General features: G+C 31.4%; 4 protein-coding genes and 1 long non-coding RNA gene across 5 annotated transcripts; 4 read left to right on the forward strand and 1 right to left on the reverse strand.

Annotated features, from left to right (window-relative positions):
* Positions 1–10,226: 10,226 nt before the first annotated feature.
* Positions 10,227–18,141, forward strand: LOC139527582 (complement factor D-like). Its single transcript, XM_071323096.1, has 8 exons — positions 10,227–10,479; positions 12,190–12,244; positions 12,616–12,632; positions 14,049–14,215; positions 14,788–14,872; positions 16,432–16,624; positions 17,004–17,146; positions 17,902–18,141. Exons 2-8 carry the CDS (start codon positions 12,211–12,213, stop codon positions 18,085–18,087), a joined length of 825 nt encoding a protein of 274 aa, XP_071179197.1. The 5' UTR covers positions 10,227–10,479; positions 12,190–12,210; the 3' UTR covers positions 18,088–18,141.
* Positions 18,142–24,276: 6,135 nt separating this feature from the next.
* LOC139527583 (fibrinolytic enzyme, isozyme C-like) lies at positions 24,277–31,104 on the forward strand. The gene is made up of 8 exons (XM_071323097.1): positions 24,277–24,363; positions 26,809–26,863; positions 27,375–27,391; positions 28,126–28,292; positions 28,788–28,872; positions 29,177–29,369; positions 30,246–30,382; positions 30,873–31,104. Exons 2-8 carry the CDS (start codon positions 26,830–26,832, stop codon positions 31,041–31,043), a joined length of 804 nt encoding a protein of 267 aa, XP_071179198.1. The 5' UTR covers positions 24,277–24,363; positions 26,809–26,829; the 3' UTR covers positions 31,044–31,104.
* A 5,281-nt stretch (positions 31,105–36,385) lies between these two features.
* LOC139526369 (chymotrypsinogen A-like) lies at positions 36,386–47,645 on the forward strand. The gene is made up of 6 exons (XM_071321506.1): positions 36,386–36,472; positions 41,407–41,570; positions 42,697–42,781; positions 44,954–45,143; positions 46,950–47,089; positions 47,466–47,645. Exons 1-6 carry the CDS (start codon positions 36,386–36,388, stop codon positions 47,634–47,636), a joined length of 837 nt encoding a protein of 278 aa, XP_071177607.1. The 3' UTR covers positions 47,637–47,645.
* Positions 47,646–50,355: 2,710 nt separating this feature from the next.
* On the reverse strand, positions 50,356–50,829 carry LOC139526370 (uncharacterized). Its single transcript, XM_071321507.1, has one exon. The coding sequence runs from the start codon at positions 50,827–50,829 to the stop codon at positions 50,356–50,358; it is 474 nt and encodes a 157-aa protein (XP_071177608.1).
* A 17,259-nt stretch (positions 50,830–68,088) lies between these two features.
* Positions 68,089–70,793, forward strand: LOC139526074 (uncharacterized). The gene is made up of 3 exons (XR_011665117.1): positions 68,089–68,272; positions 69,912–70,042; positions 70,626–70,793. It is a non-coding gene; the product is annotated as an uncharacterized lncRNA (long non-coding RNA).
* The last annotated feature ends 1,296 nt before the right edge of the window (positions 70,794–72,089 follow it).

Below are 72,089 nucleotides of genomic sequence, written 5' to 3' on the forward strand. Positions count from 1 at the left end.
GTTATATTATTATAGCTAACTGCGTAACCCTCTTACAATAAAGTTTTGTTGTTGTTCTTTATTAATCCTACAATATTTGTTTGTAGCATTATGCCTTGTTAAAACTTATAAGTTAGAATGTAATCTAGATAATTAATGTTTAATAAAACAATACCAACATCAATGACGCTTGTTTTCTTTTCTACCAATTTTGAACAGAATCATCGTTTCTTCACCAAATTGAATCAGATAAATTGTATCATTTTTTAAGCAGATATTCTTGTTAGAATATAATCCCGATGTTAATGTTAATGTTTTGATAAGATATTGATTCAATCTTATTTGCTTCTTATCTTCTTAAGTTTTGTGATGAATAAATATTTTAAACAAACATCATATTACCACAGTGTATCATTTTGCAACCAAATGTGTTTTTTTACGAACGTGATATCGATAATGTTAAGATAACATCGAAAATTGAAATGGGGAATGTGCCAAAGAGACAGTAACCCGTCCACAGACAGATAATAAAGTATTTGTTTTGTATACGTAAGATGAAACGAAAAGATGCAAGAAAACTGTATGCATCTTTGAAATCTGTATTACATATGTATAAATATAGATGTCAGGAACACGTCATAGAAATCAAAGGCCAAACACAAACATACACTTAACTGCACACTGTCGTGTGTTTCTAGGACTGATTTTGACGTCTTTACACTAAATCCATTGGTTGTTGGATGTTAATTGATTGGTAATGTAGTCTTAGATGCATTATTTATTTTTTAGTTGTTATTAGAAATGAATTAGTTGTCAGTAACTGCGAGTAACCTTAGATCTGTACTTAGGCTATGTCCTCCTTGATTTTTTGTTAGATATATCAATCTGATGAGTTGAGCCTTTTCCAACTGATTTTTATAACGTTTGTCTTATATTGTACCTGTTCTCAGGTAAGGGGAGATTCGGCGCCTTCAAATTAGTTTCACCCCACCACATTCTGTATGTGCCTGTCCTAAGTGAGGAACCTGCTATTTGGTAGTTGTCGTTTGTTGCTGTGTAACCTTTTGTATTTTGTTCATTATTTTGTACAAAGGCCGTTAGTTTTTCTCGTATGAATTGTTTAACATTTGTATGTTCGGGACTTTTTATGGCTGACTATGCGGTGTTGACTCTTCTCGTTGTTGAAGGCCGTTATTATACGATGATCTAGATCTAGAGTTGTTAATTTCTGTGTCATTTGGTCTGTTGTGGAAACTCATCTCATTGGCTATCATACCACATCTTCTTTTTATATATAGAGTTTAACCTATAATCGATCTTTGTCAAACGAAATATTTATGAGATTCTAGTTGTTGGGCCTTTATGTCTTAAAATAGTTATCAAAGTTACCAGACTACCAGGATTATAATTTAGTACACCAGGCGCGCGTTTCGTCTACAAAAGACTCATCAGTGACGCACACGTTTTACAATGAACAATAAACTACTTAGTAATTCTTTGTAATTATCTCAAAAGAAAGACGAAAGATACCAAACTTTCAAACTGCTAAGTCTGATAAAAACATATAACGCCATTGCTAAAAAGAAAACAAGACCAACAGATAATCAATAGAACACTAAACACAACTTAGAAAATTAAATACTGAGCAAGACGAACCCCCAAAAAACTGGGGGTAATCTCGGGTACTCCGGAAGGATAACCTGATCTCGCTCGAGATGTTGCACCAGTCGTGTTGCTCATGTTAGTCATAACCATAAACAAGTATTAAATCGGTAGGTTTCGTTCGTGAAAAGGGGACAGGAATGTAGTAACCACATTAGGAACATATAGAATGTATATCAATATATCTGAATCTTATCACTAATGGGTATGTGTTTCTAATATCCGTAATCTGTCATTTATTTTACAATATCGTATTCTACATTGATATAAGATAATCTTTTCAATTAATAAATAAAACTGAATCAGAAACATTTTCAGAATATTTTTCAATCATGACAGATCGATTATTATATATATATTTTGTGCTTAGTGATTCTATATCGGAATTTGCCATTTTCCGGGTAATCGGAGACATCGCATTGTATTTAAAAAAAAGCTATCGAGATAATATTCAGTCAGATAAGTGTCTGTTTTTGATGAAAGGACATAAAACCAAGATAACTAGAATGTACATTGAATATCTATGAAGTATAATTGAAACGAGGGAAGTTACCTTGTGATGTTCAAATAGTGCAATAAGAAGTGGATTTAAAGCATAAAACGATGATCAAAGTGCTGCTAACGTTTTCCTTGATTGAAATCTGTACATTAATTGGTATGTTCTCTATTTATTTCGGAAGGGGGGGGGGGATACTGACAAAATTCCATTATGTTCTCCTAGTAAACGCTATTCGTCCGTATACAATATTCAATTTCTACTTAAACCAAACAAGATTTTTTGCAAATACTAGAAGGATTTTAATTAATATGATACAAGCAGCTATCTTTTGTACACAAACATTTACACAAATAGACTTTTGCTTTAGTTTCCTGTAAAATCTTGTGTAATTCTGCTTCAATGTTGAACAAACGATAATGTGCATATTTCTTTCTGGATAACAGTCCTTTTTGAGGTTCATTTCGCGTTTAAACTATGTCGCTTTCTTTCAAAAATCAGAGACAACTAATTAGATTGAAACAAATAAACTTTAAAAGGGCATTAGCTACGAAATAGGACAACACTTACAATACTTTTTTTGAACTGTTAATGAAAGTGAAATAGAAAGAAAAACAAATTTCTTAGAAGCCAGTTTAGTTATATTTTATCAGAGAAAAAAATCCGGGTTACAAACTAAAACTGATGGAAACACATCAACGATTAGAGGAAAACAACGACACAACAGAACAATGAAGTGCATCAAAAAACAAACGACAATGCAACATACATAGAAACGAACTGTAGGATAACAAATACTTTATTATTGACGTGGCAAAATATTTCTTAAATAAACTGACCAATAAATTATGAATGAAAACAATTGGAAAAAAGCCTTTTGTAAAGGGATAAAATGACAATTTAAATAGAATAGAAATGTAAAATTATTCACTTGAAAAAGTTCTAAAATTATTGTTTTATATTTTCATGAATCAAGTGCTGCCTAAGGAATTTGTTATCACCGACCCCGAAGAAAAATCATTGAAGAGAGAAGGAATTTTTAACCCTAATATTAACTATCTACAGTTTAGTGCCAAAGCTTTACGTGATGCACATTTATCTTTTGACATAAATATATACTATGTAATAATTGGAGGATGGGGAAATTCAAAAACATCACTTCATTTGAGAGGTATAAGCGAACCAGTGGATGCATACTATGGACCAATATTAGAACCTGATACTTACAAATCGTTTTGGATGTCATGGAACAGAACTCATATGTATGTAGGCCAAGGAAATACTTCTGGGCACAATATTTTACTGCTTGGGATTTCGGAATGTTTGCCAGCCGCTGTTGATATCAGATTACTCACAAAATTTGAAGAAACTGTACATTGGTTAATCAACGATGCTGATACAGGTATATTTACAATAAATACGATTGCCATGTTGTGATACAAATAAGGAACTAAATAAAATTTGATAACGCCTGAAGTGAACAAGTATAAGTTTGCGTCATACAATACTTTCGAAAAACCAACATATTTAACTTTAAATCAATGAAAAGTAAAATCACAAGTATACTGAACTTCGACATGTTCGAAGAAAATTGAAAACGGAAAGTCCCTTATCAAATGACAAAGGTCAAACACATAAAAACGAGTGGAAAACAACTGTCTTATTGTTCTCAACCTTGCTTGAACAGTGATATCTTTGCTCGATTAATGACGCAGCAGTGAGAATTACACTACATATGCTAATTTTGTTCTTATCTGGATAATTCAGTGGTTCTGAAACATAAAATACTGAACTGCCTTTAAAAAAACAAGGAAAAGCACAAACACAGGATGCACATTATAAAAATGATTATATCTCACTAAAAACCTTTTTGAAAAACCTCTTTTAAATGTTTATAAGGTTGAATTAAAAAAAAAAACCGAGAAAATGAATGTAATGGTCAAAATGAGTTACATTTATTAATTTATTCATTGACAAGTGTGAAATTGAGAATGTACATTTGAATCTGGATCCAATTACTAATAACAAATTTATTAAAACATATCTATTGATAAAAGAAACCTTTTTAACTAAAGGGAATTTATTATTGATATATTAGATAAATTATCAAAAGCTTACTCTGTTCGTTTTGTATCTATCAAACAATATCGCAGATCAATAAAAATATATTTTATCAAATCATATTAAAAGTACATCTGCTGGAAATGATTTTGATTCATCAAACTATGTTTCAGATGACTGGTTACTAAATACTGACTTATATTGTGATAACACATCAACAACAACAAATGGATCAGTAGAAGAGGCTACTTATGAACCGACTATATCGCCTTCTACACAAAAGACTTCAAATATTTATACAGATACTGATTCGACAGAGCAAGATCTACATACATCTACGAAATCGTCATCTTCAACATCGAACCCAGCTTGTGAATGCCCATGTTCTAAATTAGGAAACAATTATGCAACGGAGTTTGCAATAGAAGAACAGGAAAGTCATATCAGTAAAAAATTAGAGGAATTAGAAAATGCAATCAAGATCAATCCTAAGACCACGAGCAAGTATCTTGCGACCAAAATATCTGCACCTGATGATCGGTTTTCATCTAAAGTCATAGGATGGGTCGGTGTATTTGTTATATGTTTTTTTATAGGTATTGTTGTTTCGTTTGATGCCATTCGTTTCTGCCAGGTCATGTTCTGACTTTCAGATAATTCAGATTAATAAAACTATAAAACTAGAAAACATCGTCGAAAAATTCTAGGAAATTTTAAATGCGTTATCGGTTAATTATCGATTGGTGTTTAGTGAGATATTCGTCTATGCTACCAATAATTGCAAACATATACTAGGTACTATACGATATCTCTGTACACCTTCTAAATCTATAAATTGTGACTTGGATGGAGAGTTTTCTCCTGCTGTTGAATGTAAATGTAGCCATAACTAGTTAGAAAAATGAATTTATGTAGTGTTGTACAAAATAATTCACACATTTCACTCCACAGACTCAACTTGGTTATCTTAAAATTGTTATATAAGATAGCATCATGATCAATCAAAGTGAATACAAGTTAGATAATATTTCAATTATGTTCATATTTCAAGAACAATTTCATACAAAATAGTTTTAATTTACAAAGTATACCAAAGTAATCTGAAGTTATCTACATTTAATCATGATAACTACTGTTTTAACATTAATTTTGTAGTCGATAACATTACGATTACCTGAAATAAGTGTTTGTATGGTAACTGATTGTATGTAATTATTTAATAGCATATTAATCTATTGTAATAAAAATTTAATAATATCTAATAAAATTTGTAGATTTAGCTAACAAGGTCTTATATTTGTATAGAGTAACACTTGTCTATAGTGGAAAGTTGTTTTAACGTTAAATAAGCTACATTTAAAAATTGCTTGCTAGTCCCTCTCTGTGATTACCGTTAGATAACTCTGGTTCATTACCCAATCAATCTATCATGAAGGGAAGTTAGAATATTCGATTTCAATCATAGTCTTTTTCAAAAATGATGAACGGTTCTTTATATTGGTATGTAATCATTTTAAACGTTTCAAATTTATGAAAGTATATTCGTACATCAATGTTTTTGATACACCAATAACAAATACTGAAATATATTGAATTGATACATTTTGTAACTATTCAAATTTATATCAGAAACCTAAACTTAATTATAAAAAAAAGAACCTGTTAAAGGGAGACAATATTCGTATAACTTTTTCGAATTGGCACATAATACAACAGAATGTCACTCTTGCATACAAATGGCACATCAATATACTTGATTAACTGTGCAATCGCGATCCACCTTCAATGATGATTCTAAATTATAAATATAACCAAAAATTGTCAATCTATAGTAAAGACTAATGAAATCTAACCCACTGTTAAAATATTTCTTTGCATTTTTTAAAACTTCCTCAGTAAAATGCTTGAGCCACTTGACTTTCATAGCTCATATTTAACGTTTTTACACAATATTTATATAAAGTAGCTAAAGATTATTCGCTTCTCAAAGTGTAAGACGCAATAAAAATCGTATGCTTGCACCATCTTACCCAAAAACAGATTTAATTAAGTTCTGAACATTTCGACATTTCTTCGTTAAAACCGGTTTTAAACAAATCACAAGTACGTGTTAAGATCCGACTAAATACCCATATCCAGATATCGTCAGGTAAATTTGCTATGTAATAGCATTCTAATATTTAATCGATCACAGTCGATTACAATTACTGATTACGATAATTTTATGCATGGAAGATGTAGGGATATTAAATTTAGACTTAGTTTGCAGTTTTTTTGTGAAAATCCTTAATTGTTTTGTACATAACACAATACATGATAATATGAATATGATACATGTTTTAATAAATAAATGTGGTGTATTTACTGTCTTCTGATTGGTTAAAATTATTAGTTTTATTTTCAATGTTGTCAATTTTGATGGCAACACGCCCACTCTGATGTTGTGTATTCATACTCCAACATGTGTGTACGTTGTTAATGTTAATATATATAATATAAAAAGTTCTTTGAGCCTTATTTTTGATAGAAATTTATTTATAATAAATGGCAATAATTTATTTTGATTTTATTGAACCATAAAACTATTTTTTGACTCTTCACATTTTACATAATCCGCTTCGCGGATTATTCAATGTGAAGAGTCAAAAATTAGTTTTATGGTTCAATAAATTCAAAATAGACAATAACCATTCATTAAATAAACCTCGGTAAAATGGTTTGGCAATGGTTGTAAATTAGCATCATAAGTGCAGGTACGATGAAGTTTCATTCAATAAAAAAATATGAATATAACGGCCCGCCTCGTTAAATCTCGATAGATATATAATGAAATAAACTACTTTAAACTAGTATCTGTAATAAACCTGACTATTTCAACTTTCAAATCGACAATTCCCCATATTCAGCAGAACTTATATACCCTCTGTTCAAATGTTTAGCGTTAACTCTTAACACTTTAACACGACGCTCGTGTTCACACTAATCGGATAATATGTTAAAGCGTGTTCTCATTACACAAACACAGATTCAACAGAAATCGTCACTGTTTTAGTTTAAAAGCGATACTAAATGAATGTGTCTCGTCTAAATAGCAGCTACTTTTTCGCAGTTTAAGATCTCTATAAGCCGGAAAAGTAGTCAAATCAGTATTTGCATCGATTATGTCTAATTCCAGATTTTGGCATTTTGACTAATTTTGAATTTGCAAGGCAGTTGCTGCATGCATTTCACCAGATGCTCCCTTGACAATGCATCCGATATCGCTACTTTTTATAAGCTTAAATTCCGTGGTTGATTACATTTATCGATTTATGAGATAATAAAAAAAAATTGAAAACAACACGTTTAATAATTTTTTGCGTCCGAAGCGCTTTTCTGGATTTATCTTCATCAGGAACGCTCAAAGCCAAACATTTGAAATTCGAAGATGTATAAGTACCGAAACCGTTGAAGAGCTACAATGTATATGTCAAAAATACCTAAAAATAAATAGCCAAATTTATCTAAAGCCAACTTTGCCTGAGGGAGTTTGAACCTTAGTGTGAATAATTTCAAAATTTATAAACGGACTATTTTAGTAAAGTTTGTTAAATCATGTCAGTACCGAAGTACTGACTACTGAGCTGAAGATACCATCGGGGACTGATAGTCCACCAGCAGAGGTATTGACCAAGTGATTTAAAAAAATTGAAAACAACACGTTTAATAATTCCTTGCGCCCGAAGCGCTTTTTTGGATTTATCTTCATCAGGAACGCTCAAAGCCAAACATTTGAAATCCGAAGATGTTTAAGTACCGAAACCGTTGAAGAGCTAATATGTCAAAAATACCTAAAATAAATAGCCAAATTCATCTAAATCCTACTTTGCCTGAGGGAGTTGAAACCTTTGTTTCTTCATAATTTCAAAATTTAACAACGGACAATTTTAGTAAAGTTTATTAAATCATGTCAGTACCGAAGTACTGACTACTGAGCTGATGATACCCTCGGGGACTGATAGTCCACCAGCAGAGGTATCGACCCAGTAATGTAAAACATTGAAAACAACACGTTTAATAATTTCTTGCGTCCGAAGCGCTTTTCTGGATTTACCTCCATCTGGAAATTGGCATACTAGTGTTGCCTTAAGGTAATGCATAACACTACAGGGAGATAACTCTGTAAATATCAGCTGAAAGTGTCAATTAGTAATACGTTTTATTGTTCATACAATACTTATCTTCTAAATGATCAAAGATGGTGTTAGTAAAAATGTTATTTGCCAAACGAAAATTTCCGATATAGGGTATGGTTCAGGTTCTAAGAAAACATTTTTTTTTGTCATTATGGTCTAAGTAAACACTTTGTCAAAATTTTATGAAAATTGAATGAGCCAAATTAATTTTAGTGAAGGTGTTTGGTACAACTTTAATATACTAAAGGAAAAATCATTGAAAGGTTAAACTGTAGCTATTGGTTAACAAAAACAATATGAACAATTTTCGAGCAAGTGATAATTACTTGCATCTTAAATGGTTACTCTCATGAAGGATCAGTTCCCTAGAATTTAATCGGATTTGGAAATACAGTAAGTCACTTGAAAACGTGGGGCTTTCGTTTGGCTGTGCAGGATATTCGAATTCGCAGTCACTATGGCCAGGCCTTGAAGTCATAAAACTTTCGAGTCAGTTTTTTGTACTCATATTTCAAAACCAACCAGTCAAAATGCTGAATTTCATGTTTCGATCATGATTTTTGTGCTCCAAGCACTGAGCAAAGTTTAATGACTTCAACCCCTGAACTGGAACTTTAAATTTGGTGCCTCTTGTAGGAGAGTTTCACGTTCTTTTTATGTCAGAACACTTGTCTAATTGAAAATGATTCAATACTTAAAATCTAGATAAAGCATTTGTCAAGAGCAGTTAGTTTTGTAAATGCAGGTCATTATGATATGTTGTTTTACATTTTTTTAAAGACCTGACATTTAATCGAATAGAGTAGAACACATGACAGCATATCGTAATTTACTGATGAGTTTCGATTAGCTCTCCGTTTCAGTATTAAAGAGTGTAGCCCTTGCACAGAAACTGCTCCAACAGATCTAGAGGTATAAGGAGGACAATGTAAATTAAAAAATGACACTTTGTAAACGATACGGACACCCCCAATAATTTATTGATCTATACGATGTGTCTTTGTCTCAACTTACCCTTTTTTTTTTACTTTTCAGACATTTTTACTATGTCTTAGATTGTGGTTTAAAATCTATGTTATGTCTAAAACGAGACCTATTCCCAATATGATTGTTTTCCCTAGTGTGAATTTGTATTACTTTTATTAGTAGATGTCTCGGTATTTATACATCCATCATTCATGCATTTAGTTATGTTGTTTCTATTGTGGATTTGGTTGGATATTGTGTTATGTCTTATCATTTGTGGTTTTGAATCTGTATTTTCGCTACATTTCTAAATATGTCTTATTTGTCAGTATAGAGATGTTATTTCCATTTTTCACTGTGTCACTGATGAGTCTTTTGTAGACGAAACGCGCGTCTGGCGTAAATGTAAAATTGTAATCCTTGCATCTATCTATGATGAGTTTATTCGCATCAGACGAGAGTTGTTTGAAACTATGAAAGGATGAAGATCAATCGACTCCATTTATTCAAATTTGTACAAAAAACAATTATCTCATATGCCCTAATGTTAACTTTACTTGGCCTACTAAGCGTTTGATAAATTATTAATTTTAAATTTGTTAAAACAAACACCATTTAACACATGTTTGATACATATTTTAATTGATTTTACGTCTTCTTTTCTTTCACGTCTATCGATCAAAAGATTTGAACAGGATTTCTTTTTTGTAGCATGTAACATTTGTTCTTTCATTTTTTAAATGGACTAATATGTTGGAAGTATCTTTGTTTAAATATATGATTAAGGGGTACTTTCGTTCAATGCGTTTTTTAATTGAGAACCACGCTTTTGTCTTTATAGCGTTTTTTGATAATGAAATGACGCGTGCCGTTTAAACGAAAACAGGATTTTTTACAATTATAAAAACACCTGGAAAACAAATGATATTCTTTCGTGCGTCTTTCCCTTCAACGATCCCTCTTAAACTTTAACTTCCTTGTGCGCTGCTGTTGCATTTGTTAAACAAAAGCCACTGGTTGACGTTGAATGAACAACTTTGTTGGAATCCAACACAACTGGTATAAAGTTACCAAGCCATCTGTCATTATTCTAAGACGGTAGATGGGATATAGACAGACGGATAGTTATTTCTTAATCTGGTAAGTTAAACTTTATTTCCTTTAAAAGCCATTTGTTTCGACGTGTTCGTCCACCACGTACATGTATCACTTTAAAGTGTATGGTTGATCATTTTCAAATTCTAACTACATACATTTACGAAAGCTTTTTAATTATTATTTCGAACATTTTTAATAAACATTTATGTCGCATTACGGCTTTGATCTAGGTTTCGAAATATATTTGATAGTATTTGATAGTATTTTTCAAGCAGGGCACGTCGTTTAGCTGATTATTTTTTCTTTCTTTCTTTTTTTAAATTAATTGTGAATAGAAATTTCGTATCTGAAATTAATCAAATAACACTCTAAAATAAAATCTACTGTATTCCACTAGTTTTTTGGGGTAAAATCCAATGCTATTCCGAATTATCAAGTTAAGTTAATTAGGTTCAATAATTCTATAAAGTAAAACAACTCTATCAATTTAGTTTTGATTATGCTATAAACTATTAGAGCCATAAACAGCAACAAGGGACAGCTTTTTTATCATTTTGTATTTTTCATGAATATTGATATTTTTTTAACAATGGGTAACTTTTAAAAAACATGTCAAAGCTTTAATAATGACTGTAATTCAATTTATTTTTTTACTATACTATATTGTAACTGCGAAAGAAGGGCATTTGTATATCACTGCTAAATTGTACATGTTTTCAATTTATAGAAAATGGCAATACTATAAATAATCAAACTCAAAGATTTTCTAATTTCAATAGTTTTAATACCATTTGTATTTGTTTTAACAACATATATTATTTTAGTCTTTGGTATGGCCGTCTTGATCAACATGAAACATTTTCCTCTGGACGTTAGGCAAGCAAGACTGAATTAATCGTGTATAAAGCTACCGGAGTGTCTTCTTTAAATGCTATAGTTAACGGAGACATGATTTTTTTATGTATGTCTGCACAATTGTTAACTGAGAATATACCTTTTTGTCTTTCATGCATTTATTAAGCCCGACGGTAAACATTTTGGTTCCGTTGCAGTGCGGGATGTAAAATAATGCAGACAGTATGAATAGGGACGTTTTAATATAATGCAGTGCATCAACTTAACTAAGGGTACGCCGTGGCATGACGTATGAAAAAACCGGCCACCTATCACATGTATCATTATTTTAAAGGTTTGGAAGGAAAAATGTTTCGGACGCATATAGTTAATTAAGTGCTTATTCCTTTTACCAATATCATATAGTCCACACATTGCAACCCTTTGAACCTGATCGAAGTGACTACATAACATATCAATAGTGATCATTTGTGAAATAGTTCCTAATGAATCAGAAACAAGCAACATCCTTTATCAATGTGGAGGAGATACCATGGGAGCAATTACATTTAAACAATTATCACCTTCTTCAAGAAAAGATAGTTTTTGTTATTTCGGTAATCTAAACTTACCGAAAACATGTAATCCCAATACATGTCTTCTTCGTAATAAGTATGTTTTACAAAAGTAAGAAAAACGACCAAAAACCAAAAAGACACTAGTGAACGATATTGTCGTCCTCCTTCGTATCACCTCAGTTCGTGATTAATTTTTGTGATGGCATTGTAAGTTGTGCTTCAAATGTGGTTTGAGTCTCCGTTGTATCGTGCGCTTCAGTGTTACAAGTGTTCAGAAATTGAAAAAAAATACGTGAATATTCATTATACCTTGAAATAAGTATTTTTTTATTTGCTTCAGGTATTCTGTATTGCACTCATAATGAAAGGTATTCTGATAGTAATCATCCTTACAGGTAATATTAATGTATTATATATAAATGACGACAGAAGTTCACCTTACTCTAGTTATATATATATTTTTAATGACAAAATCAAAAACAAAAAATGTATTCTGATATCTGGTACGTATATCTGTATGCGGTTATTTTCTCTCTCAAAAATCGCAATAACTGAAAATGAATTTATATTATTACAATCCTTCAAAAATTGCAATGTTAGTGTAGGCAAGTTTAAGACAACAGTCATACGGAAGTTAATATTAAATATCAAACAAGTTGCATTTTTAAATGATGAATTTTTAATATGAAGTATGAAATTTTCTACTCATAATAAAATTTTAAATGAACGCAAGGTTATTTTCAATGAACGTGTTAATATTTTTCAGCTATACTTCCTGACAAGGTAAATACAACTGTGTTGTCCAAAATGAGATTTGATTAAAATTTGAGAATAATATTGTTTTTAATTTATCAAATATCAATCTGAAAATATCTTTTATTTTTTTGTAATTTTGTATATATTCTATCATTATTTCATAATTTAAATAATCTATAAATTAATGGTATGTAAGTTCTGATTGACAGAAAAAAGGACGTATTTTGTTTTGATATAGGTAGCTGATATCATGGTAAAACTTGTTGTTTTGCTTAGGTTATCTAAGAAAACTAACATTGAAAATTCGATATCACGTTCTTCCTCATTAAACTTGAAGGTCCAGTAAAATGGTTTTGTCACAGATTTTGATAAAATTTTACATGCAACTTGTTCATGGTGAAGTTGAACTGAAATCACCGACTTCGTTTAATTTGTACACAGCAATCAATGTTGTCTTACAACATAGGTGAATAAGATACAATATAACGCCAAGACAAGCCTTTACTCTACACATTGGAGGCCGATTAACGTCGATTTGATACGTCTGTCAATATCTATTAGGAAAATATACTGGTGTACGAATCAAAAACCAAGTCGATGGCCCAATGGTATCATGATAGTCATAAAACGGAAATGTTTGTACAATGTATCAACAAAATATTATGTTCTATGTAATGTCCTTTCAATAAAAATTGTAGCGTTGATAATTGACATAATAATACAATGCGGCATGCAAGTTTTCATTAAGGTATTCACATGATTGCACCAAATGAATCATATTCAAAGTTAAGATTTAACCCATTGTTGGTAACAAAGGTAATGTATCTACTTTCCTGATATTGGGAAATTACTTGAGTGTAACAAAGAAATGCACTTCAGATTAAATAATTATCTACCGTTATATAACATTGTACTTGATGTATACTTCCTGTAAACATTGAGTTTATTGTTAGCTCTGATAAAACTGTACATTTTAAAAGATAAATCGATAAAAATTATTATTGTCAGCTTTACATCATAAAATAAGCCTTTGCATTTTATAAGAAGTTGTGAAACTAAATGATATTTCTTCGGTCAGAAAAGGTATTATGTCATGTATCAAAACCTTTTTGAGGGAATAGATCTTGGAAAATGGAATAAATAATGCTTGGAAAATTTTAAATTAAAAAAAAAATGGTTTACCTTAACATTGAAATGAAAAAGCTGCTTTAACTTAATATCTGTAATAGTAATGGCCACAACATTTTGCTATCACTTCAATTAGTTATTTTTTATAGTTACGAAAATGAACTGTTTCGACAGCTTACTTTTAAATGATGGAGTATAAGTACATTTTAAGTAGAATCAATATTTTTTAATCAAGTAAAGTAAATTTTTATAATTCGTATTTGATTCTAAACATAAGATACATGGTACATCCTTGTTCCGTTTGTTTTTTTTTAGATTGTCGTCGGTATCGCTGGAGGAGAGGATGCTGACATAGAAGATTTCCCATACGTGGCAAGGATTGAAGCACGTGACAGAAAAGGTGAACCCTGGGAAGATTGGTGTACTGCAGTAATCCTCTCTGAAACGTGGCTTTTAACTATAGCACGTTGTCTGGAAGATCCGTAAGTTTAAAATTGCCACTTAATTTAATATTTCACAATTCAGATATAAAAGCCTTACAGCATATATTAAAAAAAAAAAGAAAAAGAAAAGAAGACGTATTTATAAAGTATATTATATAGATAGAAAATTAAATATGGTGATAACTAACGTCTAAGTAACAAACAATAAGATGAATAAATGCAGAACCTATGAGATGGATAGAAAATTGCATGAGAGAGGCGACACAAAAATACATTATTTATTTCATCTTTTAATTGCAGACAGGTTACAGCTCATAAACCCATAACAAGATACATAGCGTCTAAGTGATGAACTTGGATATATTTGAGTACTTTGGTAAATAAGTTATGCTGCATTTTGCTTACCTGGCCCAAATGGGCATATGCTATGTTTTCTTCACTTTATAATGGTGTAAACAGCTGTAGGTACAAGGACATCAGGACTGAGCAGAAATGTTCAGTATATATATTTTTGTTAAATGCAACGAGATTGTATGGCATGAGGTCTATTCATTCAATTGTATCTAACTAATTGAAGTCGAAGTAGTACTATAAAAGTGATTTACTTTCAGACTTATTAACAGGCGGGTTCTAGCTGGCTTTTCGGACATTTCAGATCCTAATATACAAATAAGAACAATTAAACACCAGAAAAAGGTAAGAATCTGAAACCGTTGTTCTATGTCCTTATAAATATGTGTTCTTCATGACAAAAGAAAAAATAAGCTAAAAATCATAAGAAACGAAAATACAAAGCAATCTGGTATATGCACATTTGTGTAAGAAATTTACTCGACCTTCAATGTTTATGTTTTTTTTAATTACAACCAAATAAAAAAAAAATCAATCTATATCCTTTCTAAATTTCAAACCATTAAGTAAAATGGTTCAATCTACAGAAGGCAGAAAACAAACGCAAGAGAATAAAAGAATATACTAGTATGTAAACTAACTATCATTAATAAAAAAGCCTGTACCATGTCAGGAATATGACAGCTGTTATCCATGCGTTTGATGACTTTCCGTTTTGAATTTTCCTCGGAGTTCAGTATTTTTGTGATTGTACTTTTTTCGTTACGCACTTTTAAACAAAAGATCACACTTTCATCGGAACAAGTTTGACGTTTTGACTTCTATTAAGTGTATATTTTTTGTCAGAACTTGAATCTATATCTATTTGATTTACATTTTACATTTTCTAAGCATTATTCATGTTATTAAAATGAACAGAGACGAATTCTAGGCAAAATATAACATTGACTGCAAACCTTGATATATATTTTTTAAGCACCATTTATGGGCATTATGTTTTCTAGTCTGTGCGTGCGTGCGTCCGTCCGTCCGTCCGTTCGTTCGTCATTTCGTCCGTCCGTTCGTTTGTCTGTCCCTCTTCAGGTTAAAGTTTCTGGTCGAGATCGTTTTTGATGAAGTTGATGTCCAATCAAATTGAAACTTAGTACACATGTTCCCTATAATATATTATCTTTCTAATGTTAATGCCAAATTAGAGATTTCCACCCAATTTCACGGTCCACTGAACATAGAAAATGATAGCGCGGATAGGGCATCCATGTACTTGGGACCTATTCTTGTTTGATTGTATAACCAAACTCTTGAAGTAGAGGGTATATTGACTTCAGCTTACATTTCGTCCAATGAAAAGTCGCGTCAGACTTTGCCTAGGTTTTTGAAAAAGTGGTCATTAGTTTTGCAGTGATTGTCGAATGGGGTTGGCTAAGCGCAATAATACGTGTAATATTGGTTTAGATTTACTACTTTATCATCATATATATTATAATGTTGTTTGTCACTGATTTATGTATCAGTATAATTTTAGTATTCTTATGAGATATTTGAACGTGATCCCCGTCCATTAATTTAAATAAATCAGACTTAAGTGATTAAAGATAAACTTTAAGTTAAATTGAAATTAATCTAGAATTTTAAATTGATTCTATAAGTCACTTATTGTGACTTGGATTGAGAGTTGTCTCACTGGCATTCATAACACATCTTCTCATATCGTATTCAGGTGATTTTAAATATAAATAAACCGTTTGATCATTTTTTTTAATTTATTACTTTTTAACAATTTTAAAGGGCATTCAACGAGTGATATAATACTCTTTACTTTTAAAGTCATAAATGATGTTTAATTGTTTTTGGATTTTCCTCTAAGTTGAGTATTTTTGTGATTTTACTTTTTATATTTCTAGCATCCACATTTTGATAGAAAATTCAAAGAAAAAAATGATGATGCATTATGGGAGAATGACATAGCTGTTATTGAACTTCATACTCCTCTCACGTTTGGACCGACAGTCACAAGTATACCTTATTCAACAAGCTCAGACTCTGTGGATCTAGACAACTGTCAAATAGCAGGATGGGGAGAAATTGACAGTAATGGTAAGTTAAAAAAGACAAACGAGAAACACTTATGAACTACATCAATAAACGACAGCCACTGAAACCAACTAAAACTAAAACCAAACTAACACTATTAAAACAACTCTATTTTTTTTAGAATATGATGAGCGCGGATCATTTGTATACATTATTCGTCATCAGGAACACTTAAACACATGCATACACAGTAACACAGAACGCCAGATAAGGCAAAAAGGAGGTCGATTAAAACTGATATAACAAAACACACTGATATATGAACCATCGGTACAAGAAACGGGGGGAGGGAGGGGGAGGGTGTACCCTTAAGTGTTGTTTTTACATTTTTTAGTAAATGAATTGCATAACTTAAGTAATTGTATGCTAATATATTCCACAGGAACAGAACCAGAGAACCTCCAATTTGCAGAGGACATTACAGTTCTGACCACAGAGGAATGTAGGCAGCTTAATACGGACACTCCATTTGTAGAAACTCAGATATGCGTCATTGACGAAAATCGAAAAATACAACCCTGCTTTGTAAGTAATTGTATATCTAATGTTCTATAATATACTGATAATTCCGGAAATTTTTATAGCAGCAATTTATTAAGAGAAAATTGGACAAATTCAAGAAAATTTAATCGTCAGATGTTTAAATCTAATGTTCTATTATATATTGATAATTCTAGAAATTTTTATATCAGCAATTTTTTAACAGGACATTTGACATATAAAATAAAATGTAATCGTCAAAAGATGAAATCGTCCCAAAAGATCTGCCAGCGGTTATTTTTTTAAAAGCTTTCAAATTGTGACATTTAAATATCTATCATGTCTATCATGCCTATATAATAGTTACTTTCCACAAGCGACTGTGGAAGAAGAGTGGAGATTGCAATATAAAAGGAAAGTATTCATTTGCTATTGAATTACTGTTTCTTAAGATTGTAAGTACGCTTACATTCTTTGTCTTACGTCACAATATACGATACCTCTGATACTAAAAGCGATCCACAAGAGTTGTGAAATATCTAAATATAGAATAAAACAGTTACTGTAAGTTGTAATATTCTATTTTATTGGTTTGTTAAACACTATACACTTATAATTATAAAAATTCAGGTAAATAATCCTGTTTCATTGTTTTAATATATTCGTACTATATTTGGTCTTTTAAACATTTTTTTTTTATTAAAGCGTCACTGATGAGTCTTTTGTAGACGAAACGTGCGTCTGGCTTTATATATATATAATCCTGGTATCTATGATGAGTTAATATTATTTTTTTTTAGGGTGACAATGGGGGACCTTTGGCATGCAAAACAACAGATGGCACTAGTACAACTGTTCTGAGTGGTATTTTTGCATGGCAGTATACTACCTGTAATGCAAACAGGTCAACAGTATATACCAATATTCCTCTTTACGCTGATTGGATTGAAAGGCAAACTGGCATAGAAGGATACACTTTGAATTAGAGAGATACACAAAAGACAACGCATATAATATATAATCTTTAATTAAAGATATTTAAAGCATAACTCTTTTTTCTCTTTTATAAATAGCACTTTTATTTTCACACTTTTAACCAAAGGTGCACCACTCTAGTTTGAAAACTGTATTGATACATAAACGAGGTTTACAAATAGTTTATTTCCATAAAACTTTTGCTGAATTGTCTATTCCATGGTTTGTAAAAAGTAAAATCACAAAAATACTGAACTCAGAGGAAAATCTAATCGGAAAGTCCATAATCACATGACAAAATTAAAAGACAAAACACATCAAAACCGAATGGACAAGAACTTTCATACATAAACCACAATCGAGTAACGTTCTTTGAGAATTGAATTTTCTGTTCCATGTTCTCTCTTCTATGATTAATAGATAATGGAGCAGAATTATAAGCAGGAACTATGATTTTGAAATTATATTATGAACATTATGTCTGTAAGGAAGAAGTCATGGAAGTGTTAAGGTTTGATTTCGGTTATTTCCTGTGTATATGGCAAAAAGGTACAAGTTGACCAAAACATTTACGCGCATCTCTTACATAAACATTCTAAGTGTAAACAGTGCTTGGTCTGTCACTGGCACCCATTTTGTCAAATTACTAAACATTATAACAAATACACTATAAAGGTTGACGCACTGCAGAAGTTTCAATTTTATGGACAAATCAGTTCTCCTCTCATATGCATATAACATAATATTCACGTGTCTTGCACGATCATGACATCACCAAATACTTTGGTAAGATAAATTCAACTTGGTTATTAACAGCACGTGTTTCTGTTCGTCTTATACCACAAAACCCGGTCGAGGACAAAAGTTCCGGGGTTGACTGGGAAATTTGATGATGGTAGTTCCGAGAATAATACCATGCAAAATATAACTCTTGATAGAGCGTACACCCATTACGGCGGGCATTTGGTTGTAAGGGGCGTATTCATACACCACGTCCAGCCATGATGAGTATTTTTGTACGGCGTTCCATATATACAATTGAGTGTCAAGTAGTTTGTAGTTTGTCTGTTGCAAGATACAATACCCACTATCCAACACACCTGAAATACATGCTGAAGTGTTGTCCGTTAGGCTTGCGAAATCGTTAAATATGCAGTTAATATATGGTTCGATCAGACAGTTTTCGTCCTTTGATTTTCGTCGTCAAATATAGCCTAGTGTGGACAGTATGTTACTTGACGATTTTTTTTTATATCCCTTCCATATTTATGTTTTCATGTGTTATGCCTCAAATAGTAAGTAGGGGGATGCAATTACACTATAACAAAATTTGGGTCATGAATTTGAAAGTCTAGAAGTCATTTGGTCCAGCTCAAAAAGTGAAAATTTTGGATTTCTGAAGCTGCCAAAAGATTTCAAGACCCCCTTAACACAAATTTGTCCATATTTTGAGTTAGAGCCGATGAAGTTTTCTAAAATTTGATATAATTTGTCCCAAAAATAGTACAACACACTTTAAAAATATTATCGAGAAAGAGCAGGTGGGATTTCTTTTTAATTTTCATTTATTGCCTTAAAGAAATGCACTACGGAAATAACGGACCATATCCTACAAAAGGTTAAAAAGAATCGGATATCTAAATATAGTTATGATTTTTAAGGTTCACAGCCTGTTACTATCTTATTTAGTATTTAGACACAAAAAATAACTCATTTTATATTATGTGGATTGAAAATTTGTGGGCGCGTTAGTAAGAATAAAATCAATCAGTTGTATTAAAGTTAACAGAGAAACAAAAAGACTAAATAAAATACAAACACACGCTAAACAAAACACCTTAATAACTTCAACAAGAAATTGTAAAACCATTTCATCTACTATATAAAACACAACATAGACAAATAAAGACTGAGCAATATTAAGGTGGTACCTAACACTACAGGGATATAACTCTGTAAAGTCAGCTAAACGTTTTAATTACGTTGTGTTGTAAAAGGAATATTAAGCTTCTCAATGATCAAAATTGTTGTTTGTCAAAGTGCTATATAATCAGTGTAATTTTTCTGACAAAACGGTTGGTTCAAAATTTTCAAAATTTTTCTATACTTGTTAAAGGGTCAAAATAAATACTTTGTCAAAATTTTATGAAAATTAAACGAGCCAAATTTATTTTAGTGAAAGTGTTGGGTACCACCTTAAACAAACCTTGGGTGATCTCAGTTACTCCACAATGGTAAGCAAATACTGTTTCGTATGTGGCACCCGTCGTTTTGTTCATGTAAGTAGAAGGTCGTTGATTGTCTAATTCAGTGGGAACACACGCTAACAAAATACTCTAAAAAAACTCCAACAAGAAATTGTAAAACAATTTTATCCACAATACAAAACACAAAATAGACAAATAAAGACTGAGCAACATTAAAAAAAACACCTTGGATGATCTCAGTTACTCTGCAATGGTAAGCAAATACTGTTTCATATGTGGCACGGTAGTTTTGTTCATGTAAGTACAAGGTCGTTGATGGTCTAATTCAATGGGTCACATTCAATAAAAAGAAGATCTGTTGTCATGTGTTTTGCTTATTTCTGGTGTTTTGTAATGGTTCTCTATCACATGTTTACATTTTCACAAGTTTTGTAGTAAAACCATTAACACGTTTTACCGTATAAACATAAAACCTGTGAACACTATCACTATATTTAAATTTAAGTCATTAATGAACACTTCTCTTTATTCTAAAATGTAGATTATTCATGCAGAGAGCCGATAGTCCTTTTAGGTAATTTTATCTGTAAGTAGATCGCTACCATGGTAAACTTACAGTGCTAATCATGTTTTCCGTTTTTTTTTTGGTTAAAGTGTTTGGACAATAAACTTTTTTTTTTTTTTTTTAATATAGTTTTACCAAAACGCAAAATAAAAAGTAAAAATTAGGTGACAGTAGTTAACATATGTTAAAAGACACAAATTGTTATTGGAAGTCAGTTACTATGACTCCAAGCGGAATAAGGATTTGGACGACAAGTTTGGTCATTTTACTTGTTGGTAGACTTAATTCAAAGTGAAATAACAAAAATACCAAATGGATAGTCCTGCATCAAATGTCAAAATCAGAAGCTCAAAGACATCAAACGAATGGAAAACAACTGTTATAATCCTGACTTGGTACAGGCATTTCTTTATGTAGAAAATGTTTTAAACCCAAGTTATAAAGTTAACTAAACCTCTTACTTTTATGACAGTCGCATATAAGTAAATATTCACAACAATGTGTGAGCAGAACAATATACAATGTATCTTTAAAAACAAATAACTATTTCAACAAAGAAATACAATTAGAAATAGAGACACCCTTTAGGCAAAGAACGTTAATTAACATAAGCAAAGAGAACGACTGGGATACAAAAAAAACTTTTAAATTTAAAGCTTCCAAAAAAGGTAAAATATCTGCTAACGTGTAAACACTCATTGACGGAGTCAATATCAAAAACAGTTTTTATTCAACTGCACCAGACACGCATTTTGACTATTGATATCTATTGATATCTATTAAAGCCAATTTGCCTCAAAGTCTCAAACCTTATACTAATTTTTAGCGGTGATAAAATGAAAATAGAAGCAACGGTATATCAAGATTTCGACCAGTATGCGACTTTGTTGATATAATTGTATATTGTCTAAATACTCATTTTTGCTCTATAACTACAAGTTCTGCCAAATCCAACTAAGGTAATCTATGCCTGAGGAAGAAAAGCCTTAGTATTTCAAAAATTCAAAATTTTGTAAACAGTTAATTTATAAATATAACCATATCAATGATAATTCAAGTCAGCATACAACTTGCTGACTACTGGGCTGTTGATACCCTCGGGGAAATAAATCTCCACCAGCAGTGGCATCGACCCAGTGGTTGTAAATAAACCCATCATAGATACCAGGACTACATTTTATATATAAACGCCAGACGCGCGTTTCGTTTAAACAAGACTCATTAGTGACGCTCGAATCCAAAAAAGTTAAAAGGTTGAAGAGCATTTAGGAACAAACTTCCTCAAAGTTTTGCCAAATTCAGCTAAGGTAATCTATGCCTGAGGTAGAAAAGCCTTAGTATTTCAAAAATTCTAAATTTTGCAAAACATAATTGCTTTTTTTCTGCCAAGAGAAGAGGATTTACCAAAAAAAACTTGGACGTCAAATGACAAAAAAGCCCACACTTGCCTATAATTTATCCAAATTCATTTTGATAGGTCAAGTATATATACAAGCCACATTGTAAATATTATAAAGCACAGTCAATTGTATAATACACAGTAGAATAATAACAAATAAATATGAAAATATTGTAAAAAGACTGCATTTATTCTTTATTCCTGTTTTTATGACTTTGAAACTTTGCTCGCTTCAGTATGACTGTAGCATGTGTAGTGGATGATATATCTGGTCGAAACAGGGGATTTTGTATCGTTAAATGAAAGTGATATTTGCAATGAGGGTCGATTGAAAACAAAACTTTACGACAAAAGAGATGATGTCAGCTTTCCAATTGTGAACTTTCCATTTCTAAGTAGCAACATGCCAGCAGCACCTGCATACGGTGTATGTATCTACCAATTGATATGATATTCCCGTGCTTGCATTTCCTATCATGATTTTCTTGATAGAGGGCTGCTACTCACAAGGAAGCTATTAAACCAAGAGTTCCAAACGGTGAAGTTGACATCATCACTTCGTAAATTTTACGGACGCCATCACGAGTTGGTTGACCGTTATGGAATAACCGTTTCGGATATGTTCCTTACGTCGTAACTACCATCCCTTTCCCTGTAATGAATATGACCTACCGAATTAGACTATTTACCGGATTTGTAATCACATAAGCAACACGAAGGGTGCCACATGTGGAGCAGGATCTGCTTAACCTTCCGGAGCACCTGAGATCACCCCTAGTTTTTGGTGGGGTTCGTGTTGTTTATTCTTTAGTTTTCTATGTTGTGTCATGTGTACTATTGTTTGTCTGTTTGTCCTTTTCATTTTTAGCTATGGCGTTGTCAGTTTATTTTTGATTGATGAGTCCCTCTGGTATCTTTCGTCCCTCTTTTAGATATGCTCGATTCAGCTGAAATAAAATGCAGTATTGTTCAGTTGATACATATGCACTAAAGAATATTTTTCGGATTTGTTATAACATGAGCAACACGACGGGTGCCACATGTAAAGCAGGATCTGCTTACCCTTCCGGAGTACCTGAGATCACCCTAGTTTTTGGTGGGGTTAGTGTTGCACATTCTTTAGTTTTTCTATGTGTACTATTGTTTGTCTGTTTGTCTTTTTTATTTTTAGCCATGGCGTTGTCAGTTTATTTTCGATTTATGAGTTTGACTGTCCCTCTGGTATCTTTCGTCCCCATTTCAAACATATATAGTACGCAGAAATATTCTAGTCAATTCTTATTCATGTTTAGTTCTTCTCCTATAACTGTCACCCTGTTAACAGGACATGTACTTTTTCTCACTAAACTTAGGTGTGTATTATGATTTTCGAACACTTTTTGTGCACGATATTTTGATCTCTAGACGTATCATTTTGATTTTTTTTCTGGGTGTGAGTGATGGTAATTATTAGTAAATCACATACTCCCGTAGCCGTAAGTCTCTATTATCTTAATGTTTCTCTCTTCAAGTTGTACCGGAGAGCCGTGAGTGTATTCGACAAAGATGCAATAGGTGGTCAACAGTAATTAAAAATGTTTCGAATGATAAATAATATTTCTATTGTAGTCATTTGTACTTCTCTGAAAAGTTTCTTTATATTGATTTCCAAACTTTGATAACATTTTTTCGATGTCATGTCGTTTTATGAAGTCACTGAAACGTGATTTCTACTTCAGGACATGTAACATGTGTTCTTATATTTCTTGTTTAACGATAACAATTTTCTTAATGTAAGAGGTAGTTAAGGGTTACATTTTTTTTTCAAATTTACCTGCAGTATTGGTGCGATTTATCCTGGTGCATAGGTGCACACAATTCAAGCAAGAACTCTTTAAACATTAAAATCGTTCTTAAAATTTGAGAACAGAATTTGTGTTCTTGTGCACCTTTCCTTCATCGATCTTTTTACAACATTAACTTCCTTGTCTTTCACAGTGTTGACACGTGTTTTTGTTTAAAAAAAGGGTAGTATAAACAGTTTATAAGACATATCAGGAATACAGAAATCAAAGTGAACGTGTAGTTGAAATACAGGCAAAATACGCATACAGGAAAATTGTCTTTGCTTTATCTGGTAAGAAGTATTTTATTCTATTTAAATAAAATGTGAAATTTAATATTCAATTTGCAATTTTACGAACCTGCTAAATATATATTTTGTTTAACTTTTTATTATAATACATGAATATTTAATTTTTAAAGAGTTTGTAAATGACTGAGTTAGTAATATATTAGAGCTTTCTTACAAATTGAAGAAAGGTACGTACGCCTGAAGAATCATACGTAAGACTCGTTTTAGGGATCCTTTATTTTGACATATTTAAATAATTGTCATGGAACCTCGAACCTTTAACCTACATGCAACGACACTTATTAAATTATTTTTTTTGTTTGATGTATAGGATTTCGGGACGTTCGATATATTAAATTATAATACCACCAGGTGGAAATAGATAACTCTACAAGATATCTTAAATATAGGGTAGTCAGAAGAAAAAAAATGTCCCTAAAAATTGAAAAAAAAGTGCTCCAACCCCCCTCCCCACTCTTCAAAATTAATGTTGCATTTAACCTAAGAAAATATCAAAGCAAATTCATTGTCTTCTTCCCTTTAAACAGAAAAAAAATAAAAATAAAAAAAAAAAAATAAAAAATACTTTCTTGATTCAATATTTGCAAATGTCAAAATAATAGAATGACGAAAAAAAGATGATCTTAATTTTATGCCATATGCTGCTATATGATACACCGGAGTTAGGTTCTCCAAGGAACCGTTTTTTAGCGTAAAATTGCGTTTTGCTTACAGTACTGAACATTCATGAAATATATGCCACTGGACGTTGAGTGACACCTTCGCGTCTATCTTTCAAGCATGTGTACTGTTAAATCGTCATTTAAAAAAATCCACAATATATATGATGCAAATTTTGTAGATTTATTTTCTTAATATACATTTAGGTGTTTAAATGTGTAATGTATGTAAATGAAGCAAACAATCTACATGTATATAATTAGCTGACCTATAAATAAAGCTCAAGTGCAGATGTAGGAGGGATTCGCACAAAATTACCTCTACTCAACAGACACATTCCTAGCCTCCAATTCTAAATCTTTGTCTAAATTTATTATATACAATTAAGTCAGAGAGAGAGAGAACCGGTTTAATTTTCCAAACACCAAAGTTTTTCGGTTTTTGCCTTGAGTGTAAGTGAACAATTCACTTCCGGAGAGTGTTATACTTTTTTCCTTTAAAAATATTCTGATTCCCTATTTGACAAAAAAAAATATTGTGGTCATGCAGATTGCAAACAAAAATTCTGAATCCAGATTTTCTCTTTACCCTAAAGTGTTAAAATGTTGAAGAAAACAAAATTGATTAATAGCGTCAAAAAAACAAAGAAAAGATCAAAAACATAACCCCGTCTCTTTGAAGTTCAATGGTTGCTCCAATAACTTGTTTGTTTTTATTCTTTTTTCCCACCCATTTTATACTTGTTTAACAGTGTGAACTTTGTAACGTTCATATTAAACTAAATTTGCAATTAAAGTTATAGTTTCACATTTGTTACATTACCTTTTCTAACAATTAACATAAAATTAATAGAAAAAAGGTTGATCACGAAATCTGTTTTTTTTCTAGATTATTTGATTATGGACTTTCCGAATTAATTTTCCTTTAAGTTCAGATTTTTGTGATTTTACTCTTCACATTACTTTTTCAAAATAATGTAGCATCATTGTTTTGAAAATCTCGATATTCCACGTTGACAATTTGCTGATAGTGCAATATAAAAAAAAATGTGAATATTGTCTTAAATATAGACTAACGTACGTACGTCAATAACAATGAATAATGCATTTTAAAATTTTAAACGTGAAACTCGTGCTTAAACTATTCCCGCGGAAATGAGTGTACTCGTGGTTTACGTAAGTAACGTATCGGACGTAAGTGTATTTGACACTAGCATTCTTTGTTTTCTTATATTAAAGGCTTGTATTATTTGCGATATGCTTATTCACGAAAGATAAATTTGATCTAGAAAAGAACGCTGTTTTACCGGATAAAACAAAGACTTTAAATTGTAACTGTGGAAATGTTATACGTGCTCCCCTTCCGTTCGTTCGTATCTTTCGTCAATTTGTAAGAAAGCTCTATTATGTAGTAAATATATGCTTCTCTTGAACATCTATATATGTATACCTGGGAATCGTTCAGTGTTAAAATTTGCATGGTCGGGCTGTTGTCGCTTTGACACATTCCTCATTTCCTTTCTCAATTTTAACAATAAATGCACTGTATAATAAAATTGAGAATGGAAATGGAAAATGTGTCAAAGAGACAACAACCCGACCATATAACAGGTAACAGCAGAAGGTCACCTATAAGTCTTCAATGCAGCGAGAAATTCCCGCACCCAGAGGCGTCCTTCGGCTAGCCCCTAAAATAATATATATGCATTTGTTCAGTGATAAATATGAATTACACAAGAAAACTAATTATGTATCGATAATTTTTTAGGTATTCCAAATAGATTTCAAAATGAGAAGTCTCCAGATAGCAATCTTCCTTACAGGTAATGATTTTGATTTGTTAAGAATATTCGCTCTTCTTGTTTTTGATTTTATTGCCAGATATCTGAATCCTTTGGTTTTATCCATGTAGTTACATTAAAAACGTCTACTTCTTTTTCCCATAATTGGATAACATGTACTAGTAGTTTGAAATGTAATCTTTAAAATATTTATAAAATCCTTTATATTTTTTCGTCGTTTTTGAATGAAAAAAACCTGTTCATTTTAAGTATGTAAATTCTAGAAAGAAGTTTTGAAAAAATAATAAATTAATTTGCTATTTGTTCTTCATTTCATGCTCTGCTAGCGTTATTTTATTGTATCACAACCTTGTGAGAATAATTCAGAAAATAAATGCTGTCAGTATGTTTCATTGTGCAGCCCCCACTATAAAATGCGAATTTAACTGCTCGCTTTCCTTTTAAAAATAACCATATTGTAAATAAGAAGCTATAAACCCTGACCGTTTATAATTTTTTTTTTTTTTTTATAATAAAACGTTTTTCTTTTCAGTTATATTGCCCGACATGGTAAATATAGTGTTGTCTTTCTATGATATAGTTACTTGAGCATGTTTAAAGATAACATACATTCGTAAAAAAGGGGAGTTTACAGTCATAGGCTTTGCTTCTGAATATTTGCCTATTTTGGCCAAACAATCCTAAATTCTTACCTACATCGACTCAGTCACACAGTGTCATGAGTCGTGTTTAAATGACAATGTTATAAATAAAGTATCCCACAATAAGTTGTTTTTACGGTGAATGTACGGGCTGAAATAACTTCGGGAGTATAATTAATAGGCAACCGAATTTTTAGCACGCAGGCGTATTGTTTCATTTGAAGAGCAAAACAAGGACGGAATACAACAGAACGGAACACTAGAAAAAACAAAACCCGAACGAAAACAAAACAAAGTTCGGACAACTAATAATTTGTTTTATTCGAGCGCACCGATGAGTCTTTTATAGACGAAATGCGTGTTTGACGCAAATATAAAATTTCAATCCTGGTATCTATGATGAGTTTATTAGCAACATGAACATAACTTTTAATTGACAGTGACAGGAGTGCGCCCATCGTGTTTGTTATGATAAGTGAAAAAGAAAAACAGTGACATACTTTGTTACATTTTATCGATGATGTTAATATTTTTCTACCATCAACTATAAAATAATTAAGTTCTAGGTGTCATTCAAAAAATGAAGGTAATTTATTTTGAATACTATTTTTAACAATACAGCATTTTTCCTTATTTTAAAAGATAGTCGTCGGTATAGTTGGTGGAAAAGATGCAAAGATAGAAGATTTTCCCTACGTTGCACAAATTCAACAACGCGAGAAACAAAAGGATCCATGGACAAATTTTTGTACAGCAGTAATACTGTCTGAAGATTGGATAATAACTTCTGCACTTTGTCTACAAGCACCGTATGTAATGCCATATTGATACCTTATTTTAAGTAAAATAATACGTTCAGAAATAACATGTACTTTGTTAACTTATATCAGCCTGATCACATACATTGTAAAAAGGCAAAATAATTTGCATCAACTCCAATTGTTTCATGTGCAAAAACTGTCAAATCTACATCAGTTTTTTTTTCTCATAAAAGACTTCGATGAGCAATGCCTTGGGAGAAAAAAGGCATTAAGATATAATTGAGAATATGTAACAGAAAGTAAATAAGCATTACAAAAGGTATACATTTGCAACTCACAGTAAGCAGGAGTGCATAGATATTAAGCAAGATATAGATTAAAAATGTTGTAATTTATACAATTTATCAAATGAAACATGTGTTCATCAAATCTGCCAATAAACGTGAACTAGTTAATCTTCTGATATAAAGCCCAATTGAGTAATATTGCATTTGACATGTCTATTTCAATTTTATAAATAAATCAATGTTATTGTGTTTTCAGAATGATTAACAGGCGGGTTCTGGCTGGTTTTGTGGATATATCAGACCCAAACAAACAAATAAGAACAATCAAACACGTGAAGAGGGTAAGAATTTAAAATTTAACTCCGAACATATATGCAGGATACGCCTTCCCTTCCGGAGCACAAGATAAAACCTCAAGTTTTTGGTGGTGTTCGTGTTGCTCATTCTTTAGTTTTTTATGTTGTATGTTGTGTATTGTTGTTTGTCTCTTAATCTGTTTCTTTTGTTTTTGCTATTGCGTTGTCAATTTGTTTCCGACTTATAAGTTTAAAAGTTTCTTTTGGCCTCTTTCGTCTCTCTTTTATGCAAACGTTGGCTCTTTCGAATAGAAAAATATACGTCATATACACATTTTTATCCTTCTAGCATCCACATTTTGATAGAAAATTCAAGATCGACAAAGATGATGCCGTATTTGAGAATGATATTGCTGTTCTTGAACTAGATACTCCATTCACGTTTGGACCCACTTGTAATAAACTACCTTACTCAACAAGTAAAGATGTTGTTGATAAAAACAGATGTAGAATATCCGGATGGGGCGGGATTGACATTAATCGTGAGTTACTTTGAATCGTTCGATAAAATATTATTATATACTTATATATAGGAAACACTACATTACAATGTCGTCCAGTTTCTGATATTTTCACCATAGTTTAAATGTATATAACAACTTACACAATTTTAGTATACACACCTCCATCATAAACAGATAAATCTAAAAGTGTGTGTATTCACAGAACATTGATTATACTATAAGGTAGAGTTAACTCGAAATCCTGTGTTAAAACAAGAATATGGTCAACAAGTCACCATTATTCGCTTGCACTATCAAACTTTCATTTTTAACAAATACGTGAACTATTACCTAAACCCTGTGTTGATATATATATAAATTTGATTCTTGTCTATTCGTTTTTGATGCGTTTTGTTATTTGATTTTGCCAGTTGATTATGGACTTTCGGAATAGATTTTCCTCTAAGTTCAGTATTTTTGTGATTTTACTTTTTTCTTAAACTATTTTAACTTTCAATTATCATATTCATGTTCTGTTTACCAATGAACCCGGTTTATAACTCTTATATTCATGTATATAACAGTTCACTCCAAGGTATGCATATTTGATAAAAAAAACAAAAACAAAAAAAAAAAAAAAAAACAAACATAAAACAAAACTATAGCTGACCAAAACTAAAAATTTAATCTGACATGTATGGATGGATGGACACATAATGCCACCTCGCTGTCATGTACAAATATTAGGATTACAATGATGGGTTGATAATATTTTGTAACGTTCGTTTAAATGCTGTTTTAAAGTGATCTATGTTGTGTGTTATGTGTTGTGAACTGTTATTTGTATTTTCGTTTTTTCTTGCCACGGTAATCATGGTAATAACACTTGATTATACGATAAAATGTATTCCACAGAAACGGACGCAGAGATTCTGCAGTATACAGACATATCCGTTTTAACGCTTGATGAATGTGATCAACTAACAGAGGCCCCTTTGGTCAATTCTCAAATATGCGCTATTGACAAAAATCTGGAAAAACAAGCTTGTTATGTGAGTAAATAGACATACAGAGATATTATTTTAATCTATACCATGTAAAGTATTAAGCATAATTATGCGACAGCGAAATGACTTCTATTGCATGCATACATATAACTCAAGACTTATAAAAAGTTTTTATGAAATAAACTGTACATGTGCTTTTTATTAGGTTTTTGATGGTAATGTTAATGTTTAAAACTACTTAAAAGGATAAGTTGTTAATGGGAATCCATGATAAAAAGTACGATTAGTTTGCAAGTCTAATGGTTCAGTTTATTATGTTTTGTTCATTGGAAGAATTACGTATCTGTTAAATTGATATTTGAAGATTTGAAGAGTGACCAATACGGTCCAAAGTGAGCAAGAAAAACATTTTAGAACGACTGCAATTGATATGGATTACTCTTATAATTTATTCAGACACTCTTCGAATAATTAGATAAAGTATTCTTTATTTGTATTCAAATTGTATTTTGATACATTATACACTATTTTTCAGGGTGACGGTGGTGGACCTTTGACCTGTCTTGCAGGGAAAACTCGTGTTCTATGTGGTCTTTTCTCGTGGTTATATACATTTTGCGATGGAGACAATCCGTTCGCTTATACAAATGTTACTCATTACGCTTCCTGGATTAAGCGGGAAACTGGAATAGAAGGATTCCCGTGACGTTTACAGACGGACCAAAGCTGATAAGAAAATTCACTGAAATAAAACATAAAAATCGCAACGTTTTGTTTTGTGTTTCATATGAAGTTAATAATATATGCACTGGTATATACTAAGTACAATATCTTTTGAATACTAGAGTAATTCTGCCCCTATCAAATTTGGACATCTACATACATCTTATGGCGATAAAATGATGTATGAACCATTTCTTTTTAATTTTTGATATATGCATCAAAAGTGCAAGACATTTTTTTCTAAACTCAACAATAAAAAATGAATTACATAAATGATGTAAAACTCATCGATATAGCTCGTTGATCTTCTGTACAATTTGAGTTTTTCTGTTCAGAATTTGATGAACTTTTTTTTCAGGAACATTTCAGATTGTTTATTCCCTCATTGTTTCAAGCAGTTTCATAGCAAATGCAAAAGTCTTTAAAGAGTTATATATGTCAAACCACATCATCTATCAATAGCCTTTCCAATTTTACACTGGAAATTTTTCAAAATTACTCCCTATATAACATGTTTGAGTGAATTGTAAATTAAATTATAAAAGGAACCTGAACATGCTAATTGTCAAACAAAACAACATATCGCGTACAATAAACATATGCGACCATTTGATGATACAAGGCTTAAAATGTAATATAACAGTTTTTGGTGGGGTTTGTGTTGCTAAGTCTTTGGTTTTTTATGTTGTGTCTTCTGTACTATTATTTGTATGGTTGTCTTTTTATTTTTAGCCATGGCGTTGTCAGTTTATTTTCAATATATGAGTTTGACTGTCCCTCTGGTATCTTTCGTCCCTCTTTTATATAAAAAATACTCACCAGTTAAGCTAGAATCAAAAGCATTTTTAAAAAGGCCAAATGAAAAATTAAGTTACAGAGCATTCAGGGCAAGGCTATCCTAAGCATAGTAGCCAGTACTTTTGCGTTGATCTAAAATAACAATTATATGGGAATTTTAAATTAACATTACTTCTAACTTTTCCACAATCTGATTAATTATGTAGCGTTGTTTTTTTTAACATATACATGTTTTCGATAAAGTCATTGAGGTGTATTTTCGATTTCTGTCAACAATCACAGCATGAGAAATATGGATTTGTGTAACACTTGTTTCTATATTGAATTTTAAATGTAAATGTTGAAATATCCGCTGTTAAAGAGGTAAACCAGGGTTATGCAACATTCAATACTGTCTAAATGTAAACATTATAATGTGCCTAAAAGCATATGGAATTACCTGAAAAGTTTAATAACAGATTTAAAACAACATTAAACAATATGTTCTACAAATTTTAAAATCATAACATAAATACAGTATAATTGTGTTCATTAACATACATATGTTTTCGATGCAATCACTGAGGCGTATTTGCTATTTTTGGCAACAATAAGCTAAACATGAGCTATAGGGATTAATAGAACCTTTGTTTCTATGAAAGTTTTGGAATGACTCTTCGCCTTATCATCCATATTTCAATTAAATTAATAAGGTTAAGAAAAATTAAACCTTACAAAAAGAGATTAAATTATGCAGTTATAACGTCTCATGGCTAGTGTACAACATGTACATAACTGTATTGTAATTAGTTCTCGAATACAAAAGACAACATTCAAGCAGAAATAATCTGAACAATAATCCTAGTACAAATTCATGCTAACAATAGACATATAAGAACACATATATCATGTATATAGTACTTACAATGTAGACAGTGACATGACTGTCATCATAAATGATGTACAATGAATAATACGTCTGTAGACTCGATGAGAGGGGGATTTTGTAGATTATGTTCGCTTACTAAATAATCAGAAATTTGGTGACTATATTTAACGTATTTATACCATCGAACTAGAGATAACTGATACAATAGATACAGTTAAGCCTGTCTTATATCATGACTTACATTTTAAATTGGTAATGAGGGTCGGTTGAAAACAAAATATAACGACAAAATAGATGATTTCAGCTTCCCAATTGTCTCCATTTCTACGAAGCAACAATCTTGCAGCGCCTGAAAACGAAATATATAGCTTTCAATTGATACGATAATCCCGGGCTTGTATTTCCTATCATGATTATCTTGAAAGAGGCATGCTACTCACAAGGAATCTGTTACACTAAGAGTTTCAAACGGTGAAGTAGGTAGATGTCATTTCTGAGTACAGTTTACGGACGCCATCATGAGTTTGTTAACCATGTTTGAATATTCGTTGCACAGATAATATTGGATACGTTCCAAATATCGAGACTACAAATTATATGTCTTTTTCACGAATGAGACCTACTGATTTATACTCTTTACCGGGTTTATCATAACATGAGCGACACGACGGATGCACCGTGTTGAGCAGGATCTGCGTATCCTCCTGGAGCATTTGCGTTCACCCACAGTCTTTTGTGGGGTTCGTGTTGCTTACTCTTCAGTTTTCGATGTTGTATATTGTGAACTATTGTTTGTCTGTTTGTCTTTTGCATTTTTATATATGGTGTTATCAATTTTTTTCACCTTTGAGTTTTATGTCCCGCTGGTATCTTTCGTCCCTGTTTTGTAGAATTTTGGGACGAAACCAACATTACCTATTACAATAGTAATATATCAATTCATCACACGTGTAAACATGTCCAATTCACTGGTTGTAAGCAGATGGTCGTAACTTAAAGTTACGACCATCCGAAAATGGGAGACAACTCTAGAGGACAGTTTTTCTTTTCCGATTTTCGAGCATTAAAAGTTTCATTTGAGGTAAACCGCTTGTCTCACACATACTAATCCTGAGTGCGTTGATATTGAAACCAAATTTGATACAGAAAATCATTCCAATTTGCGTAAACTTCATTGTAGTATTTTGGATGATGGTCGTAACCGACACAAGATGGGCGTAACTTTTAAAGATGACCGTAACTTTTTTTGTTTATGTTTTAAAACAAAAAATGTATACATCTGTCGTAAGCAAAATGCGTCCACAAATCCGAAAGTTAAGCAAATATCTGAAATCTCGACCTCAATTTACTCAAAAAGAATCACATGAAGGTATATTTTATTACATTTAGGTTTTAATTTCCCATAAAGACAAATAAAATTGAGAATGGAAAAGGGAATGTAAAAGTTTGGATTATGAATCCAATTTTGAAAGTTTATTTAAAGTTCATATTCCTCAGAAACACACTTTTCAATATTACATTTTAACACGCTTTTCAATTGTTTAAAAGATACACTAAAATTAGAGTAATTTCCTGGGTTTATTTTCATATCTTTAAAATTTGTATCTGCAAATGAGTACCAAAAATAATTTTCTGTGGAATGTAAATTTATGTTTGTTTGTAGATATTCTTTATAAAAATTCATGAGTGTTTGAGTTTTTATATAAGAGTTCAAAGTAAATCTACCTAATTCTGATCTGGCACCTATGAAAGTGACTGTCTTTTTCAATCCTAATACCACTTTACAAAATTTAGAACGAACCATCTTAAAGTGATACTTTTCTGCTAATGTAAGAGTATTGCAAAAAGTATTTTCATAAAAGCTGACTGAAAATTATCCATAAACCAAATTTCAGAGTTGTAAGTCGGTATAGGTCTTATAAGAGTATCAAATAATTTACATGAAAAAAGTAGGACTTAAACTGTCCCTTGTCTTACACCTCTAATAATTGGAAAAAAGAGTGTACAGTTCCAATCTTCAGTGCGGACTGTGATATACATATTTTTCACAAAAGTATAAAGCTTCACACCAACACCATCATTTATCAATTTAAACAAAAAGCCATTATGCCAAACAGAGTCAAAAGCACCACGCAAATCTACAAAACAAGCTTTGTCTTATTGTTTTCAATTATTTGTAAGTGTTTTACAGACCGAAATTCTTTATAACACGTTGCATGTAAAAAGAAAACTTCATAAATATATCAGATATTATATTCATATAATAAAAAACACGTTTAAAGCTCTTGACTTGCCTATTCAGTCCTATTTAATTAAGAGTTACGACCATCCCCAACTTTTTTGTTGTTTTAGTAACGACCATCTTGCTCAAATTTTTGAATGACTATTTAACGAAAATTGGAATGTTTTTATGTATCAAATTTGGTTTCAATATCAACGCACTCACGATAAGTATATATGAGACAAGCGGTTTAGCTCAAATGAACCTTTCACTGCACGAAAATCGGAGAAGAAAAACTGACCTCCAAAGTTGTCTCCCATTTTCGGATGGTCGTAACTTTAAGATACGACCATCCGCATACCACCAGTGCTATTGAATATTACCAATTTTCCTTATAAATCTTACTACATTGTACATGAATACACATCAACAGTTGTGAAAAACAACCGACTGTCATATTCATGACTTGGTACAGGTATTTCCTATTTTAGAAACGGCGTCTTAAACATAACACAGACATGATAACGTAGATCAAAAGCAATAAAAAAATAAGGATACAAAAGTCAACATTGTGTTTATATTCCTAATCTGTATATAGATAATCAAATGTGTAAACAACGAAAAAAAAATGGCATATAGACAAGGCATATTAGCAAAAAAAAAGACAACAATAAAAAACAAGACTACCGGACAACAAAAAACACATCAGCAGGGTGTTTACGCATCGGGCCACGTCAAAACGATATTACCAAAAATGAAGTAAACAGTTACGGTTAAAAATATACAGAGAAAAATTAAAAAAAATACGTCTATAACATGTTATAAAGATGATTAATAATGTTAGTACATAAAATCTATACTTCAAGACCATCATGCATTATTTTTGAAGTTGATACGGAATATTCATCAACAACTATTTTCGATGAAATATGTCCTATGGTGACGTTTTATAAAGTCTGAGTAGCAGACGGAAACTTTTTAATACTGAATGAGCTGGGAAATGTATATCCCACATGAAGCTGAGTCCGTATTATTGCTACTAATTAGGTTGCTGGAAATTTATAACTTCAAAATTTAAAATCATCTTGTTTGTCATAGACTATGGTATTGGAATGACTGCTCAGGTGAAATTCTAGATACAAAATAAGGCAATTGACACCTTTCTTAACAGTTTATTTTGATTTTTCTTGAGAGGCGGTTACTTTTATAAGACAACATATTGGGCTTAGTACAACATGTACAAATGTAAGAACAAACCAATCATAAAAAATATTTTTTCTATAATTTCATACTTTTAAGTTAAAATTTATTATTTCATTGAACAATAATAGTTTCTACAATATTTTTGAATAAGTACTTAGGAGGTTAATATATACTAATTAACTAGAAATAAACCCTTTTCATCGTGTTAATTGACTGTAGTATAAAGTACCCTTAAATGACCAGTGTCAAACCAGGACAGTGCTATGGATCAGAATATGGTTATCGTTCTGAAACACCTAATAACTCCCCAATAATTGGTGCGGTTCGTCAAGCTCAGTTTTGAGTATTATTAGAAAATGTGGTTGATTTGCATGTACCAATAATTTGCATGTAGTATCAACTACCATAATTTTTGAACTCTCTAGCAGTAAATGAATGTAAGAATGAATAAATGAATGAACTAGTGTATGCATAAATGTAAAAATAAATGTATATTCATAAAAATGTGTCAATGATAGTATATATTGTAAATGTCCAATATAGAATAGTACTAGGGTATAAGCTATTCTTTTTTTTAATAAATTGTTATTGAGAAAAATTGTTTTTCCCGAAAGTCTTCCCTTTAAAATATATCATTGATATTGTCATCTTTGTTTTCCGTTGTAAAATTGATTATACAAAATAAAAAAAAAAAAAGAAAAAATACTCACGAGGAAGTACATGTACGTTTATAGTAAAGCAAGATATTTCATTGGATCGTCAATAGCCAATAGGAAACTTTATTAACTTCCTGTTAAGTTTTTCTACCAAGTTATCAAAAAATTTTCCTTGAATTATTATTTTATATTTTTCAAAGTCAGTTGTTTGGAAAATAGCCAAACAAATATTACGTGTCAACAAATATATTAAAACTTTCTGTTACTTTAATTGATTTTCAAAGGAACATGTTTTCTTTGAGTCAATATAACCAAGAACAAAACGCAATAGTTACAATTTTTATCTGCTCATAGTAAAATAAAACTGTCTGTAATCACAGCAGTGCATATTTAACCCTATACCAGCCTTTAACTAAATGAAGATGTGAAACTAATACAATATCCGGTGTACCGGTGCCCAACCATCTAATAACCGCAAACAGTTCTGTAACTATGTAACATACCAACCAGCTATAAAAGTCGTTTGAAAAATAGTTGATCCATTAACTCAATACGAAAATAAAAAAATCGAACACAAAAAAAACCACACAAATAACTTAGCTTATCGTACCCGCAGTAAATAAAACATAGTCGAAAGACAAGAACTACAAATTAAACCTTCATGTTTCCAAGACAAAATATCAGTTAGTATTCCACAGGATGTATTGTAAACTACATGTATGTCATTAACAATCTAGCAAAAAATGAGATTGGACATGGTCGAAATATAGTCTAATTCATTGTATAGCAATACATATTTAGTTCAACCTTAGTATGTTAGTGTCGATGAAAACAATATTCAAATATTTTTGTTCCAATTCATGAAATCCCTTTACCAGGAATCTGATTGAGTTAATCAAGTTGTTTTCTTTAACATACACATTTTATCGATAAATTCATTGAGACGAATCGGCTATTTCTGTCGCAGCATGAGAAACATCGATTAATGTAACACTTGTTTCTATTTTTGATCTACAATGTACTCTTTCTATAGAGGAACCAAGGGTTCTTTAATCGAAATGCTAATTATATTTAAAGTAGTTTAAAAATGAATAATATTTTTCAATATCTCATCGTTATCAATTCACCAAAAGCACACATGTAGCTATTTCATGTATTTATGAACCCTAAACAGCTGGTTAATCCCAACTTGTATAAAAGGTTACGTCATGTCCCCATCTTAACCCTATTAAGCGACCTTCGGAGTCTCTCGAACTTTTATCTTAAGACATGATCCGGTAAACGATCTTTACTTTTCAGAATATAAAACACAACCTCACGTATCTTGTGGAGAAGGACGGTTTTTAACAAAGAAGCGTTTTTCAACAATTTGGTAAGTTACTTTATATAATAATAAAATAAACTCATCATAGATACCAGGACTAAATTTAGTATATACTCCAGACGCGCGTTTCGTCTACAAAATACCCATCAGTGACGCTCGAATCCAAAAAAGCTAAAAAGGCCAAATAAAATACGAAGTGGAAAAGCATTGAGGACCAAAATTTCTAAAAGTTTTGCCAAATCCAGCTAAGGTAATCTATGTCTGAGGTAGAAAAGCCTTAGTATTTCAAAAATTCTAAATTTTGTAAACAGTTAATTTATAAATATTACCATATCAATGACAATTCATGTCAGCACAAAAAGTGCTGACTACTGGACTGGTGATACCCTCCGGTGAAATAAATCTCCACCAGCAGTGGCATCGACCCAGTGGTTGTAAATAAACTCATCATAGATACCAGGACTAAATTTTGTATATACGCCAGACGCGCGTTTCGTCTACAAAAGACTCATCAGTGACGTTCGAATAAAAAAAAAGTGAAAAAAGCCAAATAAAGTACGAAGTTGAAGATGATTCACATTCTTTTGGTTGGTTAATATACAAATTTAAGCTATTTGTAAAAATATATGAGAAAATGTTGAATAAACAAGATTACAATAACATGATATAATAGTTTTAACAAAAAAGCCAATGTACATAATTGATTATAACTTTATTACTATCATTATTTGATTAATTACTGTTGAGGTAAACAGCTAAAAGCAACACATTCTAAATTATCTTTATTTAATATTGGCTATTAAGTAAAAACTATTTGATTATTGGGTAAATTAAGACTTGTTAATATAGAAAATAAAACTCTTACAAAGGCTTTAATTTGTTTTTAAATTCACTTTTTTGTTTATTTGTTCGTAAACTAAACACGGTTTTTCATTTAATGTGACAAAATCGGTTGGAATTAAAGTATAAAATTTGATGTCTATTTCCTACACGTGTACAGGAGTTGCTATGTATAACTACAATTAAGTTAAAGACGGTGCTATATACAGGACTATAAACACACAGACGTGTAAAATTCGTAAAACGTGTTTTACAAATATAAAGAAAAATATATTAAACATTTATAAAAGTAGAATATCGAATGAACAGAAACATGATGGAGAGATTGGGTGTGTTGTAAGTGAAAGATAAATATTGCTATGCATGTGCATTATTCGCAAAATGAACATACGCTTACCAAGTTATGAGGTGGAATAATTAGTTATGAAAGATACTAGGCTTATAATTTGATACGTCAGACGCACGTTCCGTCTACATAAGATAATAAAATAAATCAAATCTTTAGATCGGATTTTCAAAATCGGTACAAAATTCAGAGATACATTTAAACCACATTGTTTTTATGTTCTACACGAAGAAGAAAACAGTCAACATCATTACCGCAGTAAAAAAATACAACTGTTCTAATATATATAATGGGAAAAGAATGTATTTAGATACAACTAATTTTTTGATTACATATACATGATATAGTTGTTAAATCTTATATCATTTTGTTTTTGAATGTTTATTATTTGATTTGATTTTGAAGACATTTTTGCTCAAATTACATTGCTTCATTCAAATATAGTTCGTTGAACGTAAAACATGCAAGGTTAATATCAGTTAAATCGATTTTTTAATTGGTTATTTAATGTTGCTAATTTATTTGTATTTACTGAGATTTGAAGACCAAGTCTTGTCGGAATAATTAATGTCAGATCAAATTTGTTTTAGCTATCCCGATAGTAGACTGCACTGAAAATGTACACAATATTTAAACTGGCTGTCATCGTTACAGGTAAAGTTTAAGTTTCTTTCTTGGAAAGGGAATATCATACAATTTTTTCCAGTGCCTGGGGGAGATTTGAAGATTTGTTTACCCAAGAAAAATTATATTTCACGAAGGTATCGCCCAAGGAAAATATGACTGTTCGAGGATGAACAAATCTTCATATCTCTAATAGCCAAGGGAATTGAATGTTTTATTCCACTGCCTATATATGTACTTATATGTAACTCTTGAGTATAAGATATTAATTTACATAGCTGGGTTCTTATCCGTTTGTTTTTATAACTAAACAAAACATATACAATGTTAATCACCACCGATTTAAAGTTATGTATTTATTCATTTCTGTTTGTTGTTAGATCTGAAATAATTCATAAAATACAATATTACTATACTTAGTCTATCTATATCAAAACGTGTTAAAACATTAACCGCGGGTAACGTCGCACCAGGCAATCCCGACATTCAGAGGGGAATATGTTACTCAGAAGGGAATATGAAGTTTTGTTCGATGTCACTTGGGATAGTTTCAAATGTTGATTTCGCTATCAAAATCAAAATGCAGTTGAATAATATAATATAATATGAAGGTTATGTTTTTATATTCAATTTGTTCAAAATTTAAAAAAAAACATGTAGTTCTGATCACTTTTGATTATCTTAAATGTTTTAAGACAATTAATCATTGACTTGTGAAGTGTTAACAGTGGTAAAGAATGAAATGATTTTGATTATACATCTTTAATGTGAGATGTATTACTAATTCAGAACTTGAAAAGCTATACGTGCTATAAATTAAATATATATAAACCAATGTATCACCAATGTTTTAATTACATCGGCATTTCTTTTTTTCAGCTTTTTTGCCCGACAAGGTAAATTAATGAGGGTTTTTTTTCCCTCTGTTTTTATTCTGTATAAAGAAGGTCTTGCTTTTGTGTCATAAAATATGTTTTTACAAATACTGAACAGAAAGTTTGTAAATGAAAATTATTTCAAAAACGTACATAACACTAAAATTTATAGATTTGTGTTGTTTACTTATTTTAGAATTTTTAATATGATTCTTCCAGTTATTTCATTCTCATTATAACACATTTCACCTCTTGGGCGATATTGATAAGGCTTGTTATTGAATAATCGTATATCTTCATTTTAGCAGGAAATAGAAGTTTATAAATTTTCCTTATTAACTAATAGTTGGAAGACTAGTTGTATATGTTGTGCTAAAACTTTGTGTGCACCCTTACATTGAGGCTTCATCAATGTAAATGTAGTATATGTACCATTGTTTATTTGTTTAAAACCCTTTTAGTTTTACACATTCTACTTAAAAAGTAATCAATGTTGCACATCGTTCTATAGAATTTTTAAGTCAAGTGGCAATTATCTTCTAATAATAATTAAAAAAAAGTAAATAATATGTTGTTTGTTTTATTATACAGACTACCCAGATAGTTGCTGGAAATGATGGAGCTATTGAGGATTTCCCCTTTATCGCAGAAATTCAACAACGTGCAAAACGTCAGGAACCCTGGAGACATTGGTGTGGAGCTGTTATTATCTCAGAAAATATGCTTGTTACTTCAGCAGCCTGTCTTAGAGGACCGTATGTTATTTAAATGTTTTCCTTGGACATATTTTATTCTTTCCATGTTATCTTTTTAACATATGTTACCAGAATGTACTTGGGGCCGCCAACTCTATTTATTTAATAGTACGAACAGAATCATCTTGTCTATATATACCATTTGTATCTTATGTTTAGGATGCGTTCCCTTCGTCATACTAAGCTCAAGTATGCACCAACTCAACTTATATTGACAAAATAACTTCGCCTTTGTTACAAAAGTACGAAGATTTTCTCCTTGTTTTTGTATAAAACTAGAAGTAAAGCTTTCAAAATAGATTTATTCCAGTACCAAATTATGTTCTTTTTCGTGATTTTAATGTTGAAGTTCAAGGCTATAAATGTTTGTTATTGTTACATGTTCTGTTGTTTTCGTAGGAAGTGTGTTTGAATCCCCCTAAACTCTTTTATCCCCTCGCATTTAAAAAAAGAAAGAAAACCAATTAAAACTCTTTTACTTTTTATGATACTTCAAATAACATATATTTGCATTAAACCTAATTATACATTGAACAAAATAAAATCAACATGATCTATTAGCTGAATGGCTTCGAAAATAACTCTAAACGCATGGAACTATAAATGATATTGTTTGCAATTGAACGAATTGTCAGCATAGTTTAGTCAATCTAGCATTTAAGAAGATACCATTTTGAACAGTAAGGCTTATCTGTTGTTACGACGCCGAATCTGTCTGTTCTTGTTATGTTATCATATAGATATTTTCAATTTCAATTGAATAAAAATTTTACACTCAGGTTGGATTGCTTTGTCTTCAGTTTGAAGTTGTATGTATTTCATCTAAATCATTAAAAAGGTGATTTTTGAAGAAAAAAAAATGAATAACTTGCATTGAAATTAAAATTCAGACTTCTCTAATTTACTAGCCACTATCTATTCCGAATTTAATTGATGTCTTCTAAATGTTGCGTAATTGAAGAAACAATTAGTTATAAAGCTATTCTGTCAAAAATGCAACTACAATTAACAGTATCTCTTCAGAGAATACATATATTGTAAATATATTTTTTTCGGGGTAAATAAAGGTCTTAATAGCTGCATATGATCAGGTCAAAATACTGAACTATTATAATTGAATTTTCAGAATGGTAAACAGGCGAGTAAGGTGTGGCTTCGAGAATTTTGCAGATCCAAATAAACAAATAAGAACTATTAAACACTTCAAAATAGTAAGTATCTGTTATAGCTATTGTAATTCTTGTTTAAATTGAAGGGAACAATATGCATGTTCATTTATATAGAATTGAAATTTAATCAAAAGAAAAAAATATTGATGAGACCCAACAAGTCCTTCAAGACAAAACAGTTCCTCCAATAAGGCCTGCAACATTTTTTTGTAATATAGATGAGACGATGACTTATATTTTTTTCAAATCTATGCCATGAAATCGAACCGACCCAGACAACAGGTTGTTATTGAACTGCAAGTGGTTTTCTGTTTATCTACATTTCTGTTTATATTCACCATATAACCAATTGTAGTCTTCAGAGGTTAATTTTCTGGTGTTAGTCTGAAAACGCAAAAATTGCTTATATATTGTGATCCGTTAAATTTTACTCTATAAGCCGATGTAAGCATGAGAATCAAAGTTATATCAGGAAAACAAATTGTCAGTTAATACCTCTTAAATTTAGTTGCTAACATTGTTAAAACTTGAAATAACTAAATTGTTTAACTGTTTTATATTTTAAAGAGTACTTAATGTACCAATAATTGTATAAAACATTATGACGTTATTTTAAAAATATATTTGTCTGTTTGTTTCTTTGTTTTTCATAAGAAGATCTGGTATAATTGCCAATGAGACAACTCTCAATCAGAGGTCAATGGAATAGAGGTTTATAACAACTGGTGACTGTACAAAATTTAAAATGTAACTATACCCACACTGGCATGACTTCATAGTTAGTTATAAAAGACCCCGAAATGACATGCTAAACAATTCAAACAAGAAAACTCATGTCATGATTTATTGGCACTAATACCACATCTTCCTATATCTATAAAAGAATTATCAAAATAGAAATACGATATACAACAAACGACAACCACTGCATTACATGATCCTGACTTGAGACAGGCAATACAGAATAAATACAATCCGTTAAGTTTTCAATTATCCTACTGTGTTCCTAGTGGTACAATGTTGTCAATATGCCGCAACGAATTGCATTCATATCTTCCCAATTGATAATGTCGTGAGCCCATAGTCAGTTTGAAGCTATCGCATCAGCCTGAAAAGACTGACATTTAACGGTAAGGGACGTATTTATAAAGCACCTTCAAAAGCTTTGTTCTAATGATTTAACTACTGTGTAATAGACTAAATGTTATTATTACTACACACTATCACTCAATATGTGTACTTTTTCTCAGCTCACTATTGACTGCTACATAACCTGTTAGAATGAATGTCCTAAATATTGGCATCTTGTGTATGTAATATAATAAATAGCAATATACATGTTATTTTAAACAAGTTATTAAAAATAAAACTGGAAATCAACATCAAATTTAGAAAACCTCTTATTTCCTTTTACCGCCTAATTTCATGATGTTAGTTGAAATATATTTTAATTTGATGTAACTATCTTTTTTTTTAGTTATTTTTTTCATAATTCAACCTTTTTATTATGATTTAAAGACTAATGGTGCATTATATATTACCTTAAGAAATAAATTGCAAACACTTGATAATATGACTAGACCTGTTCATGTTATGTAAACATGGGAACTAAGCTTACTCCATGCATGCATGGACGAAGGAAACTACCTTTAACTTCATACATGCTTGCATGGACTAACATATAAGACAAATTCCATGCATGCATGGCCGATGGCAACTCACGTCAACTTGGTACATGCTTGTATTGAATAACACAACAGACTGAATCAATGCTTGCATGAACAAAGGCAACTAATGTTAACTCCATCTATGCTTGCATGGACACTCCGCCCATGCTTGCATGGACTAACACAACAGACTTAGTTCTTGCATGCATGAGCTAAACTAATTTTACATAGACATCGGAAATTATTCAATTGTTCAAGCAGACTTAGTCCATGCAAGCATGGACTAAGTTAACGTTAGTTGGCTTCGTCCATGCATGCATGGAGTAAGCTTAGTTTCTATGTTTTCATGTTTACATAACATGAAAAGATTTATTCATACTATCAAGTGTTTGCAATCTATTTCTTAAGGTACGTTATAATGCACAATATGTCTTTAAATCCTAATTAATACCTTGTTTATATTATCCCTTTTTACATCTCAGTCTTACAATGTTCAATTGATGTGCTACGTGAATCTATTTCTTTAATATATTAATTTATATTGCAGTTTCCACATTTTGATAGGAACGTCAACGACGACATTGGCGTTCAATTTGACAATAACATAGGTGTTATTGAACTCCATACTCCTCTTAAATTTGGACCTAGATGTCAAAGTATCCCTTATACAACAATAAAAGGTAGTGATGGTTTTAAAAACTGCCAAATATCAGGATGGGGATATATTGATGCTAACAGTAAGTGACATAATGTGAATAGTACGGTTGTTGTTATTGGTTGTAGAATATTCGTTAATCTGTTTGACAATAACAAGCTTTTTAAAAGATCATTGCAAATAGACAGTTTATAGATAAAGAGTTTGGCGGGAAATGATTCTCTGTAGATTTTTATAAACTTAACATTGGATCATTTTTTTTTAAATTATGAAAAATAACAAATATTTTATTTTTTTTTTATATGGCTATTAAAAAATATGTAATAAAGTTATTAAAAGAAAAGTAGATCTTAGTTAAACAAATATTTACTTGCAACACATGGATAATCCAGAGAATTCTGAATATCTGACAAAAATCAAAACAAAAAGGAGCGAGCATTCTAAATTCTCTACGAGATACATGTATAGAAAAATCAATTGATATTCAAAACATATCAAATGAAAAAGAAGTCAACAAGTTCTGTTATTCCGCTGTCATAAACACGTACGTTTAAAACAAATAAGGTTATAAAGTTGGAATACTTTTGAAATATTTCCTGTCTACAAAACTAAGGAATTTCTTATCCCAGGAATAGATTACCTTAGCCGTATTTGGCACAACTTTTTGGAAATTTGGATCCTCAATGCTCTTCAACTTCGTACTTGTTTGGCTTTATAAATATTTTGATTTGAGCGTCACTGATGAGTCTTGTGTAGACGAAACGCGCGTCTGGCGTACTAAATTATAATCCTGGTACTTTTTATAACTATTTACACCGCTGGGTCGATGCCACTGCTGGTGAACGTTTCGTCCCCGCGGGTATCACCAGCCCAGTAGTCACCACTTCGGTGATGACATGAATATCAATTATGTGGTCATTTTCACAAATTTCCTGTTTACAAGACTTTGAATTTTTCGAAAAACTAAGGATTTTCTTATCCCAGTAATAGATTACCTTAGCCGTATTTGGCACAACTTTTTGAAATTTTTGGATCCTCAATGCTCTTCAACTTCGTACTTGTTTGCCTTTATAAATATTTTGATATGAGCGTTACTGATGAGTCTTGTGTAGACCAAACGCTTGTCTGGCATACTTAATTGTTATCTTGGTACTTTTGATAACTATTTGATCAATACTTTAGTTTGTCTATGATGATGTATATAAATAGCACATCTGACTATAGGTTAGGGTTTTCATACTTCATAACTTAAATGTGATGTTCATGAGTTGTTGTCCGAAGATGTAGAAAACAATAAGTGTTTTGATATAAAGAAATCATTCGCCATTGCCAAATAAGGTTGCATCAGAATTTCAATGATCGATATGAACATAAAATGAAGCATGATCATCAATTTGTAATTTCTGCTTGAGTTGTTGCTCCTTAATTCAATAGGACTATGCACGATGTGATCACATTTCAACCACTGATGTACCTAATACTGTGAACCAACTAATTTTCGCATGTGATTTATTTTCGAGACATTTGCGAGTAGAAAAAATAACGCAAATATAAATCGCCGCGAATATGTAAAACTTTGATGTTTTCTTATTTATCTTCAGGAAGACAATTTTAAAATCTCGAGATTAAACGCTACGAAATGGGTTAGAAAAGGCTAAACGCGAACTACAGTACAGTATCTGTAAAAACCATATGTTGGTTTACATTATGTGGAAATTTAAATAAATGTAAGCTAACAGCTGACATACTCTTTGAAATCAGACTGCATCCTTACATTAAAATTTCGAATTTGCAAATCTTCTTTGTAAGTTGTGCAAATACAATTCATGATAAGATATTCGAAAATTGCAAATTTTTACAAATCATAATGATAATATTTATTGCACAGAAACAGAGTCACCAGACACTCTCCAGTTTGCAGATATTTCAGTTTTATCCAATACCAAATGCAATGACTTAGTAGATCCTATAATACCCAAGACTCAAATATGTACTTACGACTTCGATAATAAAAAGCAACCCTGCAATGTAAGTATAAATATTTTGATGTCATATGAAACAGTACAACTGGTCTGATTCATAAACGTTTAAACAGTGATATATTGTTAGTATCTTGACAACGTCGACATCCACACACTTGACATAATAAGGAAAACGACTGTATTGATAACTGTAAAAATGTAAATGGAACTAAAGCAGTACATCTCAATTGTGAAAAGTATATATAATAAGATAATATTCGTCTGTATTAATGTCATTCAAAACGTCTTTTCGTTGAATGAATAAATGCTACATTTTACATTATATACTAGTATATGAAATTCTATATCTTATGAAAATAATATTTTATAAAAATAATTTTAGAAATGATTTAAATTTGATGAAATTGAAATTCTATTTTCAGGGTGATGCTGGTGGACCTTTGACATGTGAAATAAATGGACGTCGTGTTCTTGTCGGAGTGTTCGCATGGTTATTTAACGAGTGTGATGCTAAAAACCCGTCTTTCTATTCACATGTTGCCTATTATACTTCTTTTATTGAAAAATGGACTGGTATAACAGGAATTCCTTAAGTTTCAGAGCTAAACTTACGATGTGTAAAAAATATAAAAATAAAAGAATAAAAATTGCTTGTAGTCTTTTCTGGTAGAAATAGCAAATTAGGCACTCTTAACTTGATACCAGTCTGTGCAATAGCACAACTCACAATATTGAATAATTGAAAAAGATGTTCGTAAACTATTTTAGAGTATTTCTTGTAAAGAAATCTTATCCATCATTCAGGACAAAACATTATTTACGTTTATTCGAAATTGAGATTTAAAATATGGCGGGAAAAGGCTGACTCGGACTTTTACCTTATATTTGCATTGGTATTATAAGGTCTCAAAACAAAAAAACGAAAATTAAAAATCTTCTAAAATTTTGATAAGTATTATATGAAAAAATAAATGGTTGTTATGGGGCAAAATATTTTACATTGTATTGTATGGAAAAACACCAACGAGTCCGAACATTTGACACAAATTCCAAAACCTCACCTAAGTACATCCTTAACTCACGATTTTCAACATATCTTTCATATACATTACGATTGATTGAACTTTTGGAATTTTTCTATTATCGATACGAAATATATGAACCTTTTTTTGAAAAATCGCTTCAGAACTGCATCATACATTTATACCATAGTTTGTGTTTGTGCAATTTTAATATGATAGTTGTTTGACATTGTTTTTGAAAGTTTTTGGCTGAAATTTTGGTTTAACCAAAAAATGTTTATCGTGTTTTCTTAAATTTAAGAATAAATTGTGTTTTATTGTAAAAGTCGAATTGGAGGGGATAAGTGTTATTTCCGGTATATTAGTTCACTAAAGCTGACATCTTAGGTAGTAAAATGATTCATGCTTTATACATCTCAAATTGGGTAATTTCATATCCTAGTCTATTCTGACCAGATCAATCGTAGAAAACCGACAAGTGTCTACGTTCTTCTTCTTCCGAATACGGGAGTAGACTCCTAACTTCCCGGAACTTGTGTGCTATGTACGTATGGTCTTAATTTAAAAATATTATGACAAAGAAAAATCGTTAACAATAACATATATACATTATGAACAGTGGCTTTGTAGTGTGATTATTGATTGATTGATTGTTGGTTGCTTAACGTCCAGTGGCAAATATTCCATGCATATTCAGGACGAGAACAAGTTCACAATAAATACAATAGGTAGGTTGATACAATAGAGGCCATCTGGGATGATGGTCGGGGAAATTTAAACTGCCACTGGAAAATGAGGGTATATTGGATAGGGACAGAAATTTTGCCTTGCAACAGGCCACCTACGGGCCCCTCAAAGAGTTGTTGCAAGGGTTCTTAACGTGCAAAGAGCGTGGCACTCTCTTTACACGAGGCATCGGATTTAACGTCCCCCTTCTGACCGGACGCCCCACTTCGGCAAGCGTTTTACTGCCGGTCGGGAGAAGACCAAGTGACCATATTTCTATACCCCAGTCACCCTTGGGGTATGTAGTGTGATTAGTTGTTGTGGATCCGTCAAGTGTTAGAGTGGATATGCCACTTTTGAAGGATTCCAGGGTGTCGGACATACCTATTGCTTCAGGTAGTGAGTTCCAGTCCGAAATAGTGCGAGGATAAAATGAAAATTTATAGAAATCTTTATTTGTTGATATTTGCCTAAATTTATGTTTCCCCCTAGTACGTCTATCAGATATTGTTAAATTGTCCTTAGGAACTTCAACTAATCCCCAATTTATTTTATACAGCATAGTTAATCTAGCTTTTTTCCTTCTTATTTCTAAATTTTCCCATTCCAATGATTTAGTTAAATTTGAAACTGCTCCAGGTGATCTGTCTTTATAATCATTGAAGACAAACCTGGCCGCCTTACGCTGTACCTGCTCAACCTGAGAGATGTGTTGTTTTTTTTTTGTACGGATCCCAGACAGGGGAAGAGTTTTTCGACGACTGGACGGACAAGTGATGTGTACGTAAGGTTAAAAAAAGTTTTTCAAGTTCCTACGAAGAAAACCTAAGGTTTTATTTGCCTTACAGGTAGTATTGTTTATATGTGTTCCCCCATCAAGATCATGGCTTATAGTTACGCCTAAATATTTACTGTCTTTTACTGCTTCTAAAACATGATTGTGCAATATATAATCAAAATCGGAAGGTTTACTTTTTTAGAAATATAAATTACATAGCACTTCTCAGGATTAAATTTCATTTGCCAGTCCTCTTCCCATTTTACTAAACTAGATAAATATTTTTGAAGTAATTGTGCATCAGAACTATTATTTACATTTATATACAATAAACAGTCATCTGCAAAAAGTTACATGTTCGGGTAGGTCATTAATAAAGAGTAAAAATAATGTTGGGCTTAAAACTGTTCCCTGAGGCACACCAGAGTCAACAGCTAATTTTGAAGATTTAACACCATTAAGTAGTACTTGCTGTTGCCTGTCAGCTAAAAAGTCATTTATCCAATTTAAATTTTGATTTCTAATACCATAAAATTCTATTTTCTAGGCTAATCTTTGATGGGGGACTTTATCGAAAGCTTTGGAAAAATCTAAAAGTATGACATCTATTTGGTTACCATATCACAAATGGTTTTGCAAGATTTTGTATGCTGATGATAAGCTGGGTCTCACAAGACCTTTTACGTCTAAACCCATGTTGAATATCATTTAATATGTTATTAATTGTAAGATGTTTCCTTATGTTGCTTGTTAAAATGTGTTCTAAAATTTTGCAACATATTGCAGTTAATGAAACTGGTCTATAATTATTAGCGTTATGCTTGTCACCTTTTTAAAATTTGGTACAACATTAGCCTGCTTCCAATCATTTGGGATTTTACCAATATCAATAGATTTTTGCAAAAAGAATGTCAATTCTTCTGCAAAATTATGTAAAAAATATGCTGGTAGATTATCAGGGCCAGTGGCTTTGTGTGGATTTAAGTTTTTAAGTAACTTTAATAAGCCTTTATTACTAATAAATATGTCTGGCATAGTGGGGTGGGGACTTGTACCTTTATTTGGCATAGAGGATGTATCTTCGGTAGTAAAAGCCTTTTGTTCATTTAGGATGTTAGCTTGTGTATTCGGCTCACTATATAATAAACCATCCTTTCCTCTTAATGTTGACACTCCAGATGTTTCTGTTTTTTTTTGCTTTTTATAATGCCAGAAAGATTTAGGTTTTTCTTCTAACTGGGGGCTAATTGTTTCTTGCATGCACGTGCTCTGGTCTTTTCTTATTTCTCTTTGAGCAGTAGCTTTTAACTTTTTATATTTATCTTTATGTTCTTGTTTACCAGTTTTTTTTAGCTTTGTTGTTAGCTTTACGTTGTTTTTTTTACATAAATGGTCTATATCCCTATTTACCCAAGGGTTGGTGTACTTATATTTAGTTTTTTTGCTTGGTACATTATCATCTATTATTTTATTACTACCTTTTTGAATTTATTCCATAATTGGTCAATATTTAGATTTTCATTAGCCTGAGATATAAGTTCAGATATAAAATGAGATGTTATGTCTTTTATCTTTTTAATATCAACCTTTTTCCATAAACACATTTTATGTTGTTATGTTAAGATCTTTAAGGCTTACAGATTGCATCCACTAATACAATATCATGGTCAGATATACCTGGTATAGATTTTATTTTTGTTATCAATGCAGGTTGGTTTGTGCAGAAAAGGTCAAGGACATTATCTTTCCTGGTTGGAAAATCAATCATTTGTTCAATGCCTAAGTTGTTCAGCATATCTATAAATGCTTCATTCAACTCCTTAGTATACATTGAGCCAGATATATTTTGTTCCGGCTATTTTATGTCTTGAAGGTTAAAGTCACCACCAAGCCAGAAGGTGGAATTTTTAAATTTTAACTTAAGTTCATTAATTTCAATGATCATTTGTTTGAGATAGTCTATATCATTTTTATTTGATGATCTATATGCAGAAATAATAACTAAGGATTTGGTATCAGTTATATTAATTTGAGCAGTAATAAGTTCTACATTTTTGCTTTTATATACTTCTTGGCAAATAACAACTTTTTTAATGGCGATTAATACACCTCCACCTTCTTTTCCGACCCGGTCGTTTCGGAATGCATCTTCAAATAGTGTGTTTATAAAAATTTCAGAAGATAATACATCTTTGTTTAGCCAAGTTTCATTACCAATAATAATATCTGGTTTAGATGACGTTAATAAATTTTCAATTTGAGGAACTTTATTTTTACACCTTCTAAAATTATTCTGAAGAACTCTTAAGGAGTTTTTTTCTATTAATATTCTTATTTTTAATTACTTAGTCACTGGTGGTTTCGGTGATGATGTAGCAACTGGGTCTCCAAAATTTTCATGACTATCAGTTATATTGAAGCTTAAGGAAAAAGCTGAACTATCTGAAAGTACTGAATATGAGTTAGGGTTCAAAATAGAATTACCTGATGAGAGGTATGATTGAAAAATGGTTCTGGAGTGATTAGGAGTATCACATATCGGGCATATCCAAAGTGCTGATGAATTTCCAAACTTTTCATACATAGATGGACTTATATTTACACATCCAATATGACACCATTTCTCGTAATTATCACAAACAATAGCATCACTGTCCCAGGTACACATATGCGAGCAAATAGAGAATGGATAACTGGAGTCATTCAAGTTTGATTGGCCAGGGTTGGTTTCAACCTGGTTGCTTAAAAGCATTCTAATCAAAAGATGAATGTGGCGATCTGATTTGCCAAAAACACATTTATTCTTAAAATTGGACACGTGTAAGTGCCAGTAATAAATCTGGGGTACCTCAATTGTTGTTTCACATTGAAGGCTGATAGTGATACCCACATATTTGTTGGAATCTAGTATATTATTTTGTATATTAAACTCATTGACTGTGCTCAGAAAAATAAAAAATGTTGAGCAAATCACGACTAAGCTATGTCTAAATATCTTGACAAAATCTAAGTGTCACAAAAATATAATCAGTGAAGAGAAGGATCGTGACTCTCATACACATTCATAACATGTTTAATTAGACAGTTAGTAGTTGATGACAAATTAGATCTTCGTTCCTTGGGCGACTCAAGGTCACAGTATAAACACATGTCAGTTAACTGCTAGTAGTCTGTTGTTATTTATGTATTATTGTCATTTTGTTTATTTTCTTTGGTTACATCTTCTGACATCAGACTCGGATTTCTCTTGAACTGAATTTTAATGTGCGTATTGTTATGCGTTTACTTTACTACATTGGTTAGAGGTATAGGGGGAGGGTTGATATCTCACAAACATGTTTAACCCCGCCGCATTTTTGCGCCTGTCCCAAGTCAGGAGCCTCTGGCCTTTGTTAGTCTTGTATTATTTTAATTTTAGTTTCTTGTGTACAATTTGGAAATTAGTATGGCGTTCATTATCACTGGACTAGTATATATTTGTTTAGGGGCCAGCTGAAGGACGCCTCCGGGTGCGGGAATTTCTCGCTACATTGAAGACCTGTTGGTGACCCTCTGCTGTTGTTTTTTATTTGGGCGGGTTGTTGTCTCTTTGACACATTCCCCATTTCCATTCTCAATTTTACACTAAGAAGCCATATTATATAAGGTGTAAGGATTGATAGATAGGATATTATTACCTATTTAATCATAGAGACTCTGTTTGCAGATCAAAACAAAAGCAAACAAAAAAAGTAAACCGGAAGTGGTTTACACTGTTTACATTTATGGAAAATAATTTTCCCGCCACTGTACAAATGTGAATCAAAAATTTACGTATACAAATATTTTAATTTACAAATATTTTGATAATTTTCATACATACAATGACAAATGTAAGCCAAATGTTGATGTAATAGCAAGTTCCGGGATTTATTACTCTAGAAAAAGCTGTAAGTTCCAAATATTTTTGAGAGCTGCAATTTAAACATCCATTTCCTAGCACATGCGCACACACTTCCTGTGGAACGTTACACTTACACTGACAAAAGACTCCAAAATTCAATAGAATTATCTAAATAACATTTAGAATGAACACCGATTCCATCGTACAAGAATATAGAACCAAGCCTCTTTACTAATTTAAAACTGATTGCACGATTTTATGACTTAGACATCCGATTAACGAAAGATTAAACGAAGAGTTAAAAGTTTTACGATAATACTTTCATTGCATGATTGGTGACATCCTTGAAGACTTGCGTGATCACAAAAAGCATTTGACATGTTTTTGTTACATATAATGCTGCTTTCTACTTCATGAATGGAAAACACGGTCACTTTGGAAACAACTACAATGTACTGTGAGTTAGAAAAAAACCTTGATGAAACAGTAACAGAAAATGCAGGGGGAATCAAACGTAGGGTTCAGTATTTTAATTTCTTAATTTAAAATCTGGATAAATACTATCAGAAATTGAGACATTAACAACTAATAAACACCAAACGTTACGTGCAGCCGTTTGTATACTTTCTAGTTAAAAGCAGTCATTAGATATATCAAATTGGACTTGCCCAACAATTTGCTGTCTTTTAGTACAAAAATTCCACTTTAAAAGCTATTATAGGTTCCTTAAAGTGAAACTTGCGGTAGAAAGATGTATTATGATTCTGATACCAAACTTACTATGCCATGATTACCAATCGACAAGCTGTAACACGATATTGACCTTGTTATCATATGTTTAAGGAGCGATTCATTTTTGTTTGTAGAAAAAGACAGACACGTCCACGTCCACGTCCAATTGTATTTTTGTCTATCTGATGAGTTAAGCCTTTTTCAACTGATTTTTATAGTTCGTTTTTATGTTGTACTGTTATACCACTGTCCCAGATTAGGGGGGGGGGTGTTGGGATCCCGCTAACATGTTTAACCTCGCCACATTATTTCTGTATGTGCCTGTCCCATTTCAGAAGCCTGTTATTCAGTGGTTGTCGTTTGTTTATGTGTTACAGATTTGTTTTTCGTTCATTTTTTTTTTATATAAATAAGGCCGTTAGTTTTCTCGTTTGAATTGTTTTACATTGTCATATCGGGGCCTTTCATAGCTTACTATGCGGTATGGACTTTGCTCATTGTTGAAGGCCGTACGATAACCTATAGTTATTAATGTCTGCGTCATTTTGGTCTCTTGTGGACAGTTGTCACATTGCCAATCATACCACATCATGGATATAAATACGACTAAATGCAACACACAATGTAGACCCTGATATTGCTAAAATTTTCTATATTTGGACCAGATTTTACAAATGTTATTATATTACAATCTTGTTTATTCTTTTCTACTCTACACTCCTATCATATACACCTAAATATACAGCTATGGAACAATGTTTGGATATATTTAGCAAAATGATGTGAACACTTAAAAATATGGTCTATGGTAGACGTTTTATATTTTTATATTACTAGTATAAGAATATGAGGATGCCATTGGTTACAATGTTTTGTAAAAGCAACATTTGATCAGAAATCAAATGTAGATGGGCTTACATACATTTGTGTAAACTCTGCAGTCGGTTCTCAAAAAATAGTACACATATTATTGTGTACGTTTAACCGTGGTATTCCAGAATTAACAAAACTGTTACAATAAAAGGCTTTCAAGGCTCTTTTATCTAATAATTTTTTAATGATGTAGAAACAGTATAAAAAGTATGAAACACGTTCCTTGACTGTCATAGTCCATCTTTTATCTCATCCAGTAGTACTGTATACATATATTGAGGATTTCCTTGTTGTTCTTAAGGCAATATATGTATATGAAGTTGAAAACGATTACCAGTTCTTTTTTCGAAGGGCCAATGTCATCATATTCAATTCAAAATCTTTTTATATTACATGAGCTTGAAATAAAAAAAAGCGTATGCCACACATATGCAGAGTTCGACAGATAAAAGTTGTTCTTGTAGAGGGTCTGAGATACATATGAATCGTCTTACTCACCAAGCAATTTCTTACGAAGAAAACATTGTAGCAACTCGTTTGAAGGGGTTCAAGTAGGCTACTGCTGCTGATGTCAAAATAGCCACTTACACAATCTCAGTTTTTACAATAGCAAAAAAGATACCCTAACCTATCAGATTTTCTTTTGAATCGTTTTATTTAGTTTCACAATGAAACATGGGTTGCTGGCAATACATTAATACAAAAAAAAAACAAATTACTTCGATTTTTTTTTAAGAACATGCGTACAAATCAGAAATATATCTTGTACTTGTAATGTAAATATCAATGGAAAACCATTTCCTGTTTCTTTTTTTTTTGTCGTTTTATTTGTTGCTTTCTTCTTTTCCTCTTAAAAGGGAATCTGGTAGTTACATTTTCTTCAGCTATTGTTTATTCTTTCGTTAAAGTAGTATTCCCTTGCCTATTACGTATTTTACAATTGATATATTATGTTCTGTGATCTTATAACCCATCAAATCTACGACCAGCAATATTTTGAATTACACACTCTAAATGAAAAATCATAATTAATCCTGCAGGTAGGGTCGTCCATTAAAGTTAAATATTTGTAGACTTGGTCACTCCACTACTTTTACCGATGTCTCTAACTATACACCGCTTCACACCGTCCCTGTTTCCATCCCTACGAAAAACATTTAGGAGAAATGTTTATCCAACTCTGTTCCATGTAAGTGATTCGCAAATTAGTCATGTAGTCACCTCCCGTTTCCCCGAAAGATTTAATTTTGTAATAACTCTTGTATAAGGAACTTTTTTTCCCAGCTATACTTACTTGTACTGTTAGCAATTATTAAATATTTTTTTTTCACAGCTTGATGATGTTGACCTGTGTCGTGTAAATAAATTCTACATTAGCCATGCAATCTATTGTCCAACTTAGGTGATACCAGAATAAAATGATATATATATATATATATTCATCTTTGCCAATAGTTTAAAATTGTATAGCACGTAGAGAATAAGACACGTTTTTATCAAGCTTTTTTTGGTCTAGGACATTAGACGTGTAATCACTTCCTGGTGTTCTATTGTTTAACATTTAAAATCGTTGATTGTAAAGAAATCGTTCAAGAAAAAAAGCTTCGTCAATTTGTATCTGTCTTCTCTGGAAGGAAATGATTTTATATTCGGCTTTGACCATGATTGAACGGATATGCATTGTTGACACAAGCAGTGGAACCCCTTCCTCTTTACAACACACAGTGTACACATAAAATGTTCGTAATACTTTTCTTGTATTCTATAGCAAGTATAGTAGGGCAATATCGTATACTTGATATGGATAGATATAGGAAGATGTGGTATGAGTGCCAATGAGACAACTGTCCATCTAAGTCACAATTGATAAAAGAAAACCATTGTTGGTCAAAGTAAGGTCTTCAACACTTAGCCTAGGCTCACACCGAACAACAAGCTATAAAGGGCCTCAAAAATTACTAGCTTTTAACCATTCAAACGACAAAAAAGCAACGGTCAAATATATATAAAAAACGAGAAACGAATTCGTTAATTGTATGCCTCGATTTCTTGTAATATAAGCTTAGTATCTTTTGAATAAAATGATGCTGCACATAAATTCTGACTTCAAAACTACATACAATTAATAGTGATAAATGATTTTTTCGTGCTTTGTATGAACACTTACCCTTTTTTGTTTCTTTTTAATATTTGCATCATACTTATCAAAAGTGTTTGTTCAACCAAGTGCAAGATATTCTATTTTCGAAAAGAAACGATAAAAAAAAACTAATTACATAAATGACGTTAAATTAGTCGATACAGCTCGCTGATTTTTGTTCTTTCTGTGTTTCGTTGATCAGAATTGAAGCACATTTGTTTTCAGTGTTGATTCCATCATTGTTGAAAGTAGCATGTGCTACATTCCTTAACTGATCAATATATCATGTTCAACCACATCATACATCAATGTTCCTTCCGATTTTACACTTTTAGCGCCATTCAAAATTACCCACCATGTAACATGTTTGAGTGAAATGCAAATTAAATTATAAAGGAACCTTAACATGCATATTATCATACAAAACAACATTTCACATACAACAAACACATGCGAACATTCCAGATCCAAACCTTAAAATTTTATATGCAGACATGCGTTTGTCCTCAAAATACTCATCAGTTACACTCGAATCAAAAGCATTAAAAGACCAAATGAAGAACTTAATTAAAAAGCATTCAGGGCATGGGTATCATAAGCATAGTAGCTAGTAGTTTTGCGTTGATCTGAAATAACAATTATATGGGAATTTTAAATTAAATGTTTACATAACTTCTAACTTTTCCACAATCTAATCAATTATGTAGTGTTGTTTTCATTATTATTAACATATTTTCGATAAAGTCATTGAGGGGTATTTGCTATTTCTGTAAACAGTCACAGCAGGAGCAATATGGATTTGAGTAAGACTTGTTTCTATATTGAATTTTAAATGTAAATGTTGAAATATTCATTGTTTAAAAGGTATATCAGGCTGATGCAAGATTCAAAACTGTCTACATGCCTAAAAGAATATGGAAATACAGTAAAAAGTTAAATAAACAGCATTATGGGTCGATGCCACTGCGGGTGGACATTTCGTCCCCGAGGGTATCACCAGCTCAGTAGTCAGCACTTCGGTGTTGACATGAATATCAATTATGTGGTCATTTTATAAATTTCCTGTATCTAAAACAATGAATTTTTGAAAAACTAAGGATTTTCTTATCCCAGGCATAGATCACCTTAGCCGTATTTGGCACAACGTTTTGGAATTTTCGGGTCCTCAATGCTCTTCAACTTTGTACTTGTTTGGCGTTATACCTATTTTGATCTGAGCGTCACTGATGAGTTTGTGTAGACGAAACGGGCGTCTGGCGTATTAGATTTTAATCCTGGTACCTGCAAACGGAATATATAGCTTCCAAGTGAAACGGTATTCCCGGGCTTGTATTTCCTATGATGATTTCTGTGATAGATGCATGGTACTCACAAGAAAGCTATTAAACTAAGAGTTTCAAATGGTGAACAACACGACGGATGCACCATGTTGAGCAGGATCTGCGTACCCTTCTGGAGCACCTGCGGTCAACTCAGTTTTGGGTGGGGGTTCGTGTTTCTTAGTCTCCAGTTTTCTATGTTGTGTGTTGTGTACTATTTTTTGTCCTTTTGCCTTTTCTCTTTTTATCCATAGTGTTGTCAATTTATTTTCGACCTATATGAGTTTGAATGTCCCGCTGGTATCTTTCGCCCCTGTTTTGTAGTATTTGCGGTCAAAACCAACATTAACTATTACAATGGAAGCTTTTGATTACGGCATGAGCTGGGAAATGAATAGCCCACATGAAGTTGGGTTTGCATTTGTGATACGCTGCTGGAAATTTATAACATAAAATTCAACATCATCTTGTTTGTCAAAGATTATGGTACTGATATGTCTGCTTATATGAAATTCTCGGTACAAAAATAAGGCAATTGAATTCTTTCTAAACAGTTCATGTAGATTTTTTTTGAGCGGCGGTTATTTTCATTAGTCGACATTTGGGTTTAGTACAACATGTACAAATGTAAGCACAAACCAATACAATTTTCCAAATTCAATTCAAAGAAGAATTGATCACCTTATAATCTGCTATTTCTTTTAAACTGATAAAAGATACATCAGATAACAGACTTACATGTAGAGGAGCCTATAATTAGATAAATGGATCAAATTGATTTTGAAGTTAACTTACTGCATGGATATGAAAATTCAAAAGTGAGAACCGGTATCTCTTAAAGTACATTTTTTACATGTAGAAAGATCATATTATAAGGAACATGTGTACTAAGTTTCAAGTTGATTGGACTGCAGCTTCATCAAAAACTACCTTGACCAAAAACTTTAACCTGAAGCGGGACGAACGGACGAAATGACGCACAGACGCACAGACGAACAATCAAACAGACAGACGGACGGACAAACGAACACACAGATCAGAAAACATAATGCCCCTCTACTATCGTAGGTGGGGAATAAAGAATCTGTTAAAAGGAAAAAAAAAGTCAAAAGTTGTATTTTTCAAAATAATTGTCAGTGTAATATTTCTGTGTTATTCAGAAATATATACACCAAAAAAGAATTAATTTCTTATAAGTATCAATATGGTATGCCAACTGTTAATTTTTGTTTTGTGCAGTACATGTATTTGTTCAAAATTTATCGATTGAATACAGATGATAAAGTAATTGTTATGTTCACACTGTAGCTAAGTGTATGTCACATTTAATCAGGCCACGTTATCCGTCTTAATACAAAGGAGATCTGATATGATTGCCAATTTCACGGCTACATGTACCTATCACAGTTCTCCTTACGCCATAAGCATTGTGACTTATGGGACAAATTATCTGTTGTCATATTCTGACTTAAATACAAAGCAAGTGATGGAGATAAACAGTGCTGCTATTTCCCAAGGTTTTGAAGAAACTGCTATGGAATACAATAAATTTCAGACGATGAAGTATGATTGATATTAGACAACTCTTCAATTAGAGACCAAACAATGTAAAAGTTTAAAGCAATAGGTACAGCCTTCAATAAAGAACTAAACCAATCTGCAATATATTTGATTTTGATTTTTACTAATGTATTTGCGTGGTGTCCGTCCTCTAACTAAAATTGGCCTTGGAAAAAAGATACGACCGCAACAATTTTTTTTTGGATCGTATAATGGTATGATGTCGTCGTCCGAAGACACATTGGTTTCTGGACAATAACTTTAGTTTAAATGAATGGATTTCTATGAAATTTAGGAAGAAGGTTCAATACCCCAAACGGAAGGAAGGGATAAATTGGAGATGAGGGTCCATGGAACACAACACATTATTTTGAGTACTGGTACTAGACTTCCATATCAGTAGTTTAGTCATAAGAGTTTTCCTCTGGTGATGGATAATTAAAAACGGTTAGAAACTGGCTTTTTCTCAATTTTTACAATTTTCTCTATTTTTGCATTTTTTACCTTATTTAAAAAAAGTAAAATAAAAAAGATACCACAAATATAATTTTCATTATTTTTTACACTAACATAGTACTAGACTTCCATATAAGTAGTTTAGTCATAAGAGTTGTTTTCCTCTGGTGATGGATAATTAAAAACGGTTAGAAACTGGATTTTTCTCAATTTTTACAATTTTCTCTACTTTTGCATTTTTTTAACTTACTTTTTTGACAAAATGAAAAAGATACCAAAAATTTTATTTCCATTATTTTTTACACTAACATAGTACTAGACTTCCATATATTAAGTAGTTAAGTCATAAGTGGTGTTTTCCTCCGGTGATGGATAATTGCAAACGGTTAGAAACTAACTTTTTCCCCATACATTTCAATGAAAATTTGCAGTTTGGGCGCTTATATTGAATTTCATTGAAAAAAAATGTCAAATTCACAAAAAATTAATATAGACAGAATTATATATTCCCAAGAAATATGTTATACTGAAAGGGTAAAATATATGTTTGCCCAAATTATTATTTTTTTTGTTGAACAGTCCTTCCTGGTGCTCTCTGACATTGCCTCTTAAACATTAAACCATCATGTTTCGAAGACAAATTATCAAGTAATAAACATGCACTGGATTTTTTTATCAATTATGTCATAAACAATCTAGCAAAAACTGGGAAATATAGTCTAATTTATTGTATGGCAATACATATTTAGTTAACCTTAATCTGTTGATATACAATTTATGTAAGCGTCGATGAAAACAATATCTAAATATATTTTTGTCCAATTCATAAAATTCCTTTACCAGGAATCTGATTGATTTTATCATGATGTATCTTTAACATAAACATTTAATCGATATAATCATTGAGACGAATCGGCTATTTCTGTTGCAACATGAGCAACATTGATTTATGTAACACTTGTTTCTATTTTTAATTTACAATGTACTCTTTCCTAAGAGGTAGACAAGGGTCCGCAATGCAAATTTTATATAAATTAGAGTTTGAAAATAAAGAATGGTGATTTTCAATTTTTTCAACTTTATCTATTCTCAAAAAGCACACATTTACTTATTTATTAACATTAAACAGCTGATTAATCTCAAATTTTATAAAATGTTACTCCGTGTCCCCATCTTAGCCTTTACACGCAATCGGCGAAGTATCTAGTACTTTTATCTTTAGACATGATCCGGTATAAGACGTTTAATAATTAACATTTGAAAAACAACTTCACGATCGAAGAGGAGGAAAACGCATTTACGCAAAGACTTGCAAAAGAAAACGGTTCTCAACTATTTTGGTAAGGTATTTTATATAAGATTGTTTACATTTTCTTGGTTTAAAATATCATTTAAGTTATTTGCAAAAATATAGGGGTAAAATGTTGAAAAAACAAGATTGAAATAAAATAAAATAATAGCTTTTAACAAACTTACAAATGTATATAATCAAGGATAATTTTCTGGTTTTCATAATTTTATTAATCATTATGAGGTTTACAGCAATATGCAACACATTCTAATTTGTTTTTATCTTATATCGGGCATTCAGTTAAAACTATTTGTAAATAAAGACTTCTTAATATTCCAAAACTTCAAAACATAAATCTCTTACAAAAACTTTAATTTGTTTTTAAATCCACAACATCAGTTTTTTGTTTGTTTATTTGTTCGTAAGCTTAACACGTCTTTCTCATTTATTTGAGACATAAAACCTGGTTGGAATTCAAAAATCTAGAATTTAACTTCAATTATATTCTCATGTACAGTACTTCAATTAGGAGATAACTGTATTGTATTTTAAGCTCCGACGGCATCAATTGGGGATTTGATGGTCGCAAATTAAGTTTACTGGCGACGCGTAGCGGAGACAGTAAACGGGTATTTGCGACTATCAAATCCCAAATTGATGCCGTCGGAGCTTAAAATACAATATTGTTATCTCCATTCTTATGAAACTGACAGAAAACAACGTTAAAACATGTATTTAAAATCTGTCATATGCCGTTTGCGCTTGCGCGTACGTCCCATAGCATCAATTGTGAATTGATGCCATGTAAGAAAGTGACGTTATCCAATCAAAATGAACGTTACAAACGTTGTTGCATTAGAATGTATAACTACCATCAAAGACGGTGATATTTGTAGGATTATCTTTGAATCAGTGAAAAGCACAACTGTTCTAACATTTCTAATGGAAAAAGAATATATTTAGATAAAACGAATTTTTAATTACATGCACATGATATAGTTGTTAAATTGTATGCCATTTTGTTTCTGGGGAAGGGTTGTTATTTAAATTGATTTTGATAAAATAAAATATTATGAATACAATTAAAAATCTATAAGAATTACAGTTATGACACAATATCTGGTTTAAAAAAAGAACTCATCCGAAAGTAGTACTGTTTTTGTTGTGTTTTTGATCAAATTACATTGCTTCAATCAAATATAATCTACTGATAGTAAGACATTGACGATTATCATCAGTTTAATCGTTCTTGGATAGTTTATCATATTTATTTGTATTTACTGAGATTTGAAGACCAAGTTCTATCAAAACACTTTATTTCAAATCATATTTATTTTAGCTATCCCGATAGTAACCTGCGCTGAAAATGAACGTAGTTTTTAAACTGGCTGTCATCGTTATGGGTAATGTGTGTTTTTTTTTCTTCAAGAACTAATTAAGTCTCTTCTATTAGAAAAGGAAATGTTAGAAAATGTAGAATGAGTTTATATACTGTTTAAATATGAAAAAAGAAACATGAAGTTTTGATTATATTTAATTATTTCAGATATTGAAAGACGATTAAACATTTATTAAAAAAAAGTATTAACAGTTGTAAAGAACGAACCAATTGTGATTATCCATATATAATGTAAACTGCTTTGTTCATTAAGATTAAGATAAACTATATATCAAATATATAGAACCCAATGTCGACCCAAAGTATAATTACATCAGTATTTCTTTTTTTTTCAGCTTTTATGCCCGACAAGGTAAACTAATCTAGGATTTTTTTGTTTTAGTTTATTCGTTGAAAAAAGGGTTTGTATTTGTATCATTGAATATGTATTTACAAATACTAACCAAATGGTTTAAATGAATTTTTTTCAAATGAAAGTGTTTTCGAAAACGTACATCATTTTATTTCAAGTAAAATATCATAATTGTTGTTGTTTAGTAATTTCAGAATTTTAAACACCGATGTAATTCTTCCAGTTATTTTATTTTCATTATAAAACATTTCACTTCTTTGACGATATTGAATTTGGTTTATTTTTTAACACTGCTATATATTAATTTTCAAACAATATAACAAAAGCATGACCAGGGACGAATAGGAGAGTATGAATTTCCCTTATAAACAAATAATTAGTGGGATAACTATTTGTCTTGTACTGAAACATTGTGTACACCCTTTACATAAAATATTCACCACACTGTTACGCCTGTAATTCGGGGTTCACACATTGCCGATTATTGCTCCCGTTTGAGATCAGACAGCGGTACGACACGAAAAGTGAAAAAGTCGGATTACTATCTTCAATTATCTGGAATGTCATATCATTGTCTGAACGCAATCGGTTAAGTTCGTAACAGATTCCTACGGGTCAAGAAGGGTCCGAATAGTTCGGCGAAGCACCCCAACAGTTAGGTGCGTCCCGTAACATTCGGGGAAACTCAGCCAATTTTGTCCCTATGTCGTGACAGATTCTGCTGTATCGGATCAAAATCCTAACAATGTTTTGTGTATTTTGGACGGTGTCCTGTTGAACGGGAGTGATCTGGAGAAATTTTTCATTGTTGTTTTTCTGCCGATTGAGTCCAGATTGCATCCAGATCTTGTCGATTTCGAACCGTTTTTGCCGAAACCGTTCCGGAACAGTCCCGTTATAAATACGAAATTCGTCAATGATATCAGAGTCCCGACAATTACAGAATACAATACGACTGAGACCAGACAAAGCCGTTTGCAATTCGATAGAGCGGACCGTGATAGGATTCCGTTCCGACAGCACCTAATCATCCTGAGTTTGCCGACAGTTTTCGAACGGATAAGTTCCGTCAGCGTCGGTTCACTGTCTGGTCACTGTCTGATATCTGTCAGATTACATTCGATAGAATCGAAACGCAGTCGTGACAGACTCGGTCAAATTTTACCAGGCGAAAGATAGAAATTGAATTAGAAGCGGATTGAAAACGGGATTATCGGGATAAATTCGCTTGGAAACGGTTGAAAATCGACGCTTCATGAACAATAACTGATTGTTGTCGTGATTAAATTATTTGTTTTACAAATTTTAATTAAAGTTTGAATTTCCATCCACGATTCACAGGATCTTCATCAGACTTTTGACAAATTTTAATCGGAACGGCAGTAAAAATCGTGAATGTGTGACCCCAGCTTAAAGCCTGAACGTTCCCTACTCTCTTTCAAATTAACAAGCTTTTTTAAAAACTGTTATAAATTAATAGTTTATAAATAAAGGAACTAAACACGCAGAAAAAAAAATAAAGTTGTGGTTGTTTTCGAGAAAGAAACAATTGAAAATTTGGTGGGAAATGATTCTCTCTAGACTTTTCATACATTTAAGTTTGGCACTTTTTTTCAAATTCAATGAAAAAATAACTACAATTTAATATAGTTTTCGAATATAGCTATTGAAACTATATGTAATAAAATTCTGAAAAGAAAAGTAGGGGTTAGCGGGGATTTTTGTCATGGCACTACATGGATAAAACCATTGGATTTCATTTATCTGCCAAAACTCAAAAGCAAGAGGACCGAACATCGTTAAATAGAAGTTGTTCTGTCATGAGTCAATCATCTTCTCATAATCATGATAATAATTTATCAAAACAAAAGTTTTTTCTATTATAAAGACTTCCCAGATAGTTGCAGGAAAGGATGCAGCTATTGAAGCCTTCCCTTTATCGCAGTAGTTGAAGGACGTGCAAAGCGCCAGGATCCATGGAAACATTACTGTAGTGCGGTTATTATCTCAGAAACTATGCTTGTTACTTCAGCAGCTTGTATTAGAGGACCGTATGTTATTTGAATAATTTCCTTAATCTTATATGATTTTTTCCATATTATCTTTTTAACATATATTACCAGAATTTACTTTTTTGCCGATTCTATTTATCCAATAGCATAAACAACTCATCTTTTCAATATATTTTGTATCTTAAGCTTTGTTTCCTTCATCATAATAGGCTCATATCAAGTATGCACCAAATTAACTTATTTTGATAAAATTAATCCGCCTTTGTAACAAAAGTACGAAGACTTTTAACAAGAAGTAACGCTTTTGAAATAGATCTATCGAAGAACGAAATTATGTCATTTTTCGTGATTGTAATGCTGAAGTTCAAGTCTATATTTTTTTCTAATTGATACATACACTGTTGTCTTTGTTGAAATGGTGTTTGAATCTCCTAAACTCTTTTATCTTTTCAATTTTTTTTTCTTAAAAAAAAAACCCAATTAAAACTGTTTTATACTTTTTATGAGAATTCAAATAAATTTGCATTAAACATAATTATACATTGAACAAAATAAAATCAATAAGCTAAATGACTGCGAAAAATAACTTTAAACCCATGGAACTATAAATGATAATGTTTGCAATTTAACGAATTGTCAGTTGATTTGTCCCAAATACAGCGAACTTTAAAATGACTTTTATAATATTTTTAATTTAATATTCAAGCATAATTAAGAAAATCTAGCATTTGATAACATATCCTAATCTGTCTATTCTTGTTATGTTGTCATATAAATATTTTCAATTTTATTTGAATGAAAATTTAAGACTCCAGTTGTAGGGCTTTTTCTCTAGTTTGAAGTTGTATGAACTTCATCTAAATCATAAGAAAGGTGATTTTTGAAGAAAAAACAACGATTTTTTTTGCATTGAAATTAGAATTCCGACTCTTCTAAATGTTGCGCAAACAATTAATAATAAAGCTGTTCTGCCAAAAATGCAGCAACAATTAAAGGTATTACTTCAGAGAATAAATATTTTGTAAATATATTTATTTGGGGTAGTTATCGATGGTCTTAACAGCTGCATATGACGTGGGCAAATTACTGAATTACTATAATTGAATTTTCAGAAAAGTAAACAGGCGAGTTAAGTGTGGCTTGGGGAATTTTTCAGATAAAAATATACAAATAAGAACTATTAAACACTCCAAAATAGTAAGTATCGCTAAGGTGAAGGGGAAATGTGCATGTTCATTTATATAGAATTGAAATTTAAACAACAGAAAAAAATGTTTATGAGACCCAACAAGTCCTTGAAGAGTGAGAAAACTTTTCCTTCGATAAGGTCAACAAAAAATCTCTTTAATACATATAAGACAATTACCTATATTTATTTTTAAATCAATGATATAAAATAGAAACGACCAAACCAAAGGTTATTATGGACCATATCTGTTTATATCCATAGTCTGACCAATTATAGTTTTCAAGGGTTATTTCGATGGTAATAGTTTGAAAACGCAAAAAATCGTATACATTGATATCAGTTAAATTTTGGTCTTTTATTCCAATATTCGTTTTTAAATTAAACATGCAAATTTTAGTCATATCAGGAAAAAATAAAATTGTCAGTTAAAACCTCTTCAATTTAGTTTGGAACATTATTGTTAAAGCTTAACAGAACTAAATTGTTTAACTGTTTTATATCATAAAAAGCACTTAATTTAACTAATTTTTTTATAACACATAATGACTTTTTTTCTTAATCTATTTGTCTCATTTTTTGCCAATGAGACAACTCTCAATCAGAGGCCAAATGACATAGAACTTTACAATACTAGGTGACAGTACGACTTTTAAAATGTAGCCATACCCATACTGCATAGTTAGTTATAAAAAAAACCCGAAATGAGAAATGTGAAACAATTCAAACGAGAAAACTCGTGTCCTGATTCATATATAAAAGAATGAACGAATAGAAATACGATATACATCAACAAACGACAACCACTGAAATACCTGATCCTGACTTGGGACAGGCAATACAGAATAAATACAATCCGTTTAGTTTGCAATTACCCTACTGTGTTCTAAGTGGCACAATTTTGTCGATATGCCGCAATGAATTGCATTCACATCTTCCCAATTGATAGTGTTGTGAGCTCACAGTCAGTTTGAAGGTATTTTATCAGGCAGCAAAGACTTCAGTCTGATACTTAACGGTAAGGGGCGTATTTATATAGCACCTTTAAAAGCTGTATCCTAATGTTGTACTACTCTATAATAGGCTTTATGTCATAATTACTACACACTATCAGTCAATGTGTGTACTTTTTGTCAGCTCACTATTGACTCCAACATGACCTGTTAGAATGAATGTCCTAAATATTGGCATCTTGTCTATGTAATATAAGCAAATATTATTATATCATCCCTTTTAACATATGAGTCTTACAATGGTCAATTGATGTGCTACGTAAAACTATTTCTTTAACATATTAATTTATATTGCAGCATCCACATTATAATTGGAATGTCAAGGACGAATTTGGCGTTCAATTTGACAATAACATAGCTGTTATTGAACTTAATTCTCCTCTGAATTTTGGACCTAAATGTCAAAGTATCTCTTATACAACAATCAAAGGTTGTGGTGGTTTTAAAAACTGTCAAATATCAGGATGGGGATTCATTGATGATAATAGTAAGTGATAGGAGGTTAATAGTACGTGTTTTTTTTTTGGTTTAAGGATGTTCGTTACTCTATTAAGAAAAAACCAAGCTTTTTAAAAACTCATTACAAATAGATAGTTTATAGATAAAGAGCTTGGCGGGAAAAGATTCTCTCTAGATTTTACATAAACATATTTTCCTTTTAAAAATATAACTAAAATTTTATAAAATACTGTATAAGGGTTTTTAAAAATATGTCATAAAATTATAAAAGGAAAAGTAGGTCATAGTTACAGAACTATTTATTGGCAACACATGGATAAAACCAGAGGATTCTGAATATCTGACAAAAAAACAAAACTAAAAGTAGCGAGCATTCTTAATTATTTATGAGATACATGTATTTAAAAATCAATTGATATTCAAAACATATAAAATGAAAAAAGTCAATATTTTTTTTCCCCGCTGTCATTTACACGTACGATTAAAACAAATAAGGTAATAAAGTTAGAATACTTCTGATTGATCCTTTACTTTGTATATAGTTAGGGTTTACATACTTCATAACTTAAATGGGATTTTCCTGATATGATGTCCGAAGATGTATACAACACTAAATGTTTTGATATAAAGATAGCATTCGCAATTGCCAAATATGATTGCATCAGAATTTCAATGATCGATATGAACATATAATGAAGCTTGATCATCAATTTGTAATTTCTGCGCGTGTTTGTCTCTTCAATTCAATATGATAATGTACGATGTGATCACATTTCAACCGTTGATGTACCTAGACATTTGCGAGTAGAAAAAAAAAAAACGAAAAAATATGAATCGCCGCCAATATGTAAAACTTTGATTTTTTCATATTTATCTTTAAGAAGACAATTTTAAAATCGAGAAATTATTTCGCTACGAAATGGGTTAGAAAAGGCTAAACGCGAAATCAAGTGTCCGTAAAAAATAAGTTGGTTAACATTATGTGGAAGATTACACATTACACAGATGATATCGGATATGTTCTTTGTGTCGTAACTTCAATATACATACAGGGATCTCCACTGTTCCAGTGAAGAAATCTGTTAACAGCATGTGATATATTGTTGTTGAATTAAAAAAAAGTAACTACAATACCCTTCCATATTCATGAATGTGACCTACCGAATTTATTTATCGGATTTGTAATAACATAAGCAACACGATGGGTGCCACATGTGGAGCAGGATCTGCTTACCCTTCCGGAGCACCTGAGATCATCCCAAGTTTTTGGTGGGGTTCGTGTTGCTTAGTCTTTAGTTTTTCTATGTTGTGACTTCTGTACTATTATTTGTCTGTTTGTCTTTTTATTTTTATCAATGTTGTTGTCAGTTTATTTTCAATCCATGAGTCTGGTATCCTTCGTCCATCTTTTACAATTAATGTAAGCTAACAGCTGATGTACTCTTTAAAAAGAGACGTTACGTTACTATTTATTTTCTGCACAGCTTCTATTATCACGTATTTGGCAATTGAAGTGTTTGATAGCATGTGCTGTCTTTCAAATATTCTAATTAGCACTAGTATATTTAGATATATGTACATATTTTGTTATCAACTTAAAAAAGGTGAACAAGTTTGTAAGTTTATCAATTTTTAAACAGTTCATAATAATATCATTTATTGAACAGAAACAGAGACAGAAACTCTCCAGTTTGCAGACATATCAGTTATATCCAATGCCGAATGTAATGATCTAGTAGATCCTAAAGTACCGAAGCGTCAAATATGTACTTATGATAATAAAAAACAACCCTGCAATGTAAGTATAAAAAAAACTAATCTTAATCATACGCGTTTAAACAGTAACATATTTTTAAAGTCCATTCCACATTTTACAGTATGCCTTACATTACTTTAAGCATTTCCAGATGATGAAGGCAATACAACAAGAGTCTTTATATTGCAGTTAACTATTATTCTAAAATTTTTTTGATAATACATGTACTAGAATATATCTCTAAGTTGACTGTTTCTATTTCACATATATGCATTAATTTGGGTTATATCCCCTTACATAATCAGTACATGCTACCAAAATATGTCGCGTTTCAAATTCTTGACAACTCTGTCAACCACACATTTAACATAATAAGGAAAACCCCTTGTATTTATAACTGTAAAAATGTTACTATTACATCCCTATTTTGAAAAGTATATATGATAAAATAATATTTGTCTGTATGCATGTAATTCAAAATGTCTTTTAGTTGCATGGTAATAATAAATGCTGCATTTTACAGTATGTATTAGTATATGAAATTCTATATTTTATGAAAATACTATTTGAAGGTAATTTTTAAAATAATTTAAATTTGATGAAATTAAAAAAAAACTAATTTCAGGGAGACGCTGGTGGACCTTTGACATGTGAAATCAATGGAAGACGTGTTCTTGTCGGAGTGTTCGGATGGTTGTATGATTGTGATGCTAAAAACCCGACTTTTTATACACATGTTGCCTATTATACTTCTTTTATTGAAAAATGGACTGGTATAACAGGAATTCCCTAAACTTCAGAGCTTAGCAAACGCTGTGTGAAAAATATGAAATAAAAGAAAAAAATCGTTTGTATTTCTTTCTTGTAGAAAATTGTAAATTAGACACTCTAAAAATTATATCGGTCTGTTCAAAAGCTGGACTAACTATATTGAATGATTGGCAGAAAAATATGTTCATAAACCATTTTTAGTGTATTTCTTGTAAAGAATACCATCATTCAAGACAAAACATCGTCTATGTTCATCTAAAATTTTAAATATGTGGGAACAGATAATAAAAGGAACACGTGCAGAAATTAATTAAACTATGACCATTTCATGAAAATAAAGAGACAAAAAAACAGCATAAAATAACACATTACAGTATCTTAATTTCCTAATTTAAAATCTGAAAATAATGTCAGATAATGAGACACAAACTACTAATGAACACCAAACATGTACAGCCACTTGAATAGTTCCTAGTTAAATGCAGTCATCAGATATATTAAATGAGACAATCCCAATAATCTGCTGTCTATTAGTACAAAAATCCCACTTCAAAAGCTATTATAGGTTCCTTAAAGTTAAACTAACGATAGAAAGATGTTTTATGATTTGATACCAAAATTGCTATGGCATGATTACCAATCGACAAGTTGAAACACGATATTGACCTTGTTGTCCTATTATTAAGGAGAGATTCATTTTTTTTAAGGAAAAGACAGACACATCTTACATGTCTTGAATATACAGACGACTTAATGTAAGACAAAACGTAGACACTGATATTGATAAAATTGACTATGTTCGGACCAGCTTTTACAAAAGTTATTATATTACAATTTTGTATATTCTTTTCTAGTCTACTCTCCGGTCATATACATCTAGATATACAGCTATGGAACACTGTTTGGATATATTGAGCAAAATACTGTGGACACTAAGAAATACGATCTATGACAGACGTTTTATATTTTTATATTATAAGAATATAAGGATAACATTGGTTTTCAATGTTTTGTTATAGCAACAGTTGATCAGAAATCAAATCTAGCTGGGCTTGAGTACATTTAACCGTGGTATTCCAGAATAAACAAAACTGTTACATTAAAAGGCTTTCATGGCTCTTTTTTCTAATAATTTTTCAATTATGTCGAAACATTTTATAACCCATCCAATCTACGACCAGCAATGTTTGGAATTAAACGCTCTAAATGAAAAATCATAATTAAGCCTGCAGGTAGGGTCGTCCATTAAAGTTAAAAATTTGTACATTTGGTCACTCCATTATTTTTAAAGGTGTCGCTAACTAGACATCGCTTCATT

This window comes from Mytilus edulis, chromosome 6, assembly GCF_963676685.1.
Source record: "Mytilus edulis chromosome 6, xbMytEdul2.2, whole genome shotgun sequence".
Classification (NCBI taxonomy): domain Eukaryota; kingdom Metazoa; phylum Mollusca; class Bivalvia; order Mytilida; family Mytilidae; genus Mytilus; species Mytilus edulis.

Bases quoted from the DNA above. Each gene is read 5' to 3' on its own strand.
- LOC139527582 (XM_071323096.1), top strand. From the start codon at position 12,211: ATGAAAGGTATTCTGATAGTAATCATCCTTACAG. The intron at 14,873-16,431 runs GTAAGAATCTGA...TTATATTTCTAG, and splicing joins CAATTAAACACCAGAAAAAG to CATCCACATTTTGATAGAAA. The intron at 17,147-17,901 runs GTAAGTAATTGT...ATTTTTTTTTAG, and splicing joins GAAAAATACAACCCTGCTTT to GGTGACAATGGGGGACCTTT.
- LOC139527583 (XM_071323097.1), top strand. From the start codon at position 26,830: ATGAGAAGTCTCCAGATAGCAATCTTCCTTACAG. The intron at 28,293-28,787 runs GTATGTAATGCC...TTGTGTTTTCAG, and splicing joins GCACTTTGTCTACAAGCACC to AATGATTAACAGGCGGGTTC. The intron at 30,383-30,872 runs GTGAGTAAATAG...ACTATTTTTCAG, and splicing joins TGGAAAAACAAGCTTGTTAT to GGTGACGGTGGTGGACCTTT.
- LOC139526369 (XM_071321506.1), top strand. From the start codon at position 36,386: ATGACCAGTGTCAAACCAGGACAGTGCTATGGATCAGAATATGGTTAT. The intron at 41,571-42,696 runs GTATGTTATTTA...TTGAATTTTCAG, and splicing joins GCAGCCTGTCTTAGAGGACC to AATGGTAAACAGGCGAGTAA. The intron at 45,144-46,949 runs GTAAGTGACATA...TTTATTGCACAG, and splicing joins GGGATATATTGATGCTAACA to AAACAGAGTCACCAGACACT.
- LOC139526370 (XM_071321507.1), bottom strand. From the start codon at position 50,829: ATGCAAGAAACAATTAGCCCCCAGTTAGAAGAAAAACCTAAATCTTTC.